This window comes from Polypterus senegalus, chromosome 6 (assembly GCF_016835505.1).
Source record: "Polypterus senegalus isolate Bchr_013 chromosome 6, ASM1683550v1, whole genome shotgun sequence".
Classification (NCBI taxonomy): Eukaryota; Metazoa; Chordata; class Cladistia; order Polypteriformes; family Polypteridae; genus Polypterus; species Polypterus senegalus.
Window position 1 is genome coordinate 191,873,763 of NC_053159.1, and position 72,089 is coordinate 191,945,851.

Genomic DNA, 72,089 nt, shown 5'->3' on the forward strand with positions numbered 1-72,089 from the left:
TTTAAGACTGCATCCTGATCATTTTACCTCTCATTTTAAAGGATCGTTTTTGTAATGGTTTTCATTTTATGGATTATTTATTGAAGAACTTTGGAATTGCACTTTCCTTTATTTGAACGCCTTGTTTTGATTGTTTCTTTTAATAAAAGCACTGTTTCACTTTCAACCATCCCCTTGCTTAGATGTTTATTGCCTTCACTGACTAGCTCAGTGGTAACATTCCCGACGGTGTTGGGTTGAAGGGCGCCCGAAAAGCTATGGGAGTGTGGAGCCAGAAGCCACATCGTCACACGGGCGAATCCGAGTCAGAGGCTGTGGGCCGAGGGGAGGGGGAAACGTGACGTCAGGAGTGGGGAGCCAGTCTGCCTCTGCATTTTGGAGCGCACCTCCACTTAGCTTAGCATTTATTGATTTTTATAGTCCCGTTTCACTACCACGTGGGCGGAGCCACAGGGGACGGCTAGTAAAAAATAAACCAGCTGGAGCAAACGTAACACGGATCTGGAATCGGTGGAAAAGCCGCGAGCGCCCTTGCTGTAACTTGAGGTTGGGATAAATGCCGGGGTGCACTTACTTTTTCCCAATGCAAAATCTGCGTTTTATGACTCTTAGAATTTTAAATCTTCAGACCCCCAGCACATTCTAAAAGGGAATCCGTGTGGAGGGCTGCAGCAAAGGGTCCGCATACTTGTGGGGAATCACAGATTTCATCCATCCCTCCATTATCCAGCTCGCTATATCCCAACTACAGGGGCACGGGGGTCTGCTGGAGCCAATCGGAACCAACACCGGGCGCAAGGGAGGAAACAAACCCCGGGCAGGGTGCCAACCCACCACAGGGCACACATACTAGGGACAATTTAGGATCGCCAAGTCACCTAACCTGCATGTCTCTGGACTGTAGGAAGAAACCCACGCAGACACGGGGAGAACATGCAAACTCCACGCAGGGAGGACCCGGGAAGCAAACCCAGACGGGTCTCCTAACTGCGAGGCAGCAGCGCTACCCACTGTGCCACCGTGCCGCCCACAGATTTCAGGTTTTGCTTTTTAAAAAAATTGCACAATTTTCTTCAAGCGTGTCTTCACTTGGTCATTATGGGGTCTTGAGAGGAGACTGAAGGACACAAACAGAGTTTCAAATGAAATCAACAGCACGATGAAGGGTGCAGAAAGTGAAGGTCCGATGCTCGCTCTGTGAATCCACTGAAGTCCACGCAACACCTCGCTGTGCTTCCTCCTACACCCTCCACTGCCATCATTATTGAGGAGGACCACCTGGCCGCAAAACGTCCGTCTTCCTACCCTGGAAAATCTCAGCACGCAATCCTCATAAGCTGGCAGCGACGAATACAAAATGTTCAGGAAGGCTGGAAGACGACCGGGGGTCTCATTTATAAAGAATACGTGACTGGCGGGACGTGCGTATATTTATGTCAGCTCTGACCCGACATTTCAGAGAAACTGGGAAATGGTGACCCCCTCTGATCCAGCAGGGAAATAATGCAAGCAAAGCAGCTGAACGATGACTCCCATGAGCAAGAATTCACATCACAGGGCCATCGTTGACATGATAAACATACGACACCTCAAAAGTGATGAATACGACATGCTGACTATATTTCATTTTCCATTTAAGAGGGCCAATGATGCGTATTTACACCGAAGAACATTTGTTTTGTTTGTTTTTCGACGCTTTATATCGGCTTCCTGTTGTCACTTCTCAGTGGACTGGCCGACAGGTCTGGAATATCTCAGCCGAACTTCACGCCATCATAGCCGCTGTGCTGGAAGCCATTAACCGATCGGTGAGGCGATGTATCCAGTTCTCATATGTGCTAACGTGAGCTGCCGCTGAGATGTCAAAGGGAACAAATAAATGACGACTGGCACATGCAAGAACAAGTCACAAGTGCAAAGTCAAAATGATCATTCACATTGTGCAGTAATTTGAATAAACCCTCTTAAAAAACAGGCATGGCTTTGTGTTAAAAAGCTTGTTCCGAAGTTAAAAAAAAATCACCTTTAAATCTGAATTTTAAAGGACGTTATTTCTCAGCCCTAGGAGGCCATCAAAGGGCCTGAATGTCTTTGGTGATGGGAGTACACGTGACAAGAATCCCCCTTAATAAAAGGATAAGGGTCTGTGTGTCGGTCTGGTTGTTATGGGTCTGTCATTCCAACAGATGGCGCATCACAAACATTAACACTGTTTCTACAAATCTCATGCCAAATTGCACATAACAGAGACATATGCATTACGTGGTGCAGTGCAATTGTTAATGTCGAGCTCTGCATTGATTAGTTAGATTTCAACCCATCTTACACAGGGTCACACGTGTGTGTCTGGGAGACGACTTCAGGGCTCATCTAATGGTAATAACAATCTGAGCCAGGAGATGGCACTGTCACTTACTACCTTTTCCTCCCTCTGCATAACAAATGATTGACAGACAGACACTCTATGATGTCACTTCTGGTGTCTGGCCTCCTGAACCCGCCTCTCCCGCCAAGTCATCCTTAAATCTGGCTCCAGTGCCATGATGGCATCAGTCATGACTGAAAACACATTGTTTGTGCAATTTTCTGTTATATGGGGATCACCAATGAACCCCAAAGCTTTGCAAGCTCTGTTTGTGTCCTTCTTGTAATGCTAACCACCTTAATAAAAGGATAGATGTCCATGTGCCTGTCTGTGTGTCCGTCCAGTTTCTAAGTGTCTGTCATTCCAACAGATGGCGCATCACAAACATCTTTTGTAGATAGATAGATAGATAGATAAATAGATAGATAGATAGATAGATAGATAGATAGATAGATAGATAGATAGATAGATAGATAGATAGATGAAAGGCACTATATGATAGATAGATAGATAGATAGACAGATAGATAGATAGATAGATAGATAGATAGATAGATAGATAGATAGATAGATAGATAGATAGATAGATACTTTATCAATCCTACATCCCCACACTCCAGCAGCAGCATACTGATAAAGAACAATATTAAATTAAAGAGTGATAACAATGCAGGTATAACAGACAATAACTTTGAATAATGTTAACGTTTACCCCAAGGGTGGAACTGAAGAGTCGCATAGTGTGGGGTCTCCTCAGTCTGTCAGTGGAGCAGGACGGTGACAGCAGTCTGTAATAAAATGCATGACATGTGTCAGTCCAATAGATTGTGCAACACAAACATTTGTACTACTAAAATAAATGACTTTTGTCATTCCAACAGACGGCTTACTACATTGCATTTGTCATTCCAACAGATGGCGCATCACAGACATTAACACTGCTTTTATGAATAGCAGACAGAGACATGACATAACAGAGATGTATGCATTGCATGGTGCACTGCAAACATTAATACGGAGGTCTACATCAATTACTTGGATTTCAACCCATCTGAGGCCGATTCCATTCCATCTGAACTAGTGTGGTGCTGAGGTGTCACCCGTTGCATGGCTGCACTCAGGTCCTAATCTGGGATCCTGAGTCGGTTTGTCATGTGGTGGGTGCGGCAATGTGCTTTATCGGCGCGTGCTCCAAACTTCTCTCTCTCTCTCTTAGACCAATGGCAAAGCTAAAGATCACATAAACCTGTAATTCCCCACAGCCTGGGTTATTATCTTCATTTAGGTTATAAAAAAGCAAATATATTCTGTGACGTGGTTGTGATCTGTGAGATGAAATTAATCGTACATTCAAACAGTTCCATTCACTTACTGGCTCCCTCATCATCCTGTTCGCTCATCCAAATTCACTTCTAATAATAATGTTAACGGAACTTAATTTCATTTCCTCCGTAGTTTCCTCCGGGATCATTTGTGAGAACACCTGCCCAAGAAGCATGGCATGGTAACAGTTGCCTAGGACGCCTCGTCTGCACGCTATCCCCCAAATGCCCGGGAGGCGTCGCTGATTGGCTCGCGTGCTCCGTGGCGTAGGTTGCTATGGTTGCGCTCTAAGGCGGGAGAGGAGGTGAGGGTGCCCGAAACCAGAAAATCCGGTGCAAGATGAAACTCACCCGAAAGCTGGTGCTGGCAAGGGCCAAGGCCTCGGAGCTGGACAGCGTGAAGAAGCTGAACTGCTGGTAAGCGACCCGTGAGACGGAGGATGTCGGGCGTACATGGGACCGAATGCTAGGAACTGGCGAGACTACAGCGCGGCAGTTTGTTAAGGAAAGGCCGGGGCGTCCTGTAGGCCGCTGCTGAAAGGCTGGCTTTCTGTGTTTAGGATGAAGGTATTCAGTTGCGAAGTCTGCGTCCGTTTAAGCAACCTGAACCTGTTTGACAGGCCGAGCGGCGAATGTCATGCGCGGTCAGTTTTAATTAAACGATACGCGAGCGTTTGCGTCGGGTCGCATCTTTCTCGTTGGACGCCGCGTGAGGAGCTTTTTAGGACCGTGGAAGGTCCGGTTAGAGCTGAGTCCTGCGCGATGGCCACCGCTGCTGCTTTTCATTCTGGCTGGTTATTTCTTTGGATATCACTTCTTCTTTTGATTCTCCCCCATTCGTTCTCAGCCTGCAAATATGGAAATGGACTGCAGCGTTTTGCTTCAGGATCAGACATTTCAGCTGTTAAAATTGTATTCTCTCTTTTGGTACAACTTCATATGGAAGGAGGGCATTTTCAGGTTCAGGTTCACGTTGATGTGTTCAGTGCATAATGAAATTCGTAGTTGCTTGCCATCCAGACTGATGACAGTAATGATGTACAGACAACAAGGCTCTGTCTCTGATATAAATATACGATGTCACTGTCAAGTAGAAGATAGTTGGATTAGGAGATCATTTGAAATCCGTTATATCATCACAGAGGGGCTTGGACAGCAGACAGGCTTGGGAAGATTTGTGGACGATTAAATTTAATGTCCGTAAACGTAAAGAATTACACACAGGTAGTAAAAATGTAAGGATTGAATACACAATGGGCGGTTGGAAAATCGAGAGTCCACCTTATGAGAGGGATTTAGGAGTCGTAGTGGATTAGACACTATCAACTTCCCAACAGTGTTCAGAGGCTATTAACAGACTGTCAGGTTATATAGCGCCTTGATGTGTGGAGTACAAGTCACAGGAGTTTCAGCTCAAGCTTCATAACTCACCGGTGAGGCCTCATCTGGAGTCCTGGGTGCAGTTTGGGTCTTCAGGCTACAAAAAGGACATAACAGCACAAGAAGAAGTCCAGAGAAGAGCGACAAGGCTGATTCAGGGCTACAGGGGATGAGTGAGAAGGAAAGATTAAAAGAGCTGAACCTTTACAGTGATGAAGAGGAGACCTGACTGACTGAAGTGTGTAAAATTATGAAGTGAAGTGGATCAAGACTGTTATTTTAAAATGACTTCATCAAGAACACGGGGACACAGTTGGAAACTTGTTAAGGGGAAATTTCACACAAGGAAGTTTTTCTTACACAAAGAACGATAGACACTTGGAATAAGCGACCAAGTAGTGTGGTAGACAGTAGGACTTTAGGGACTTTCAAAACTCGACTTGATGTTTTATTTTAGAAGAATGAAGTGGAGAGGACTGGCGAGCTTAGTTGGGCTGAATGGCCTGTCCTCGTCCAGAGTGTTCTGATGGAAAGAGAAAGTTCGCCAAAGCTCGGAAACATAAGCCACGGTCACTTTGGGAAGATTTTTGAGAGAACAGCTGAACTTCAGTCCTGATTGCTCTGTTGTGTTTGCCCATCACCGTTCAACGGGAAGTTGGTCATCCCAGCAAGAAACTGGCAGGAAGTCGTCATAGATACTCGTGAAAAGTGGTCAGAAATGTAACTTACAATGCAAAGCAAACAACGGTGTGCTGACCTCCTCATTATTATGACAAGTTGTGGGCCTGACTTTATAAATGTGATTCAGTTTAAAACGTGGGTGTGATTTTATCGTAATTCAATGTAAAATGGTTCTTTTTTTGTTGCATTATTTGATTATTTATTGCTGTATTATTAGTAGTGCCACCTGTCAGTCAGCAGCCATTGCCACCCTCAGATTTTCGAGAGGAGGCCCTGTGCCGTGTTTTTATCTGTTTTCTTTGGATTGTAACCCAAGCTCTCTTGCTCGGCCTTTGATGTTCTCCAAAATCACACAAGTGCCACATTGGGCTTTAACAGCCCTGCCTCTTGGCAGCCCAAATCCCCCCCAATAGCCTTGACTCTCAAAGAAGATAAGGAAAAACTCCCAAAAAAAACCCTGGAAGAAACCTCGGGAAGGCAGTTCAGAGAGAGACCCCTTACCAGGTAGGTTGGGCGTGCAGTGGGTGTCGGAAAGAAAAAGGGGGTCAATACAACACAAGTAATCCTCCGTACAGTATACAAATAAAAATATTAGAAGTACGGAGCAGAATCTAACAGTAGGTGATATCACATAATAGGATACAATCTCTGCCTAATTTCCAGCATTCTGTTTAATGTTTCTCTTTTGTTTCCTGTAGGGGCTGCAATCTCACTGATGTAAGTATCTCGTCTTCTTTGCCTCATTTGGTTTTTCTACCTTTGAAGTGTTTAAATGCTCTTCTTTAGTTGAGTGGCCGTCTGGGGGAGATTCGGGATCCAGAAAAGTCTCATGAAGATGAAGGACATCACCACGGAACTCAAAGTAAAAAATTAAAATCTAATGTAGTGTAAAAGCAGCCTGCATGGTACAGGTGCCCAGGTTTAAAAGCCCCACAAAGTAAACTGTTTTGACAACTGCAGGCTGAAGCACAAGACAATGTCGTTTATGTTCGGCGAATTGTTTGTTGGTGCGTACGCCGCACACGTGGGAAGGTCGAGCAGATTCACCAACAAGGGGCGTAGCTGCACCCCAATCCCCCCAGACACAGCTATCACCACACACTCCTGGCTTCACATACGAGATCTTATTTATTCATTTTTTATCTCCACCATAACACAATTATCAGAACAACTCCTTTTTCCTCCTTCCACACTTCCTCCTTACAGTGTCCTTGTGCTCATTGCACACTAGAAGCACTTCTGGGTCAGGCAGACGTCTGTTAAAGAGGTCATATCAGTCCCTTGTAGCTCCTCTGGCTGCGCCCAAGAACCCCAACATGGTTGTCCCACAAGACTACAATTCCCAGTCTGCTTTGTGGTGAAGTGCTGCCACCTCATGTATGGGGGGAGGATATCACTTTGGGTAGCAGACGACGCCTCTTGTCCTTCTGTTGCGACTTCCTTTTCTAACTGCAAGCCAGCCTTCATCCTGACTGGGATGCCCGTCACTCCCCCACGACACCCATAAAGGAATCAGTCAGTTATTTTGTGTTTTGGAAGGAAAAAATGAAGCGCAAAATAAAGAATAGGGGCCTCTGGGCACTCTGGTTTAATTATCGCAACAATTAAAGAAAAAAAGAAGATTGAGAAAAGATAAGAAAATAAATGGCTCCATCGTCCAATATATTGGTACCTAGGCTTGAGTTGGAGTGCATGTGGGACAGAGTCCATCTGCTCTAGAGACTGGTTCTGGAATGAATGATGACTTCCAGGTTTGGCTCCATTTATATAGCCAATGGGGTAGAGGAGGCGGGGTTTCTGGGTTTTTCCCGGAAGTGAGGTCATTGCTCCTCCCATGCCTGAAGAGAAGTGGAGAACACTTGAACAACCGAGTGTCCCTACTCTCTCAGATCGGGACCCTTACCTTCATGTAGCTCTGAAGGCACAGGCTGGACAATGTTTCATTATTTGTAATAAGTTTAGATCAGTTTGCAGGGTTTGTTGACAGTTTTGTTTTCTGATGAGCAGAATCAAAAAGGCCCAATTAAATCCCTTGGGATTCAGTATTGTAACGCAGTAAAATGTCCAGTAAAGTCCAAGATGTTGAATGATTTTTATTGTCACTTTTAAGCGCTTACCCATCATGCAATTCATTTTGGATGTACCCTTCATTTGTGTAATTCAGATATGTGGGTTTTTTTTGTTGATTTTTTGTGGCAAATGTAAGGACAGCACATGAGGTGGTCTTATAGGCCGAGCCGAGCCCACTCCTATCTCGCACCATCTTAAATATACATCTGTTGTATCTCAGCCAGGGTTTCTTCCACACATCTTGTTTTATGTCTTTTTTGTTTGTTTGTTTGTTTAATTTTGAGTGATTGTGGTATGTTAATGTTACTTTTCTTTATCGTCTGCTTTGCTTTCTATGCCTGTGTTGTATTCTGTGTGTTTTGTGGGTGGTCCCCCCAAGAGACAGGACCACTTGCCAAATCTGCCAGAAACTGCCATCCACTTTATAAATCCAGAGGGTCTGTCGCAGTTCCTGGCAGTTTATTTTGCATGCGTTTTGGGAGTTTTACTGAGTTATTGTGTTTCTCTGTGATTATTGTGAATTATCGGATTTTCAACCTGGTGGTTCTCTCTTTTGACTACTCTTTGGATTCTTGTTTTGGGAATCTGAGTTTGCATTGCATTGCTTTATTGTTTTAGGTAACTCAATTTTCTGTCTTTATGCTCTATGAAGCTGTTCTTGTTGAAGACCATTTTTTGTGAGAGTAAACCTTTTATTTTATAAAGGTTCTTCGTGTCCCTTTTTGTATCTAGCCAGGGTTTTTGACAGGATTTCCCTCTCTAGTGGTCATTTATTGGAAGTGTTTTTAGATCTTTTAGGAATCTTTAGTACTTTGAGACTCCACATAAAAGTAGATTCATGCAAACTGTAAAATGTCTTGTATATCATAAATGAAAATGAACAAAACAAACGTGAGTAGAAACAGTACGTTATTTAAGCGATATACATTATTCTTTCTTTCCCCAGATATCGATATTCAACGAAATACCAAACATCGAGGTTCTTACCTTAAGGTAATCGTCATAGTTCTGTTCACAGATCACACAGTGGGGACATTTTTAGTGTCCTGACACGATCTTGCATTATTATTATTATTTTTTTTTTGCAATCTTTTTTTTTTTGTGTTTTGTTTCAGTGCAAATAGGATCACTTCACTGCAGCCAATCCTCCACTGTCACCACTTGGCAGAGCTCTACCTGAGGAAGAACCAAATAGAAAACATTGCAGAGGTGCATCACCTGAAGGCGCTGTCCCATCTGCGCGTCCTGTGGCTGGCGGAAAACCCGTGTTGTGGAGAAGACCTCCATAAATACCGCATGACTGTGCTACGTAACCTGCCTGGTCTGCAGAAGCTCGACAATCAAGGTGGCTACTGAGTTTGCATAGTTTGACTTACATTTTTTTTTTGTTATATAGTGCCTTTCACAGATTATGTCATAACAGGGTACATTCGAAGGACTAGACATAAATGGGGTCTGGTTTGGAGCCTCAGAGGTCCTCATAGTGATACAGTGTTTAGAATCATGTGAGTCAGAAGTGGGAGGTCAGGCCAAACATCCACGTCTGTTCCTAATATTCAAAAGCCGGGTTCTGTTTGTCCGTAGTAACCGTATCCGTGTCATTCCCGTTAGCAAGAATAAAATGAAACATGTTGTTAACAAGAAAATAATCATTTCATGAACTAAAACTGAAAACTCAAATTAAATGAAAATGAGAACATGAAAAATAATGAAATCCAATTTCAAACCAGAATAGTGGCCAGGATTAGAGGCCTCTTGGTGTTGTGAATGTTGAGTTGAAGCCCCTTTAGCATGGGAAAGGCGCAATATAAATAAAATGCATTCTTCTTATTATTAACGAGGTTGTCCGAGTTCTCTCCCTGACTCCTGTACACGTCCCCCTTGTCAATACGCCCGTTCAGTGCAGAAATATCAGAGAATTTCTGCAAGTGACATTGAGTCCTGCTGTTACATTTCTAGTCCGAGGTGTGCAGAGTGAAGAGAAAAGCAACTACAGTAACCGCCACTTCTATTTTTTTTTTTTTAAAAGAAGACCCCCATGAGAGGTGGGCTTAATATTAAAGCAAAACACAAAAAAATGGCGAGCAGGACCGCCATTCCCTTCACGTTTCTATGGACCACCAGTTAAACAGGCAGTCGTGTAGTTCAATGTACTTCATTTACAAACCGCTCCAGGAATGAAATGGAGGTAAACAGGAGAGGTCCGTGTCATTGTGGTGGGTATCCAGAGGGGTTTTTCTGCATACCTGAAAACTGATGGTGTATTTTAAAAGTAGGATGTACAACATGAATATCCGTAAATACCGAAGTCCAGCTGAGCTTAGTTGCCAGGCCTGGTATCTGATCTACAAGATTTTGGTTGTTCTTACAACTTTCCGTTTTTCTTCTCACACCCTCAGCCTGCCCCACATATCTTGTATGTTGCTTTTAGAGTTCCGGCTCTTGTGCATTTTTTCTTTTTAAAGTATTATTTTTAAATGACGTGTTGCTGCCGAGGCAAGTGATTAGTTCTGTCTGCCTAGCTGCTGTCACACACAGAAACTGGAATGACAGTCATGATGCAGTTGAAGGAAATCTTGAAAGCACAAGATAAAAACACATTTACCTCCATTTTGGGGGGTCCACATCAGTGACAGGCTGGACTGGGCTCAGAATACAGAGGGCCAATATAAATAAGGGCCGGGCAGGTCCGCTGTTCCTTAGGAGGCTGCGTTCCTTTAACATGAGCAGTGATGTCCTTTCCATGGTTTACAACTCTGTGGTGGGCTGGGCTGGTAGCGTCACTTTAAGAGAAGCCCACCAACTCCACAAGCTAATTAAAATGGCAGGCTCAGGTATAAGATACACTCTGGACCCTCTGGAGCAAAGAAGATAGTTAAGACAAAACTGAGTGCCATTAGGAACAACACTGCACATCCTCTCTCTGACACACCAACACTGGAGACTTTCAGCTCACGCATCATCCAGCAAAAGTGTGTCAAGAAGCACAACTGGCGGACATTTACACCAACAGCAATACGCATGTAGAGCACCTGACTGGACTGCCAAGACTGACGTTTTCTTCCTTTGTAGTCATTCTGGTGTGTGTTCAGACCACAGTGTTATTTGTTTGTGTGTGTATACTGTACGTATGTGCGAGTGTATATATATATATATATTTTGGGTGGTATGCCTCCATAGTGGAAGGACCAGGGCTGGAGAGCGTGCCCAGGGCATTATCTCTCCTTGAGCAGTGCCCCAGATTCTAACAGGGCTCCATGGGTGTTGTAGTTGAGTCCTGGGGGTGTGGCATTGGCCCTACTACGCTACCACCTCACCTGTGCACCCAGGTTCGTTATAAAAGGAGCCCACTGCCGCTGCACCACGAGTCGGGAGGAAGGGAGATGGCATATGCTAGGAGCAAAGGAGGCAAAAGAAGAGAAGGGAAAGCGCTTGCTGCTTTTATTTGTGCTTGTGTAACTGTGCTGCATGTGGTGGGAAATGATTTGGGAAGCATTTCCCACAGGAAAATAAAAAAAAAAGTGTGTGTGTGTGTGGCTGAACTTGTCTTGCATATAATAGATAGGAAAGGCACTATATAATAGATAGATAGAACTTTATAATATAGTGTCTTTCCTATCTGTCTGTCTAAGGTGCTCAAACCCAACATGAACAGTTGAATTAATGGAAAAACAAAAAAAACTTCAGCCTTTGTCAATAGTTACAAATATTTCTACATTTCTTATGAATGCAAATCTCACACTATTGCTCTTTTTTAAAGCCCAGTTAATTAAACACTAAAACTAATTAGAAGTTTAAAAAAAAATGATTGACTGGTTGGGCAAACTGAGGGCCACAGAAACCTGCTGCCACATCAGGGTGTCGGGATTGGAATCGGAATCCGCCACATTTGACATTGGGGATTTCATTTTATTTTTCCTACTTATTTTATGACCAGAAGCAGTTTGACTCTGAGGTGACGCCATCTGTCTTTCTGTTTGGCCCAACAGCGGTTACAGAGGAAGAGTTGGCTCAGGCACTGGAGGAAGGCGAGGAGATTGCAGAGCCTCCCGTCTCCTGTGCCCCTGAGAAACCCGAAGAGTCGGTGAGTAACGGAGATCACGTCCAGAAGGAGCGGCCGGCTGAGGCGGAGACGGACCCGCTGCATTTCAGTATGGAGGAGACCAAGTGAGTGAGTGTGCCTTGATGGCCTCAGGTTTGGTTTTCTGTCATGTAGGTGCACCCCACGATCACAAAGCTGTTTTGCTTACAGGTGAAGGCATCTGCCTTTTGTGTTTGGGCCAACTTAGTGTGCCCACATGGCAGCTTCGCCCATACATGTAGCTGTAGGTGCCGTTGCTCCTTCATTTTTGCATGACTGTCGTGTATAATTGATACTCGGAAAGGCAAGTCAGACGTCAGTCTATGTGCAAAAATCGCTGAATTATGCGAAGTATGTAAAATAACATCTATTGTCCTCTCGCAGTTTACAGCCTAAAAAATGATAGACATTTTCAGCGCAGCCTCAACATTGCAACGTACAACCAATAATGCAGTGTCAGGGGTTCAGTGTGGGATTGTGGGTACTGTTCCTATTAATTCAAAATCCAAAGTGGTTCAACTTTCATTAGAAAAAAAAGCCTGTCAGGTTTATTCCATTACAGAATTACTTTGATGATGCGGCCAACCAGCTGTCAGGTCCGGTCATTATAACGTATTTGAGTGAGTGGGAATGATGATGGTGAAACGCTTGGCTCTTTTAAAAAGCAGCAAATGTAGCCCTGATGAAGGAAGGAAGGCAGGCTTCACATTCATCTTCCATTTTTTATGGACATGGGTAGAGTTGTCCATCCAGCCCCCTGTCCATTATCCAGTTTGGGGACACTGGGAGTCAAGTCAGTGTGCCTATCCCAGCAGCACTGGGTGTGTGAGACAAGATCCAGCCTGGGAAGGGGCACCAACCTCACCCACATCCGTCTACAACCTAAATGTATCAAACTGCATGTTCATTCGAAAATGAAATGTTTGTCTGGCCAGCGTGGACGCTTTCATTTGTGTGGATCGACTCCTAATGCTTTGAAGTACGAGGAGCGTTTCTCCAGTGATTTGATACGTCTGTTATGTGTTAACGGAAGCGCCGAATTGCAGGGACTTGCCATCAATAGCTCTACTAAAACAGCGCCCTGCATTAATGAAAACCCTAAAGTTCACTCCTTCATTGGAGTCTGAAAGCCTGTGCAGCGTTTGTTAGTATAACATGGTGGTGAAAGCACAAATGACGCGTATCTGAAAGGCATGGAACTGAGCGCGGTTCAAATTGGAGGCTCACTCTGGATTAATACACCAGCAGAAGCAACAGTGAAGGTGGATCAGCAGTTGCTGAAAAGCACTTGACACGGGCCGTATAATTCTGAAATAATGATAACCTTAGCCTGACAAGTTTGATTTCACAAAAAGTAGCCTTAAAAGTTTGGACCAATCTGAAAATATGAGGGAGTGATGTGGAAAAATTCGAGGAATCTGTAAAAGTCACTTGACATGTCCATTAAATATGACGGCAAAAAGTAATGGAGGGGATCAGAGTGAGGCCCAGTTAAATGTCCCTTAGGAGGGCCAAGATGTAAGCTATGCATTCGTTTAAAAGGAGTCAATTGGGGCTTGAGGATTCTTTCTAAAAATGGTACTGAAGGAAAGAAAATGTGAGACCCTTCGGCCATTGAGCGGAGAGAGATAGGGGATTATAAGACCATGTTCTTGTAGAACACTGCATTTTAAAATAAGCTTGGATCTGCTGGACTGATGCCTTTTATAATTTAAACACTTCAGTCAAGTCATTTCCTTCAGCCTTTCTTAATCTGTTGCTCTTCTCGGGACTCTCTCTAGTGCTGCTATGTCTTTTTTTTTATAATATGGAGACCAACACCACTCGCAGTGCTCCAGATTAAGCCTCACTACTGTGTTACATACTGTAGCTGACATATGAACTCCCCCATAACATGCAATATTAATAAGTAAGAGCGGAGATCCTCTGTGCTAATTACCTTCATAATTTTGAGCACCACACTCATGTCTCCTCTTCATCACTACTTGTTGAACCTCATTGGCTTTAATCCCAAGCATCTCTCTGGCTCAGAAATTCATGAAAAAATGGCGTCTCTCAGGGTAACCTGCAATGATGACATCACAACATTAAGCTTGAGTAACGGTCACTCAGGACTTTGTTCTGGTGCCATCTAGTGGAGAAAATAAGATCATGCTGCACAAAATCATGAATATTTCTATTCGTTTTGATATATTTTGTTAATCCATGAGGAGAAATTGTCTTTTCACATGACATTTGTGGGGAGGGGAGGTCAGAGTGAGGGGTCAGCTGTTGTCCAGTTCTCCTGGAGTAATTTTCAGGTTAAGTACCTCGCTCCAGGGCCCAACAGAGTAGGATCGCTTCGGCTAGTAATGGGATTTTAAACCGGCACCCTTCCAGATCCTTAGCCACAGAGCCACCGGTCTACTATGGTAGCTCATAAATATTCATGAGTGAGTGGGCTTCAAACAAAACACACAAAGGCATCCAAACAAGAAGCTGTAAAGCCAGTTTTAGAACAAACTGAGACTGAACCTTTAGTTATATCAAGCGATAGTGATGACATTGTACATTGTTCATCGGACGTTGACACAGATTGATGTATACAACGCTGGACAACTGAACCGCAGTGCAATGTCTGGTGACTTCAGTGGTGTAACGCTGCAGTGAGGTTCAGTATCCACGTGGAAGAAACACAAAGTGATTATAATCAAGCAGAACGACATTCATCCCCTAAACATTCTTCTAAATGTTCTGTTGTGTATATTGTATTGTATTGACCCCCTACTTTTGACACCCACTGCACACCCAACCTACCTGGAAAGGGGTCTCTCTTTGAACTGCCTTTCCCGAGGTTTCTTCCATTTTTCCCTACAAGGTTTTTATTGGGAGTTTTCCTTGTCTTCTCAGAGAGTCAAGGCTGGGGGGCTGTCAAAAGGCAGGGCCTGTTAAAGCCCATTGCGGCACTTCCTGTGTGATTTTGGGCTATACAAAAATAAACTGTATTGTATTCTAAATTCAACTGTCAATGTTCATCCAGGGGAAATATGGCGGTCACTAATCCTTGTGCTGTGGTAGCCCATAATAACACAAGGCTTATGTCGATCTTGGGGATCAGGAACTGACATTCTAGCTTCTCGTGATCAAGCAACAGGAAAAAATATATGGAAAGTACTCAACAAAATACGCTCCTACTGTCCTGATTGTGACGTCGGGCTGTGTGTTGGTGACAGCTCCAAAACATGTCACACAAATGTTTATTACAGCAGTGGACACTCGACAGACCTGTCCTACTGTATTTATGGTGACTTTTTGGGGTTTCCTTGCTTTTGTTACACATAACATTTGTTTCCGCGGGCAAACGTAACACTGAGGAGGTTAAACTGTAAAGATTCAGCTCCTTTGATTGCTTCCTCCTTGGTTGCTCTCCACGTTCCACAACTTTACACAGTCCTCCAGAGTTGTGTTCTGTATCTTAAATATTTATCATGACTATGTTATGCCGTGTTTGTAAAGCCCTGTGAGAGGATCAGATGTGAAAGTTGAAATGTGGATTGAATGAAGTGTCCAGTGCAAAGCGCGATTGTTCAGCGGTTTTATTGCGTCATGGAAAAAAAAACGTATCCAGTAGCCTGCTTGTTTGGACCTAATAATGTGCCAACGCCGGCTCGGTCATAGCAGTGAGAAAAGTCTTCAACACTGATGGCTGGGGTCTTTGGTGGTCATCCCAGCCCTCTTTAAGCAGTGTGTGGTATGGATATCCTGAAAGGAGGGGAGTTTGCCTTTGATGAGGTGCTGGGCTCGTCTGACTACCCTGAGGAAGGCTTGGCAGTTGAGGGCAGAGCTGTTTCCATATCAAGTGGTGGTGCAGCTTGGTCTCGAGGGTGTAGTTGTAGAACGAACAAAGGACTCGCCATGCCAAACTTCTTAGGTCTCTTGGTACCGCAATGTTTGTATGTTTTGCTTAATTTTTTTTTTTAAACTATAGCTCAAGTTTGTATTGTCCATGTGATACCCTCTGAAACAAGACCACCAAGGAATCTGAAATTCCTACCCTTACACAATGAGCCAGCAGTGCAATCCAGAAAGAAAGAAAGGTTCAGTGAAGTCCTCACATTAACAAATATGGAGGTTGGTCATGTACAGGATGAGCCAAAATGAAGTTCCACATTTCTCAAAGTCATTGCGTGAGGTACAGGCAAGCCGAGTGGTTTGGCATGGGGGTCCTTTGATGGCGACTGAAAACTACAAGGGAGCATCTAACATGCCTCAGTCCGGTGCGCACTGTGCTTTCACTCTCGAATCGTTCTTCAAAAACAACGAATCCTTCATCACTACGCAACGCGTCTTCCTCCTAATGGTGACATCCCAAATTTAGTCCGTCTAAAGTCTGAGAACGGCCCGGAGATTTTCTGTTTAATGTTGTGCCCGTCCTCGGACTGTATGATCACCTGAAAACATCCAAGCCGTAAGGGCATCAATTCTGCAATCTCCTAGACGTTCAGCGCACTTCTGCCTTTGGCATTTCCAACACTACTTTGAGGAGGATTTTGCACGAGGACCTTACTTTCCATCCATACAAAATGATGGTAGTGCAGGAACTCCCTGAGAGAGACTGGGAGAGCAAACGATCCATCGAGATGCCATCGTCGTGTGATGTCAGCAACGAGGCACATTTCCATTTGAATGATTGTGTAAATAAGCAAACATTCGCTGTTGGGCTGAAACCAACCCTCGTGAACTTCACCAGAGACCTCCGGGGCACAGTGAGCACACGTGTTACAGTTTGGTGTGCCACTGCAGAATTTGGCATTGTAAGCCCTTACGTTTTTGAGAAGGGGAGAGCAACGGTCACCATCACTTCAGAACATAACATTGAAATGCTAGAGAACTGGAAGAAATGGATGTGGTGGATGCCTGGTGTCAGCAGGATGGAGCGACAGCTCATACGTTTTGCAGAAGATGTTTCCGGGGAAGTTGATCTCCCTGTGTGGTGATGTCGGGTGGCCTTCACGTTCATCTGATCTCGAAACCTTGAAGCCCTCAAGGACGCTACTCACCATGAAATCGCTGCTATTCCCCTTGAAATGGCCGAACGAGTCATGTGAGCAGTCAGAAATCGTCTCGAAGAGTGTATTGATAATGATGGCCACCACCTTGAAGACATCATTTTTAAAACACAGTGAAAAACATCCATCCATCCATTATCCAACCCGCTATATCCTAACTACAGGGTCATGGGGGTCTGCTGGAGCCAATCCCAGCCAACACAGGGTGCAAGGCAGGAACCAAACCCTGGGCAGAGTGCCAGCCCACCGCAGAAAGTGAAAAACATCCATTTTGTATCCCCTTTCTTGTGTCGTAGTGAAATTGATTTTATCTTGCAGCGTTTTTGTAGCATTAACGTTTGAAATGTGGTGGTACTTCTTTTTGGCTTATCCTGTTGAAGGGCCATTTTTCTTGTTGCTCCTCCAATTATGCATTTCGGTGGCCGCTGTACTGGGGTTACACAGGATGACCAGATTCACTATGAATTCCTACTTGGAAGGCCCAAGAGGTGACACACGTTTTCCTCATGTCACCCACTACTAACACAGTCGCTCCTTTTAACGGTTTGGGCCTGCAGTAGATTTATAAGGTGGGCAGACCTAAAGACGCCTCCTCCCCGGTCATCATGTCCTGTTTTCTTGGTCCTGCTGAGGTCCCTAAAGATGAAATTTTAACATCTGCAAGTCTTTACCATCCTAAATGATCATTTTTTTTATTATTTGTTTCAGCAAAATCCGAGAGGAACTTGGAATGAAGCCTCTAAGCCGAGAAAAATTCCCTTCCATTACATCCCCCAGGGAGACAGGATCTGTGACCAAGAAGCAGGTGTGTGGTTGTTCATGGGCTTTAGCCTCCTCCTGTGTTCTGGGGCAGAAGATTGGTATGTTGGCCTTGGCACCCTCTAACAGTGCCTCTTCCAACACCACCTGGGGCACCAAGTCCATTCTGTCCATCAGCTTTGCCAATTTGGCTATTGATTTAAACTGATGGATATTTAGGTGAAGGTCCATTGTGGGGATGCCATCTTGCATAGCTAGGACAACATAGATATGGCAGATGCTCAGGTTTTAAATCCAAGAAGGTAGAAGAGGTGGTTGTTTCATTATTCATTTGTAGAAGTTAAGAATGCTACCACCCAAGCGCCATCCATCATCCAACCCGTCACAGGGGGATGTTCTGCTGGAGCCAATCCCAGCCAACACAGGGCGCAAGGCAGGAAACAAACCCTGGGCAGGGCGCCAGCCCACCGCAGGGCCACCCAAGCACCAGCGGCCCTAAATGTCACTAACACTGGCATTAAGGTTGTTGGTGTTATTGGTAATATTGATGTATCCAGGATGGACAAATGTCAGTGGGCAACATTTCCAGTGGAGGCAATCGCGTCACAATGTCGAGCCCTTTCTCCGCCACAGCCAGCTGTCCATGACCCTTAAGTTACTATATGATCCTCTTATTATTTACAACTTCTCACCTGAGAAATTCCTCAAATGCACTGCCGTCCTCTTCGTCATGTCTTCTTGTAGTAAGTGTGGAGACTTTTGCCATACTTGTTACAGACCAGGCTCACTCATGCTTGTCTTCTTCCAACAGAACCACATTTTGCAGGCAGTTCTGCTGCTGCTGAAAGAGTTGGACTACGAAGATCTACAAGTGGTGCAGAAAACCACAGAAGGCCTCCTGGAGCCAACGTGTACGAGAGAAGCTTCACAGCAGACGGCACAGATCCTCGAGCAGTAAGGAGGAGGTAGAGTAGTTCTTGGACCCCATTACTGCAGCACTTGCCTTACCAGGGCGGCTTATGTGCTAAGTTGGTGTGGACAGTGTGGGCCAACAGCATATTGTCACCTTCTACCCCTTCATTGCAACTGGTCAGCTTTTCTTGCCCTTCTGCTAGTCAAAGGCCTGCAATAAATTTCAAAAAGGAACCAATTTAGTGGGACGGCTCCTGTCTGACCAGCTCTGTTTTACTTGATGTGATCATTTTGTGGGCCAAGACCCCTAAAGACACAGAATTTGGACAAACACAAGCACAAAGATGCAGGCCCATGCTGAAGAGGCAAATGTGGGACTCTGGGAATGGCCAGCATCTCCTGCATCAGGAGTGGACCTGAAGATGTAAATGAGCATGAGGTCACTCGCTAGCATGGCTGACTGGTGGGCTTTGCACAGCTTGAGCCGCGTAGGTAATTCCATCCATGCTGACGATTTATTTTGAAGGGGCTAATTTCCCTTTATGGATGCACTTCATGTGATGTTTCTCTTCTAATTGGTGAGGAGATGGTTGAATATCTAAGATGGTGGTGATGTTGATATAACCAAAAATAAAACGTGTAAGAATGTAAATTCAGAAAGACATCTGGTGGCATTTGTCGGGGTGGGCGCCTTTATAGTGTCGAGCACTGGAATCCAAAATAACTGCCTGAAAATACTGCATAACACCAAATTTGTGAGCTCCTGCAGAAATGGTGGTTAGTGTTATGTTAGCTGACCAAGTAAACCGAAGCTTGAGGTTGGCAACTTGGACACATCGGCTCAAGCAGGCCCGGCTGGACCAGTCATTGTGCTGCTGCTGCCCCCTCACATGCAGCTCAGTGTGCACAACACATCCTTCACGCTGGAACTGCTCATTTAGTGGAAATTCAAGGATCTCCGATTTCGGGTTCCTCTGGTAGACTGTACTGACATTACAAGTGATGTGTGTTTTCCATCACCCTTACGTTGTAGAGACCCCACCCTGCTAAGATTGGCAACTGCTTACAGTGACCGATGTGTCCTGAAGTGGGAAACCATGACACCACCCACCTGCGGGGGTCTAACCAGGTCCAGGTCTCTTCTACAAAGAAGCAATAAACTGCAAGGAAAAAAAAATCTAAAAATATGCATTCACTACCACATCAACAGGGTTGTGAAAAAGTATTTGACCCCTTCCTGACCCCCTCAGCTTTTGCTCATTTTACACAATGCAGGTCTTCAGACCTTTAGACAAAATAAGTTTAGTAGAGAAAGGCAAGCAGAGTGAACACACAATTCAGGTTTTAAATCATTATTTACCGTATTGAAGCAATAAAGTAAGCCAACACGCCATGAGAAAAAGCAATTGCATCCCTCCTTTCAACACATGCTTGCAGCACCTTCAGCAGCAGTAATCACAACTAAATACGTCCTGACATTTGACGTCAGTGATCTCACATTCTTGTTTACAGAACTTCTTTATGTTGGACACAGTCATAGGTTTGTGACCAGTGACTGCTCGTTTCCAGTCCTCCCAATGCCTCTCGTGGATCAGGCCACTGTGACCCACCTGAACCATTCAGTTGTTAACTTGCACTTTGAGCGTTTGTCCTGCTGGATAACCCACTGATGCTTCAGTTTCAGGTCACACAGATTTTCTGCTCAGTTGCAGAATTCCTCTTCCCTGCAATAATGACAAGGCTTCCACAGCACCCCCATAGTTTATTGCAGGTCTGTCAAGTGGCAGACGTCGTTAGCCAACTGTCATCCAAAGATTTCTACTTGTGACACATCTGTCATTATTAGTAAAGGAGTGTGGCTTATCCCAGTGTTTCTTTGCACATTCTCTGATACTTGCTGTGACTCGTGTATGAGGTTTGTTTAGAAAACCCTACAACATAATCACCCTGACTTGCCCACCACTGTGGCGCCATTCAAATACGGTCCAGATGCCTTTCAAGCCCCATGACTTTTCCAGCGATATTCGGTCATAGGCTTCATTAACTAATCTTGGGGAGTTGTGGGTAAGTGGGGCCTACCCCAAGTCATGTAGTTTGACATTCCCCATCAGACCAACCAGTTACCGTCTTTCAAGGGTTTTGTCTTAACTTGAGGCAGGACAGCTGACAACCATTCATTGCAGCCATGAGGTAAAAAGGAAAGTCCAGGGTGTTTGGTCCATGCAAACGCAAGAGAGACTCATCTGTACGACGGTTCGGGTTTGTTTTACCACAACAGAACTGAAAAAGGAAAATATAAACACTAAACCGGCCATGGCTGGAATGCTTTTCTACAGCACCGGCAGGGTTGGGCAGTGCAACAACTGGCTGTCTGACTGCGGCGAGCACACAACTTAAAGTCGTCATGGAATCGCACTTTCTGTCATACCCTGCAGTCTCCACTCATCAAATCAGACATTTCAAAGTGATGATATCAGTAAGGCTAACATGTTCTCATGGAGTGGGCACTGACTTAAGCCAGTGAACCTTTCCATCATCGCAAGTATCTGCTGCTGAAAATGGCCAACTGTGGCACCTAAAGTGGAAAGAACCCTGCAGATTGAGGCAATGGAGAATGCAAGACATTTTACAAACGCACGTTTAGTTAGCCAATGACTAAGCCGCCCCAGTTTACATTCTGAATACTTTTTAAAGTTCTCCATGCTTCTGGTTCAACTCCATGAGCCTTTACAGTAAGAACTTACCTTGTACAGTCCCAGCCACACAATCCACCTGTTAGTATACGTTCACAAGTCCCACCAGTGTCACACATTTCTCCATTTGCTATTTCTCACTTCTTCAGTACCAGTGCTGCTCCTTCTGCAAGCGAAGCCCCCTAATTTTACATTTTTAGTGGCCCTTGGCCTGCCAGTCCAGACTGTCTTGCCCATCATACACTGCGAGGATTCCTGAAATCTGTAGGACTTGAGTTTGACATTGCATTCGGCACAGAGGGGAACTTCAAGGTACACTTTGGGGAAAAAAAATGAACCAGAACAACAAATTCTGTGGTGGACAAATAGTCTCTGAGGGTTGGGCTGAATGGTGTGCCAGGGTCGTACTGAAGTATCAATTCAGGTCCATGAATCCAGATATGATGCTCCTTGATTCCTTCAGTAGATTTCTTCCTGAACCGCATACCTACACCAAAAGCTTTACTGTCCACCTGTCTGTCCTTCAGCTTCCTGAACAAATGGACATCTCCATATGTAAAACAAATCACTTAGTCAGAGGGCACATCACCACACTTCAGTCAAATTTATAAACGGCAGCGTGTCCTTCATGAAGTGCGTATGGAAGCTCAGATTCATCACTTCCTGGATTATGATTTTCACGAAAACCTTTGACTCCGTCGTTCCACAATGAAGGTTCAGTTTGAAACTAGAGGCTGCAGGCATCAGATGTCAAATACAAAACTGGAGTTCAAGTTGATTTACCAGCAGGAGACAAAGAGGACAAATGAGAGGAGAATGAGGTCATCAGCGGGTTCCCTCAGGGGCCTGTCCTTGGTCCGTTACTTTTTCGATTTGTAACAATGACATTCATACTGGTATCATTTCTAAACTTGCGAAATTCGCAGGGGAGAGTAAACTTGCAGCAACAGCAGAGCAGACACTGAAGAATCCGCAAAAACAATTCAAGAACACATGGATGTATGAACACTTGGAAGATGGAGGTTAATGTTCAAAAGTACAGAGTGTCACACTTTAGCAACGAGCACATAAATTATGAATACACGATGGGAGACACTGACCTACACGATTCTCAAATCCTCTGAAAAGAATTTTGGTATTTATGTTGGCACAAAATGTTTCAGCATCTAAGCAATGCGCAGACGCAATTAAAAAGGCAAATGGCATATCAGGTTGTATCATAAAAACTCTTGAATATAAATCAGGGGACGTTTAGCCGAGACCACAGCTGGAGTATTTCGTGCAGTCCTGGTCTCCAGTTATAAGAAAGACATAACAGCACTTGAAGCTGTGCAGAGGAGAGCAGCCAGGGGCATCATGGGAGTAAAAGGCATGGCCTACTTGTCAGACTCAGAGAATTAAACCTGTTTCGTCTGAGCAGAAGAGACTGCATGAGGGCCTAAAGCAGGTCTTCAGAATCCTCAAAAGGTATTGCGCTAAAGTAGATCCTCCAGAATTCTTTCAACTTAATGACGAATCACATACTCGATAAGATCTGTGGAAATTAAGAGAAACTGCACTTCAAACCGAGTCATGGAGTTGAAACTTTGACAACCTTTAAGAAGGATCTGGATGAGGTACCGAGATAGCGGAGCTATTAGCTAAACAAACCAGCCTGATGGACTGAATGGTCTTCTCTCATTTGTCAAGATTTATGTTCATAATAATTTCTACCCCATGCAAATTTTTCTTCACCACCTCTGGCAAAGAGATCGGCAACTGCAGTCATAAAAATTGACATCCCTCCGACTAGAAGTTATTTAGTGTAACACCAGCTTAACCAGCTTGTTACAGGTGAATTTTGACCTATTATTCCCACACATTTTTCTCCAGAATGAGTTTCATTCCCATTGGATGAAGTTCACCCAGTTTAGCAGTTAGGTGTTCTAAGTAAAAATGCAAAAAACATTAAACTTTTGCAATTTTGTTTAACTATAAAAATAGAAAGTCTTACAAAGTGAGAATCTTCCAGTCACATGATTCATGATTTCACATCCTACATCTTTGTGAACACTGCAGTTACCATCAGTGCAGACAAGCAGTTTCAATGTTGTTGCCTGCTACCATATCTCAGGAACACTGAAACTGTAAAAAGTGCCAGTCCAGGCCACATGCCAGCTCAGTCCAGCCAATCCATCAGTCTTCAGTCTCCTTCTCTAGGAAATCTGTTAGTGTCGCAGCATCCACTGGTATAATCAGGTACTCCACGCCATCCACGCCCTGAAATAAAATGAATCATGCGAATGAATGCAATCCCTCCTCAGGCCTCCTCTGATCTCAACTCCTAGGCACCACTCACCTTCTTGGTCCTGATCAGTTTGTGGTCTCTAAATTCCGTCAGCTGTGTCCTCAGGGTGAGGTCGCTGTTCACCAGGAACGCCTCACGACAACGCTGATAAAAATCTTGAAAAGACAAACCTGCAACAAGTGGAACCCTGAGTGAGGTTTAAACCAATGGCTTCTATGAATTGAGCGATAGATATAAATCAACCTCCTACATTTACACGACTGAGAATGAAGACAGCAAAGCAGAATGGCATTGAGGGGCACCTCATTATCAGTAGTACTGAAAACAGAACTGAATGAAAGACTTTAGGATAAATGGAGATCAGTGAGGAGATGACTAGAACCACCAGGGAGACTTGTGGTATGTGCGAGTGAGCCCGTGTCCACAAGCTGCTTACCTGTGTAGGACGGGTTGTCCTTGTTCTGCAGCTGAAACTCTGCCAGCAGCTGGAATATTCCCCTGGAACACAGGGAGAGAGAGAGATAGAGAGACAGACAAGTTAGAAACTAATGTCTTGGCATTGATAGCATGTCCATCAATTGGATTTGGAGTTCAGTTGTCGCCCCTTTGCTTTTAATTGTGACTGTGGGCCTACCAAATTTCACTGGTACACATCAATTTACCAGCCAATATTATGCCAATCTGTACTTACTCTGAAAGACACTGTAAAGACCATTTAGAATGGAGTCACGGGCCTTTACACGGTAAGAGATGGGGCACAGCAGAGGTACAAGAACAGGACTACTTTCTGATGGGCACCGTAACATACGGAGGCCTTCCTAGTGGCTACCCACATATCTCAAGAGAGGTCACTTAAAATGCAGTCCCGTGTCACCAAACAAACTTACCGTGCATTGGGTGTCAGACTACGCATGACGTGAGTCAGTGAGCTGAGGGCCAGGGCACCCGACTGCTGTACAAGCAATGAGTTCTCATAGGATGTCTCCTCTACGTAAGGCTGGTAGGTGGTGGTCTCATACCACAGCCAGTTGAATAGGCTCATCTTGGACTGGTCCCAAGCTGTTAAACATACAAGAATCAAGGGTCACTTGGGGAAGGATAAGGAAGGTGGAAATCTTAAGTGCTTAGCTGGGAAGAATGGAAGGAGCTGGTGATGAGACACCACCACTACTCACCAAGGGGGGCATTGATGTGATCGATGGAGGCAATGACATGCAGGTTGGGTGCCGCAGCAAGCTGAGCCAGGATTTGCTGTGTCTTCTCCCCTCTTAGCATTGGTCCATCTATGTTATGAATTATTAGGAAAATATGGAGAGCAGGATCTACACAGAGACAAAAAAAAGAGAAACAGTTCTGCCATCCTCCACGTGCACTCATAAGCCTCCTCTCTGCATATGTACAGGATGAAGAACTACAACAGTCTGTTAATGGCACAGCATCATCAACATTTCTTACGCTGTTAATAACAAAACTAAGGCCTTAAGGTGTTCACCAGTATGGATTCAATATCAGGTCTATCAACAGCCAGGATCAGCACCTCTTCACTCCCCGCTCAATGCTCACCTTTCTTAAGAGCCTCCAAGATGAAGCTTGTCTGATCTAGAGGGTTACGAAAGCTGCCTTCATAATCCAGAACGTCCCCAGTAATGGCACTGAGAATCTGCCAGAGAGAGATGGAGGCACACCAGTAAGAATGAACAGCACAGAGTGGCCTTTTTGTAAAATCGTTGGAGATACATACCGATTTAATGGTGATGCTAGGGAAGAAGCCATTAATGACCAGATGAACCATGTTGGTCAGCATGGAGTTACGGAAACTCTCTAGCAGGGCCCTTTTGGACCCAAGGCCGTAGAGAACGATACTAAAGCCAAACCTGCAATAGAAGTGAGAGGTGAAACTGTTAATATGCTTTTAAGAAGTAGCACATGGTGGCCTGAAAGCCATCATGTAGTCTGCCAGATTTTGGGCAGATTCTAAAGCTTATGAACAGGCAAAATGCAGGTGACAAAAGGTAGTGTCAAAGGCCACACAGCTTTGCCTTTGATGTTCTTTATTGTACTGTAAAGCACTTTGACAGCAGTCACTGTAAAGGCACCATAGGCACAGACTGACTGACAGGTGAAACAAAGAGCAAACAGCAGAGTGTGTAAACATCAACAGTGCCCACCTCTTGACTTCTACACATGTAGCCCAGACCTGATCTCCACCCCAGTGGCCACTCAAGTCAAGCTGGGGAGCATGCACTGGTATAGTGTGTTGCCACACACACTACACAATGAAACAACTCGGGATCCCAGTTGGCAACCCCCCCAGGCAAACACGCTGTCCAGTCCCACCCTCCGGAAATGACCCTCTATCTGCCACAGCCAGGTGTTACGTGGGCGACCCCTTGGCCTAGTCCAGTCACTCAGGTCCCCAACAATGAGGATCTTATGAGCCGGATCACCCTCAGGTAATGCCACCAGTAACTGACACTTCCTCACAATGCAGGTCATGTGCCTCATTCGGGACTTCATTAGCAACACAAAGTCAAACCAACGGTACCCAAGGAGTCCAGTCCGTCTCAGGTCACTAGATAGCGCCCATGTCTCACAACCATATAGTAAGACAGGAAGCACCAGGACTCTAAAGACTTGGACATTCGTCCTTTTGCATAGATATCAGGAGCACCACACACCCTTTTCCAGCGACCTCATGCTCTCCTAAACCGTCTACTAACTTCATAGGAAGAATCACCAGAGACATGAATGTCACTACCAAGGAAAGTAAACCTCTCAATGACGAGGTCAACACTCTCCACAGACAGACACACTGCTGATGGCCGTGCCCAAGGTCATTAAAGGCCTGGCTCTTTGGTTTTTATCCAGGACACTCACAAGCCCAGACACTCGGACTCCTCACTCAGTCTCTCGAGCACCCAGATCAGAGCCTCCATTGACTCAGCGAAGATCACAGCATCGTCAGCAAAGTCAAGATCCGTGAATCTTTCTTCAACAACAGATTCCCCACAGTCGCTGGACCCGACGACATAGGCCAACACTCAGACCATGCAAGCACAGTAGGAGCAGAACACACTGCTGACGAACCCCACAATCAACTGAGAAAAACACGGAGGTTCTGCTCCACTCTGCACAGCACTCACAGTACCAGAGTACAGGCTGGCCATGATATCCAGCAGCCTCGAGGGGATCCCGCGAACCCTCAGGATGTCCCACAGGGCAGCTCAATCAACTGAGTCGAACGCTTTATAAAAATTGACAAAGGCTGCAAAGAAACTCTGCCGATATTAGTGTTTGTGCTCCATGAGAACCCTCAGTGCCAGGATGCAGTCGATGGTAGACTTCTTAGGTGTAAAACCAGACTGTTCTGGTCGCTGGTAGGTGAGCAGTGGTATCCCCCTGTAGTCGCTGCAATCCAAGCGATCACCCTTCCCTTTCCAGATAGGGACGACAAGACCATTTTACAGTCAGTTGGGATGATGCCAGTCTCCCAAATGGAAGCGAAGATTGCTTGCAATGCCAGGAGGACAGCCTTACCACCAGCCTGGAGAAGTTCACCCAGGATACAACAGATCCCTGCAGCCCCCCCTCCCACCCCCTACCCCTGAGCTGGTTCACCATTTGTGCAATCTCAGTGAGACCGGGTGGTTCACAGCCAATTGGAGGATCAGCCTCAACAACCATGAACTCAGAGATATCCAACGTCCTAGCTGGAGGATCAGCTTTGAACCAGTAGCCACTGCAGCCCCATAAATGTAAAATGAAGGAGTAGGACAACTTAACTGTAACTGAAGCATCCACTTGCCAAAGAGCTGCTTGTGCCCCTGATTTAGTGTGGCCAGCTCTGCAGAGAACACAGGTTTGGCACCGTCCAGGAGCTTCCATAGGGTTTCCTATGAAGTAAACAAAGTGCACCTCAGGCCTCTAAGGAAACATCAAAGTCTATGCATGCCCAAATCTTAATTTCCCTCTGGGGTCAGGTACATATTAACTAGTTATATGCCTCTTCCCTGCCCATTGTTTTGCAGAGATTCATTCTCGCACATTCACAGCAGCATGAGGACAAATAATGGTGGGGTAACAGCCTCAAAAACCAATAAGCTGATCACCATTAGCACCCTAGTCACAATACTGTGGCGTCTCTACAGCCTTGTATGGACAGTTCCAAATTACCAAATACCTTCTAAAAAGACCTCACCACATTACATTCTACAAAGACAAGCCTACCTGGTCCAGTTTGGGAGTCTGCAGCCTCTGGAGAGTTCTGTCTGATGTCAACACTTTAGAGCTGCTGTGCGCCTCAAAGTATTCTTCAACCAGACTGGGCTTTAAAGTTTTTAAAAAAAAAAAGGGAAATTTGGGATGAGTCCATTGACATCAAGCTCTTGTGTATTTATGCAGACTTTACAGGTCACACCAATCACATCTAAATGACCAAGTAGGACACCCATTTAAGAGACTCAAAAAGAAATAAACATAACACCTGCACACCCGTAGGGGCCTGTACTATTCTGGAAAGACTCTGTGAGTGCGTTTGAAGACTCCAATAGCAAGTGTCACACTGTGCTGAGCAAAACGTTCACAACGGTGATGGTCTTTACAAATACACAGTGCTGTGTGGAGAGAGCCAGTCATTGTGTTCATACCAGACTATCTGTACGGCCAGGAGTTTGAGGACAGAGGCAATCAGAATTTCTGTTGTCTCAATGTAAACTTTGTGTACAGACAAACAGAAGCATAACAATTATTTTATGTGTTTACACTCAAATGCACCAGGCAGAAAAAAAAAAACAAAATGAAAGAGCTGCCTTTTTGATTTGACTTTGCATAATAATTCTTTGCATTTATATAGCGCTTTTCTCACTACTCAAAACGCTCAGCAATTGCAGGTTAAGGGCCTTGCTGAAGGACCCAACAGAGCAGAGTCCCTATTGGCATTTACAAGATTCAAAACGGCAACCTTCCGATTGTCAGTGCTGATCCCAAGCATGATTAGAAGGGGTGGAGGTTGGAGGAATTTGTGGCAAATTATACTGTGGGCGAGCCTCATGTGCCTGCAACCCAATGACGGCCACCCGTGACCAAAAAGAAACTGACACACAAAAGGTTTAGGTGTACGTGTGGTGTGTGTGCCCAACTCTGTCTACAGCCCTGACAGCAAAGGCTTTGTTCCCACCCCTGTAACAAACTAGTATGACAATCTATGTGCTTAGTTTATTCCAGATGTCAAATGCAAGAAAAAAGCATCAGAAATAAATGAATAAAAACAGAGCAACTGCAACAAATGGCAGGAAAAGATGTGTGCTTTGCAGCAGTAAAACCCCAACAGGGTATATAAAATGTCAGGTCTCCATGCTGAGGAGTAAACAAAACTGTTTTAAGGACTGGCATTGAAAAATTAAAGGTTTGGACAAGTACACAATTATACATCCGTAATTTACAAATTGTCTACTTGTGGCTTCAGAGTGTGAGATAGATAGGTCTGTCTACAACAACAACATTTATTTATATAGCACATTTTCATACAAACAGTAGCTCAAAGTGCTTTACATATTAAAGAATAGAAAAATGAAAGACATAATTATAAAACAAAATAAATCAACATTAACATCGAATAAGAGTAAGGTTCAATGGCCAGGGGGGACAGAAAAAACAAAAAAACTCCAGACGGCTGGAGAAAAAATAAAATAGGGATTCCAGACCATGATACCGCCCAGTCCCCTCTGGGCATTCTACCTAACATAAATGAAACAGTCCTCTTTGGATTTAGGATTTAGGATTCTCACGGAATCTCAGTCTATATATCTATATCTCTATATATATCTGTATAAAAATTAGTACTAGATGGCTTTGCCCCCTGTTCGTTTCGCTCGCCAATCCCTCGGGGCATGCACTACACGCCAGCCACTTTCCATCTCTGCCGCTCACATATGTGGATTTCACTTTCACTAAACAACAAATCTTTCAATTCTCGCGGATACGACTCTTCATTGGGAAGAAACACTAGTGTTCGCTGATGGCAACATGAATTAGACAATCTACAAGTCTCCGACTTGAAGTTTAAATCCAAACAATATATTCGATCTCTTTTCATTGTTCCGTTAATTCACAGAGTAATAATTTCCATTTATTTGTGTTAATGCGATCTTTACTATCAGTTTTTTGAGACTTTTGAATTTTAGTACTTTCATTGTCTCTGACCTGCTCTGCATGTGTATCACGCCAACGTTTATAAACCTCTTTATGACGTTCTACTTTGTCATCTACTCAGTGTCTTTTATTTCCGGGCCCCGGGTGTGGTTAAATCTCTTGGCACAAAGTCTCATCTGGCGGGACATGAAAGTATCCATATAGTGTGTGTGTGTGTGTCTATACTGGTATATACAGTAGAACATAAAGTCAACTGCAGTACTTGTTTTGAGAAATTGTTCAGGTGAAAGAGACTCCGTGTTTCCAGACAGAGGAACATCTTGTGCCAAACTGCAGAACTTGTCAATGCTATGAGACATGACATCTAAACTTGGCCCAGTGACAGCTGCCAGACTGGGGTACAAAAGAAAACAAATTCCAGGGATGTGCATCATAAAATGTCTTGGTCGTGTACTGTAAACACCAGCTATTTTTGAAAGAAATATCTAAAGCACCACATTATTTAATGTTTTATTTAGTTGAAATTGATGTAAATAAAGGCTTAATTTATTTTAAAAATCTGAAGTGTTGTACTTACTACTTTTCAGCCATTTGCAGCTCTTTTATTAAATAAGCAGAGTAACAGCTGTTTATTTTTGGGTATGTAATTTAGGTGCAATAACAACAAAAACTGCTTAGGACATACGGGGGCTGGACGTGGGGACATTGTACTTTTTTCTGTAGCTGAGCTGAGGGACCCACACTGATGATAATCTCACCAGCAAACAGAGCTGGCAGATCAACTCTGCAAATTCCCAGCATGCTGACATCTTAAGGTAATCAATGCCATCCCAAAGCTGTTTTCCAGATTAAAACTTGCTGATTCTTTATTACTTGAGCAGCCAAATATCACATTAGCACTTGCAGAGCCATCCAATAAACTTGTCACCTTATTGTGCCTCAGTAAAATGTCTTGCAGAGATGCAAGGTGTTCACGCTGAACTGTTAATGTACAAAATAACATTTGTACATGTTTGGTTCAAACTGAAAGAAAGAATATGTTGAAATCCATGAGATCTGACCCATAGAGTGTGAGTGTGTGTATTAATACCTATAGCCACTTAACCCAGTGGGTACCAAACTCGATCCAGGAGACCACCTGAAGCTGCAGGTTTTGGTTCCAAGCAGATTCACAATCAGTGATGATATCTGATGTCATTTCATTAGCTGGTCTTGAGTATCTTCTCTTATTCTGCATTCAGAAAAGCACAGCAGTCTGATTTTACATTAATAAGACATTTAGATATATTTCAGTTTTTGCCATAGCTTTAAACACTCAACTCTTTTGTTGTGCTCCTATTAATTTTCCCTTTTCTGCATTGTTTGCTCCCTTTATTGTATCCAAATAATAACAATTAAAAAACAGCAGACAACACTGAATGATGAAAGGAAACAACTGCATCAGCATCAGACTCGTTAATTATTCAATAATGGATTAAAAAGATCAAAACACCAGGAGTAGTGGAATGAAAAATCAGGATGAAAATATTGTTTACAAGTAAAAACACATTATTTCCACAACTAATCTAATAAGTACTTAGTATATTTTAATAAGAACTTCCCTAACTTAGTTTTGTAATTTCTACACTGACCCCAAAACATAGAAATGGAAAATAACAGCTCTTTCGATTAAAACAGAAGCTGGTTAGAAATTTCCAAGAAGTTTGTTTTTCTTATTTTTTGGGAGTTTTAGTAAAATTTTAATTTCTCCTTGGGGACAAATAAAGTATAATCTAATCTAAAACCAGCAGCCACAGTGGATCCCCAGGACTAAGTTTGGGAACCAGTGGTCTAACCAAACCGAGGACATGCACCCATCAAACAGCTAGAAGAACTCTGCATGGAGAAGGAGGAGTAAAACCTCTCTGTGCATTTTGATTTTTGCAGCCAGCTATCTTAATCAAAGCATTGTTTTGGGCATTCTCGTAGCTCAAACAATGGTGAAGAAAGAGATAAGGGTTGGACCAGCACCTGATGAGTGGAAATGCCAGGCATTCTAAAAATAGGCAACCATTTTGAATCCCCATTCCCACCACCCAACACAATGGACAACACCAGCTCACTTCAGCAGCCTTCCTCGTTCTCTTTCCTGGCGTTCTGCTGATGTCTGCAGAGGACGGCTTGTTTGTAGGCTTGGATTCGGTAGCTTCCGACTCCTCTTCAGAATTGGAGGCAGAGAGTTCACTGTCACTGTCTGATCTTAAATTGGGAGCTGCAAAGTAAAAGCTGATTAGTAGTGTTGTGATGTAAGATCTTGCATATATCTTGATAAATGTTTTGTATGTGTTTATTTGTAATTTAGGAAGCAATGTAATTTAGCGTTACTTTGGCGAGAGGCATTTATGTTTGCACCAGCCTTTACGACTTTTCTTTGTAATTTTCGACAGGATTTGGGGATGTATCTTAAACCAGTTTGATGAGTATTTCTTTGCTAAAGTCTTTCTCTCATCTCCCACACAAAGCCAGGTTAGCTTAACATATGGCCTTGGGGGGTTACAGGTGTTAAGATGTACTATTTCCCCCATTGGTCTGAGATATGGCTGTCTGGATTGGCTGTAGGGCTTGGACAGAAAGCCTATAAATTTGCTTGCTCAACCACATTCTCTCTCTAACCAACATTTGATGAAGCAGCATCTCTTGCTAACCTGTGATGATGTAGAAGTATCTTTCTCTTGCTAAAACTGATAAAGACCATGAACTGACAAGAACAGCACAATTAAGAGCACAGCTTCAGCCATATTGAGACAGGCTTGAGGCCTGTTCTGAAGAAGCTGAGCACCAATGATGCCTTAACTAGAGACATTTTAAGTAACTACAAGTCTGTGTGCCACCTGAGTTACACATCACCATTTTATCAGGTTGTATGGTTGCCAATATTCAAATGTACTTTGCATTTTGTTATTATTAATGAATATTATCAGTAATACATTATTTTATGTATAACTTAACTCCTGCTTGTCTTTTTAATACATATAATTGCCTGAGGTTATATGAAACTTATGGGATATTAATCTGGTCAGTTAAGTAGCAGAGGGGTTGTTAATCAGTTTCAGCTGCTGTGGTGTTAATGAAATTAACAACAGATGCACTAGAGGGGCAACAATGAGATGACCCCAAAACAGGAATGGTTTAACAGGTGGAGGCCACTGACATTTTCCCTCCTCATCTTTTCTGACTGTTTCTTCACTAGTTTTGCATTTGGCTACAGTCAGTGTCACTACTGGTAGCATGAGGCGATACCTGGACCCTACAGAGGTTGCACAGGTAGTCCAACTTCCAGGATGGCACATCAATGCGTCATTGCCAGAAGGTTTGCTGTGTCTCCCTGCACAGTCTCAAGGGCATGGAGGAGATTCTAGGAGACAAGCAGTTACTCTAGGAGAGCTGGAGAGGGCCATAGAAGGTCCATAACCCATCAGCAGGACCAGTATCTGCTCCTTTGGGCAAGGAGGAACAGGATGAGCACTGCCAGAGCCCTACAAAATGACCTCCAGCAGGCCACTGGTGTGAATGTCTCTGACCAAACAACCAGAAAGACTTCGTGTGCTTACGCACAGAAAAATCAGATGCAGGAATCTGTATGCTCCAACTTCCATGTTCTTCCGCTACATAAATCCCGATCAGCGTGAAAACTAACGCTCGTGCATTATGTAACGCCCCAAATCCTCCCAGAATTACGCCTATTTGAATATGCAAATCAATATAAATCGCCCTTAAGCGCAGCCTTCTGTGAAAAGACAATGGGAAAAGCACGGGGAAATATAAGAATTTCAGCGAATACCAAGTGGAGGCAAAGGAAAAACATACTATTTGTTCAAATAAACCGTGGTATAATCAACAAAATGAAGTTGATCGAGTGACATAGCGTGTTGGAGAAACTTGAAAGCTCACATTCACAAAATCGCACAGTGCCGGAAATAAAAAAGAAGTCACATATCAAAGTTGCCGTGAAAAGAAGAGTTGTAGCCCACCGTCTGAGTGTCATATGAAAGTTTATTAGGGTACAGAGAAAAAGGCACACGGTGGGGAAAAAGCACGAAATGTCAACTTCAATCTCGACATTTCCACTTTAATCACGTAGTTTATTTTGTCATTTAGTAGAACATTATAAACTTCATCTTAAAATCGTTTAATTAACCAGTTTCTCAAATCACATCGTAATTAAAGTAGCACGTTAAATGTTTTGTTATGTATTTGATCTTCTACTCGCATGTGCTCTGTGTGTGTGAATCAGTACTTGCTTCTTAAACTGGCTCTCTTCCTCCAACTGGACACAGAGTCCATTACATTTGTGATATTACAGCTCTCTGAATAACTAAAATACTGAGATGTATACGTGATGTCATTTTCATGATGATAGGAGCTAAAGCACATTATTAAACATGTGTTTCATGAGCCTCGTGCTCATGACAAGCATTTATCTTTTGTCGAAATTTGTCGCTGCGCTTTTAGCTGTGTTGTTATTTTCTCTTTCTGTTTTATATTCAATATATATTGGCGTGGCCGCCCCAAGAGTCCTTGCTTTTCTTTCCCCAAGTAACCGATACAATCAGCTCTGTAATAGACGTTAAGCCATCTCTAAGCTTAAAGAACATTGAAATATCTTCGTAGTACATGTTTAATTATTCTATCCTTCACGACACTCCCAGTGAAGAATATAGATTATTTAAATGAAGTTAAAGTTTTATGTGTATAATTTAACAAACATATTTTGCTGCATTTCACCTTAAAAATGATATCGTCATCATATGTAAATACGCGCTTTATAAAGTGGCCCAGGTTGTGAGATATTATAACTGTAGTGCAAGTTTACAGTGTGGTGATTGTACTTATAAGTACAAACCGTTCTACAAGGAGCAATTGATTGAGTGCATTTAAAGTTCTTGGGAACAGGAAAGGCTTTAAAACGTTTTGCAGTGGCTGAGACAGCGTGTCCTTAAAGCTGTATACCGATAATTCTCTTTCTGATCAGCTGCTGCTGTGATTCACACTCAGATACAGTGATATAAATACTCCAAGTCGTGCAGTGAGAGTAATATGGAAAAAGATGATCCGCTGTGGCAACTCCAAACGGGAGGAGCTGGAAGAAGAAGAAGAAGAAGAAGGAGAAGTGAGAGCAGTTATGGTATTTGGAATACTATGGCTGTTCCCTGGACCATTATATTGTTACGAGTTAATTACAATCAGATGCATTACACCAATAAACAATATGCGGTTAGTTTCTGTGTATTTATAAAGCCGCGTCATGAAAATAATGAGTAATCACACAAGACCAGTACCATTGCTTTGACGCTGGGTGCCGCCAGTTTGCAAAACCGAGCGGAGAACTTGCGTACGACAAGGCATGAGGTAGCGTGGAAAAGTGCGTGGCTTTACGCCAAGTGTAGGTTTTATACATCGCAATTTGAACGTGGAAAAGTTCTTACGCAACATTTCTGTGCGTACGCACTGTTTATACATGAGGCCCCAGGAGTAGTGGAATGAAAAATCAGGATGAAAATATTGTTTACAAGTAAAAACACATTATTTCCACAACTAATCTAACAACTACTTAGTATATTTTAATAAGAACTTCCCTAACTTAGTTTTGTAATTTCTACACTGACCCCAAAACATAGAAATGGAAAATAACAGCTCCTTTGATTAAAAACAGAAGCTGGTTAGAAATTTCCAAGAAGTTTGTTTTTCTTATTTTTTTTGGGAGCTTTAGTAAAATTTAAATTTCTCCTTGGGGACAAATAAAGTATAATCTAATCTAAAAACCAGCAGCCACAGTGGATCCCCCAGGACTAAGTTTGGGAACCAGTGGTCTAACCAAACCGAGGACATGCACCCATCAAACAGCTAGAAGAACTCTGCATGGAGGAGGAGGAGTAAAACCTCTCTGTGCATTTTGATTTTTTTGCAGCCAGCTATCTTAATCAAAGCATTGTTTTGGGCATTCTGCATAGCTCAAACAATGGTGAAGAAAGAGATAAGGGGTTGGACCAGCACCTGATGAGTGGAAATGCCAGGCATTCTAAAAATAGGCAACCATTTTGAATCCCCCATTCCCACCACCCAACACAGTGTCCACTGCCAACACAATGGACAACACCAGCTCACTTCAGCAGCCTTCCTCGTTCTCTTTCCTGGCGTTCTGCTGATGTCTGCGGAGGACGGCTTGTTTGTAGGTTTGGATTCGGTAGCTTCCGACTCCTCTTCAGAACTGGAGGCAGAGAGTTCACTGTCACTGTCTGATCTTAAATTGGGAGCTGCAAAGTAAAAGCGGATTAGTAGTGTTGTGATGTAAGATCTTGCATATATCTTGCTAAATGTTTTGTATGTCTTTATTTGTAATTTAGGTGAAGCAATGTAATTTAGTGTTACTTTGGCGAGACGCATTCATGTTTGCACCAGCCTTTACGACTTTTCTTTGTAATTTTACGACAGGATTTGGGGGATGTGTCTTAAACCAGTTTGATGAGTATTTCTTTGCTAAAGTCTTTCTCTCATCCCCCACACAAAGCCAGATTAGCTTAATATATGGCCTTGGGGGGTTGCAGGTGTTAAGATGTACTATTTCCCCCATTGGTCTGAGATATGGCTGTCTGGATTGGCTGGAGGGGTTGGACAGAAAGCCTATAAATTTGCTTGCTCAACCACATTCTCTCTCTAACCAACATTTGATGAAGCAGCATCTCTTGCTAACCTGTGATGATGTAGAAGTATCTTTCTCTTGCTAAAAACTGATGAAGACCATGAACTGACAAGAACAGCACAATGAAGAGCACAGCTTCAGCCATATTGAGACAGGCTTGAGGCCTGTTCTGAAGAAAGCTGAACACCAATGATGCCTTAACTAGAGACATTTTAAGTAACTACAAGTCTGTGTGCCACCTGAGTTACACATCACCATTTTATCAGGTTGTATGGTTGCCAATATTAAAATGTACTTCGCATTTTGTTATTATTTATGAATATTATCAGTAATACATTATTTTATGTGCAACTTAACTCCTGCTTGTCTTTTTACTACATATAATTGCCTGAGGTTATAGATATAAAAGGGAAGGTGTATATATATATATATATATATATATATATATATATATATATATATATATATATATATATATATATATATATATATATATATATATATATATATATATATATATATATATATATATATATTACTCTACCAAGATAAAACAATAGAGAAGTCACTTATGAGGCTAGCGCACCTGAGAGATTGCCACCACATTCAACCCACAACCAGTTTACCACAAAGCACTATAGTTCACTAAATGCTTGTGGAGCCCAACAGCCAGCAAACATACACAAACACCTTCCTATATCTGCTTAATCCAGGTCAGTGCCTATCCGGGATGTGCCAGATGTCCCTGAATGTCAAGAAAGCTTCTGTAGAACACACACACACACACACACACACACACACACACACACACACACACACACACACACACAAGAGAACATGCACACTCCACATAGACAATGACCAGGCATGAGATTTTGAACCCATGAGGTTAGATGTGTTTGATGGTAGCACCAACCACAAACCTCCCCTTCAACATTTTGCAGTGTAAAAGAGCATCATGGGATTCAAGTACCAAAGACGCAACACTTTTCAAAGGCACAGTGTGCAGGTGATTTGATCCTTTCAGATTTAGAATTCAAAGCCACTGACAAATGAATGATTCAAGACCAATGCCAGTTTCAACCACAAAGAACATCGAACAGCAAACTCCCTGCACTAGCAGCCACTCCTTTGCTCATTTCAAAACATCAATGAAGACCAAGATCCTTACCAGAGAGTCTCTTTCGTAGTCGGTGAGGTGTGGTGGAAACAAATGTGGGCTTTTTGCTCTAAAAGGAAAAATAAAAACAGCAGTCAGGGGTTAGCCTTAGTCTGGGCTTACGGTACAGTATACGGAAAGATAATCAAGGAAGTGGACATCATCAGAACACTTCTGCAAATACATTCAGGAGAGGCAACCTCAGGACTTGAGCTAAATGCAGCTCACCTTCGAGGGAGTCTTGTTCTGCTTTGTTTGCCCTGAAAGAAAGAACAAATGAACATTTTATATTATATATATGAATACTAATCTGTAAAAAGTCTGTGGGCTGTACATTGTTGTAAAGGTAAGCACTGCTGCATCACAGACTGAGGGTCCTGGGATAGAATCCCACAGCCTGAAGCCAAATATATGGAGGCTCTCCATATTTGCGTGGGGTTTTTTTTCCTAAACCCTCAAAAACGTGTATCAGGGTAACTGAAATCTAAACTGGCCCCATGTGAGCATGCTGTGTGTTTGAGGACTGAGCCCTACGATGAACTGGCTTTATGTCTTCCACATAGTGCTTCCATGAGACCGTTTCCCTAAACACCTGAAGCAACTTACATTACATAAAACATGTTGGTAAGTTATCCCGTTCCCACTTATCTCTTAGTGCCTTGTTGTTCATTCTTCTCATTACTAGTATATAAATAGAATTGGCAAAGCATGGCCGCCTACTGCTAAAGCTGAAGCCAAGTCAAACTAACATTGTGCTAGAACTAGCTAAACGACAAGCGTGAACACCATAGCCTCCATGATCTGAAGCTGGATAACTCCAGTAGGCGAGCAGGCAAACATTTAGAGGTCAGATCCTAGATTTTTTTTTTTTTTTTTTTACTACCGTATATACTCAAATGTAAGTCAAATCGATCATAAAATCAGACCCAACTTACATGCCTGTTCAAAAATGCGACCCTTAAATTTTTTTTTTTTTGTACATTTTCTTGCTTCCTCCGATCTTGCATCCACAAGACTATTATTGATTACTCTGATGTTATTTTAAGTTGCTTCAGATAAAATCATCTGCCAACCAAGTACATTTCAAACGTAAATGAAATTGTACAAAGTATTTGAGATGAGGCTTTACCAGTGTATTAAATACCTTAAGCATGACCTCCTATGATTTGCTTTACCAGCAATGCCTCCCACTAAGAGATATTTTACAGTGGAAACACCGATAGGACTCAAGTGAGTAAAGACAACAAGAAATAATGGGCTTCATCTTGCAGGGTCTCACGATCTTGTCCCATTTGAAGATAATCTTTTGATACTCACGTGGGCGGACTTTAGGGGGACTGCCTAATTCTTCAGAGGAATGTGGGTCACTAAAGCGGACATTTCTGCTGGGGGTCCTTGCCAATTCAGCCATCTCAGAAGCTGGAAAACAGTTAGGTATAGTTTGGTAAAACACACAAATGGAGAGGAGACCATGAAATTGAGCAAGGGCAAGTTTGTTGGGAAACCACAAAGTCAAATCCATGGACATGGACATCCATCAATTTATAGCTTCAAGGTTCAAGGTATCCATGTGAACTGGAATTTATGAAAAAAAACCTAGCAAAAGGGCAGGGGTTCACACTACTCCAAGTAATTTAATAAATCTCCTATATAGTGCCTTTTATCAGAAGTGATAGTGTAAAGCAAACAAGATATTGGTATAATCATAGCATCAAGGAATAACATGAGATAATCCAAATAATCTACAGGGGCTCCTTTATACCAAAGGCAATGTGCCTGTACAGTACCTCACTGTGATTGAGGCTGTCAAGTCAGAAATCTTTCTTTTCTTTTTTTTTTAATTTTCTTCCATTTTATTCATTCTGGTGTGTTCTCAGATCATAGAGTGTATCTATTTATATGTATTATGAAAGCTTCTGTAAAAAGCCAAATTTTCCCTAAGGGACAAAAAAAAGTTCTATCTTCAGAAGAGTAAAAGAAAAAAACTGAATGCTACCAGACAGCATCACACCCAAAGTGAGGTCACACACACCATGTGTCCATTAAATTAGTGAAAAGGAATAAAGATGCAATACCCAGCTGGGACATCTTGTTAGTCCGCCTTGCTGGCTGAAAGGTAAAGACCTCAGCCCCAGCAGTCCCTGGGGAGCCACAGACATCATCCTCTGCAAAATAGAGCAAAAGAGTTAATTGAAAACACATATTTTTGTTGAGATAAACAAATTATTTAAATATACCAAAATGCATTTATATGGAGGTTAAGACCACCCCATTCCAGATGGCCATAGAGCCAAAGCCAAGCCTCAGACTCACTACTAAGCCTACAAAACAGTGAGGATATTTGTGATGCACTGTATGACACAACTATTATTTTGAAATGTCATCTTTGCTGTCTAGAGGTAGGCCTGCTGGGACACTCAGGATATCAGTCTCTCTAAATCAGGAGTAGAAGTGACAGCACGTCGAATTACAGGTGACCTTAGGGCCCTTAAGGTTCACCTCAAAGTTCCAGACTCCTGGACCAATCACCTAGCGATGAGACTTTTACAAGTTTGGTTATCTGCCGTAAATCCAAAGCCCCTGTTGCCCTGCAGCTCTCATCCCTAACACCGTGTAACCCTTCAATAGCAGCCCTGGGTTAATCCCCTCCACCTGAATCTTTAGGCCCAGTTAATGTTAAAATGTTTAATTTAGCAAAGCACAAAGCAACATAAAATAAGTTTAAATGAAGGTAAATTAAAATGCAACAAGTTAACGTATTTCCTATTGAATGTACAGTATAACGTTTGTTATAACAGGAATAACAACAGAAAAAATTAAGGTCTTAAAATGCAGTAGCATCGACACAGATATACTGCTCATCCTTTCTGTTTTTAAAAACTTAATCTCAGAGTCAAGCAATTCTCAGGTTTTTTTGGTTCCTAATAACGCCCTCAACCCTCTGCAGTTTGCATACCAGGAGAAGGTGGCAGCGGAGGATGCTATCATCTACATGCTACACCGATCCCTCTCCCACTTGGACAGAGGCAGTGGTGCAGTAAGAATTATATTTCTGGACTTCTCTCGCGCCTTCAACACCATCCAACCTCTGCTCCTTAGGGACAAGCTGACAGAGATGGGAGAAGATTCATAGCTGGTGACATGGATCGTGGACTATCTTACAGACAGACCTCAGTATGTGCGTCTCGGGCACTGCAGGTCTGACATTGTGGTCAGCAGCACAGGAGCGCCGCAGGGGACTGGACTTTCTCCGGTCCTGTTCAGCCAACATACATCGGACTTCCAGTACAACTTGGAGTCCTGCCACGTGCAAAAGTTCACTGACGACACTGCTATGGTGGGCTGCATCAGGAGTGGGCAGGAGAGGAGTATAGGAACCTAATCAAGGACTCCTGTTAAATGGTGCGACTCAAACCACCTACACAGCTGAACACCAGCAAAACCAAGGAGCTGGTGGTGGATTTTAGGAGGCCCAGGCCCCTCATGGACCCCGTGATCATCAGAGGTGACTGTGCAGAGGGTACAGACCTATAAATACCTGGGAGTGCAGCTGGTTGATCAATTGAACTGGACTGCCAATACTGATGCTCTGTGCAAGAGAGGACAGAGCCGACTATACTTCATTAGAAGGCTGGCGTCCTTCAACGTCTGCAATAAGATGCTGCAGATATTCTACCAGACGGTTGTGGCGAGCGCCCTCTTCTACGCGGTGGTGTGCTGGGGAGGCACCATAAAGAAGAGGGACGCCTCACGCCTGGACAAACTGGTGAGGAAGGCAGGCTCTATTGTAGGCACAGAGCTGGACAGTTTGACATCCGTGGAAGAGCATTGGCGCTGAGCAGACTGCTGTCAATCATGGAGAATCCACTGAACAGGATCATCTCCAGACAGAGGAGCAGCTTCAGCGACAGACTGGTGTCACCGTCCTGCTCCACTGACAGACTGAGGAGACCCCACACTATGTGACTCGGGGGTAAACGTTAACATTATACAAAGTTATTATCTGTTATACCTGCATTGTTATCACTCTTTAATTTAATATTGTTCTTTATCAGTATGCTGCTGCTGGAGTATGGGAATTTCCCCTTGGGATTGATAAAGTATCTATCTAACCTTTATTTTAAAACATTATGTTTTGGGATAACTCTGTACACACATCAGGTTTAATGTCATATACACAATACAATGAAATTCTTACCTCTACTGTATGTCTTATCAAAACAGCGGACAATAATATAAAACCAACAAATACACACAAAATGGTACATATAGACTGCAGCAATGTGTGTAATGTAATTATATGGTCAGCAACAATACTCAGGTAGGCTGTGGCATTTAAATGATGTTCAACTGCTACTAACGGGCCCAAAATGAGTCAAGAAAATATGCCCCACACCATCACACCACCAGCCTGAACGGATCCATTTTTACATGATGTTGACATTGTGAATTGTAGCCTCAGATGCCTGTTCTAAGCTGACAGAAGTGGCACCTGGTGTGGTCTCCTGCTGCTGTAGCCCTCCTGTTTCAAGGTGTGACGTGTTCAGAATTGCTCTTCTGCATACCTCACTTGTAACAAGTGCTTATTTGAGTTACTGTTGCCTTTCCGTCAACGTAATCTAGTCTGGCCATTCTCCTCTGACCTCTGGCATCAACAAGGTATTTCTGCCCAGAGAACAACAGCTCACTGGATATTTTACCTTTCTCTGATCATTCTCTGTAACCCTAGAGTTGTGCATGAAAATCCCAGTAGGTTTCTGAAAAGCTCAGACCAGCCCGTCTTGCACCGACAACTATGCCACATTCAAAGTCACTTAAATCACCTTTCTAAACCATTCTGATGCTTGGTTTGAACTTCAGCAGGTCATCTTGACAACTGCTACGTGCCAAAAAGCTCTGAGGTGCTACAAAGTGCCCTCTATCTCTCAGCTAATCTGCTCAAAGGTGTCGGGGCACTCCTCCATTAAAGAGAGCGATTGTATTTAAAGAGATGGTATATAGAAGAGTATGTGGGTCATGGGAGAAAGACTGCTTGGTCCTTATTTATTATAGATAGAAAACCAGTTAATTGAATATTTCACTACAGCTGTCTATTTTAAATACAAATGAATAAGAAATTCAGTAAAAAGTTAAAATTTGGACTTGACAGTCAGCAGACTTTGCGCCCTAGGAACCAAGTTACCCGAAATGTTTTATAACATTTCAGTAATTATTTACCACTGTGATGTTAATCTTTGGGGCGGCACGGTGGCGCAGTGGTAGCGCTGCTGACTCGCAGTTAGGAGACCCGGGTTCGCTTCCCGGGTCCTCCCTGCGTGGAGTTTGCATGTTTCCTCCCACAATCCAAAGACATGCAGGTTAGGTGGATTGGCGATTCTAAATTGGCCCTAGTGTGTGCTTGGTGTGTGGGTGTGTTTGTGTGTGTCCTGCAGTGGGTTGGCACCCTGCCCAGGATTGGTTCCTGCCTTGTGCCCTATGTTGGCTGGGATTGGCTCCAGCAGACCCCCGTGACCCTGTATTCGGATTCAGCGGGTTCAGAAATGGATGGATGTTAATCTTTCTGATCATAAAATAGTTCATTACAATAGCAAATAACGACAAGAATTCATAATTAATTGCAGAATTGCAGTATCTGAGGGTTCCTCTAGAGGGCCTCTTTCTCTTGCATGATTTGGCTCAAAAACTAATCAGCACGTTATAATAAAAAGTTTGTTTGATGTTTTTCCGTCCAGCTGTTTTAGCTGTAGACCCTCCTCAAGAAACTGTGACACACAGACATACACACCCATCATCAAAATATTGATGTTTTTGGTATTAAGGGACCACTGAAGAGATCCACTGAAAACCGGAGACTGAAATTTTTGATAAATCTAAAGCTTTTGTTCCTCCCCTATAGATGAAAGGTTATGATGGGAGAGGGCGCAAAGCAAAAAATTTAAAGTAGAGGTTTAAAAATAAAAGGTAATAAAAAGTAAATAAAAAATTAAATGACATTAACACCATTTCAAAAACAACATTAAGAATTACCTTATCATCGAGCCTACATTCTATAAACGCAGCTTTTTTACATTTCTATTCACATATTGTTCAGCATATTTTTCTCTTTTTTGTTTATTAGACGATTCTCTTTGTTCTTGATTTTTACTATATGCAGCTCTTTATTGTTCATTTTCTTTTTTTCGATGTTGATTATCAGCTCTTGACGCCCTTTTTCTATTGTGATCTAAAATTCAGTGTTCTTGAACATATAATTTGCTTTTCTTTCATTATATTTATTTCATATATTTCATTATAATCGACTGCATTGAAGGGCGAGTTAGCAGCACACAGAGTGTCAAGGGGTGGTGCAGAGAGAGGATGTGCAGTAGGAGTAATGATTGGCCGAGTGGTGTGGAGGGCAGTGTGCAAGGCTGAATAATGCAGGCACAATGGAAAACGTTTTTAATATAATAGAGGGATATACACACACACACACACACACACACACACACATACTGATGTCTACAGATCACCCTCAGGGCTCCTCCAAGGTATATGATACCACCCCTGGTCGAGATGGGGCACTGTCGCTAACCATGTCCTCTCTTATTTCTCCCACAGCAGCGAGAATATGCCGAGTGAGGGCACCCGACTCTGCCCCTTCTGGTTCCCAGGCTATAAATCATGGGGTCGGCCAAAGAAGGCACCATTCTGTGAGCAGAGCATGGCAACAGAACTCCCATTAATTTGAAATTACAATCAACAGTATGAAGGAGGACTAGTGCTGTTTTGTTTTATTTTGTTCCCTCTGTGCCACTGGGTGCTTGTATTTTTCGCTCCAAGTTAAAGGAAGTACATGGGTACGATCAGGTTGGTGCCCCAACATTTCTTTATTTGGGACTTGCATTTACTGACACATACAAATTAACATTTTCATACACAGACAGGCAGCTTAGAACGCCCTTCTGACTACCAACTGATTGCTTTAACAGCTAAGATCCTGTAAATCGAATTGACTGGCATCCCAAAGCACATTTAAGGGCAACTGCTAGCAACTAGCATACCATGCGGTTGACAGTGTTTAAATAAACACTTGTGGTAAGATCCTCTCTAGCTAGTGTGGCTATTTCAGTTTTAATGAAGTGCATGACAGCCACCAAACACCCTCAAACAAGTTCTATAAAAGCTCCGAAGAAACAAAGGAAAGATATAGACCTTGAAACTTTTTTTTTTAAGTGATAAAACAACACAAAGAAGGAAACACATTAATACTACAGGACACAGGTTAGGCAATAATAATTCTTTGCATTTATATAGCACTTTTCTCACTACTCAAAGCGTTTAGCAATTGCAGGTTAAGTGCCTTACTCAAGGGCCCAACAGAGCAGAGTCCCTTTTGGCATTTTACAGGATTCGAACCAGCAACCATAGCCTCAGAGCCACCACTCCGCCTACAAGAAAGAGGCTGTTTCCTATTTTAGTTGCTGCTATGATTTGGGGGCAGGTTCGAACCCGCACTCTTCTGCTTTGTATGAGTGATCCAAACGGTTGAGCTACTGAATCTGACAACGACCCATTCCAGCACCTCAACCATTCTCAAGAACAAATGCAAGTTTCTCAAAGGTGTGAAGAGTTTGCTATCTTCAAGGCAACCAGCTTAATGAAGCAGTGACTGGGACTCAAACTAGATATGAAAAAGTCGCTTATGAACTGGACAGAGCACCAGACGTAGAGTTAGTGTTGGAGCAGTAATACAATTAGGACTTCAGTATCAATACCTGCTTTTGAACCTCAGTCCCAGTATTGAAACTAGGGATGCTCCAACAGATTGGCCACCATATCTAAATCAGCTAATTTTCATCCCAGTTTCCTTGATGTCTTTACCCGGTTATTGGGATCATGTTGTGATAATTCAAGAATTATTTAATGGACAGATGGTACGGGGATATGCTTTACGTTAATCAGTTTCAAACTACTGCGTGTCTTTATGTACTCATTATTTAATTAGCAAACTTTGCTTTTGCATTTTATCTGATAACTTGTCACAGCACCCTGTGCCTATACTATAGTACAGTAGAGTACTATATAAAAATAAACTGAATTCTCAAAGTATAATTGATGGTGATAGTTCCGCATCAGTTGAATACTATATATTTATGTTGATGTTTAAAGGAGCTTGTTAATCATAGTTAATATTCATGATAACCGTGAGCAAAAACAACAAAAATAACAATTATACACACACACACAAATTGACGTTTACAATGAGAAAAACGCAACACATCTGCACTCTCCAATGCCATGGGTTATCTTTCTTTCTCCTTAACTTTAATATTCAGTATAAACATACAAATATTGAGATCTAGGACATACCAGTCTAGGTTTAGAGGATTGCTACTGCCACATGTGCTGAGTATTAATCACTTGAAATAAAGGAATATACGGGGTGAGACACAAAAATTACCGGACTGGAAAACCATCTGGAGGTCAGCTGGACATGAATCACAGAACTATATCCCCATCTACACGCCCTCTCAAACTGCTGACCGGCTAGGTAAAGCCTGTGAACAGCCCAGTCAGGTTTTTGCACAATCGCTACACGAGTTGCCGTGATAATGTCGGGTGAAAGGAAAGGAGGAGGAAAAAAAACGAACTGAGAATCAACATCAGATTTCTCACAAATTTTCTCTTTTTCCGTAAAGAAGTTTTTGGCTGATAAAAACATTCCTGTAAGAGCCATTTTCCGAGTTCTATAAAATGTATGAATATTTATTAGATGATAATGCATAAAATATGGGAGGTTCCTATAACCCCCGTGAACAGAATTGAGTTGGTATTTTCCTGTCATTTCTTAACAGTTATGAGTTAACAATGTTTTCCAGTTAGTGATTAGCCTCGCCTTGTGTAAGGTACAGAGGCATACGGTTTTTTAACCCGTGTTTTTGTTTGTGCTCGCGTTCGTGCTTATGCACATGTCTATGTGCCAATGGCCTACGGGCCTTTTGAGTGTGAAGTAACACGTAAAATAAAAGATTTAAAAGTTGAACCGTATGTTTAAAGCATACAGAAGAAGAAACAAATAACCTTTAAGTATAGAAATAACCAAAGCTTCTTAAGAAAAGCTAAGTTTATAGAAGATACATTTTTTCTTTTTTTTGCCTTTATTCTATGTGTGTAACTATTTTTCTTTTTATTCTTGTATGGATTATTTGCTTTTAACTTTCACTAAATATTTTTAAAACAAACTTTTGGACTGAGAGATTTCTTTGACATGCGTCTTACCCGTGCCTGACTTCGCCTTATACAACGGCGGCTACAATTCCTGTCCTCGATCATCCTCCCTATTTGCCCATTTATCACCCTGTGATTTTTACTTGTTCCCGAAAATCAACTTGAAGGGAACACATTTTTCTTTAATGGATGAAGTGAAGACAAAAACAGCAAGCCTGTTGTAGCGCCTCAAGCAAGCACGATTTCAATTAATGGAAGATACGTATGGAGTGGAGAAGAGATCGGGAGGGGGACTATATAGAAGGTGACAATGATTTAAATGTTGCAATTCATCAATAAAACATTTTTTTTTACCAATCTGGTTATTTTTGTGTCTCACCTCGTACCACATACATGATTTGTTGTGCACTCACCTGCTGCACCAGTCCCAAGGGCCGACAGGTATTCACGTTCATCATATGCACATGAACCCAATTCTTCATTCAGCTGTTCTTCTGGATGGAATTCGTTCACCGCAGTTTTATTCAGTGGAAGACCTGATAAACATGGAAGAGTTGTGACAGCCAGCCACAGAGCCACGAAAGTGTAGGACTGGACAATGAGAGGACATTAAAGCTTTCCTAACAGTCTGGTCAACCAGGGTGCCTAAGACAACTGTCTGTTTTCCTATCATGAGGGAAGCACCGCTCAGACTTTTTAAAAGCACATTCCTGGACCCCAACCTTATGGACGTGAAAATTGCATACTGCAGTGAAAAGCAACCAATCATTCAATTGATATGTCGTTAATTATGACAGGATAAAACCAATGAAAAAAATCATATGTCCTACTTGCCTATGTATTGCATTTCAACGTAGTTAACATGTTGGATTACATTTAATCTTGAAACGAATAAATCTTTCATACAACCTTCCTTTCATTTCAATAAACGATGCAAAACTTGACTGTCACGCTTCACCTTGCCATCAGTAGTACTATAGTGACATTACCTTCCCCTTTATCGAAAATGTGGTCGATGACATTCTCGTCTCCTACAAAACGGACCTCCAGAACACGTCTAGCTGTCACAGGACACCGGGATGGCAATGTTTCCTTCTATTGAGAAAAGAAAAAAAAAAAGAATACTTCATTCATGTACAGATTCTGACTTTTTTCCCCCCTTGCAGAAACAGAGTGATGTTCCACCAGTCAACAGAAAGATGCCAACCTGAACAAATGGAGGGGCGACACTGTGGTGTTGGGGGTTACTGAAGCTGCCTCACAGCGCCAACAACCAGGGTTCAAATCTCAGAATGTTCTTCCTGTGACTATATGGTCTCTCCCAACGGGCCAAAGGCGTACATGTGCAGTAAGAAGTTGTTCAACACCACATTGTAAGATTCTTTGACTCTCTCCATAATCATTCAATCAATAATTAGAACACCACTTCCACCATGACCAAAGGGGTCCCCTGTACCCGGTTATATTTGTGATGAATAGAAAAATGACAGGCACCTCTGAAAACACTCTGCTTCTGCTGGAGTGTCGGTGTCATTAGGCACATTTAAAGTTTCAGATGTACTGAAATCTGCATCTCCGTTATCAGCTCGGCGGTTCTTTTCATATCCTCCTTCAATGGGCATGACAGCACACCATTTCATTCAAATGCATATTTTACAGCTCATCTTTTCATACACAGTTCATAGCTGCCAATTATTTTAGCAGCATTGACTCTGACTGTTTAGTCACAAGACACGGAGCACATAAAGCCAGCAGCAGTGCATCATTCACTTTTGCCACTAGCCCAATGAGGTCTTCAATTGCTTACATATAAGCTGGTTTTACAAAATGTTTTTTCCTTCCACAAGGTTATGTTCATTTTTAACACATGTAACATGTTCTCCACCTGCATGACGCACATTTCTATATTTAACTGGAATCTTAAGGGGGCTTTCCAGCCACAGATGAATTATCCATCAAAGCCACAGGCTTGCTGTCAGTTGGATGACACCGACATTGCTCTTTGTGGTTTAAATCAGGGGTCGCCAACTCTAGTCCTGGAGGACCACCCCCGTGGCTGCAGGTTTTCATTCTAACCGTTTTCTTAAGGGGAGACCAGTTTTTACTGCTAATTTTACTTGATTTGCTCTTGAAGACTCAGGGCCATTATTTGTTTCTTTTTCCTTAATTAGCAGCCAAACAATAAAGAGATAAAAAATGAGCCAAAACAGCTGGTGTCCATCATACAATATCTGAAAATAAAGAACCACGAAGGTCTCAGGAATGATAATCTGCTCAGGCCCCCAAAACAATTGACCAGTGCTCTTAGAAAGAGAAAAGCAACAATTCCAGAAATATCTGCTAATGCACCACGAGAACAGCAATAAGCCATGGAATTAAAGAACAGGTTTAATTAATGACAAGAATAGGCACCTAATTAAGCAGCTGGTTGGAGTGAAATTGGTAGGAATTTGACGCCCTCGTTTAGTTGGTCTAAGTTAGAAATAAACTTGATGCATTAGAATTAAAAGTCAAGACGGAGGTAAAGAACTTAGGGGTAACCGTTGACTGTAACCTGAATTTTAAATCGCATATTCATCAGACCACTAGGACAGCATTTTTTCACTTAAGAAACATAGCTAAAGTTAGACCTCTTATATCATTGAAAGATGCTGAGAAATGAGTTCACGCGTTTGTTTTCAGTCGACTAGATTACTGTAACGCACTCCTCTCAGGACTACCCAAAAAAGGCAGCAATCACTTGCAACGAGTGCAGAATGCAGCTGCTAGAATCCTAACTAGGAAAAGAAAATCCGAACACATTTCTCCAGTTTTGATGTCACTGCACTGGTTACCTGTGTCATTCAGGATTGACTTTAAAATACTGCTTATGATTTATAAAGCCTTAAATAATCTGCTCCATCTAATATATCGGAGTGTCTGACACCTTATATTCCAAATCGTAACCTTAGATCCTCAAATGAGTGTCTCCTTAGAATTTCAAGAGCAAAACTTATAAGAAGTGGTGAGGCGGGCAGACGGCCTTCTGCTGTTATGCACCTAAAATCTGGAATAGCCCACCAATAGGAATTCGCCAGGCTGATACAGTGGAGCAGTTTAAAACACTGCTTAAAACACATTACTTTAACATGGCCTTCTCATAACTTCATTTTAATTTATTCCTGATACTCTATTTTCAATTAATTATCATAACTATTCATGGTGGCTAAAAAATCCGTACTAACCCCTATTCTCTCTTCTGTTTCTTTTTCCAGTTTTCTGTGATGGCGACCTGCACCACCACCACCTTATCAAAGCACTGTGATGTTCCTACATTGATGGATTAAAAGCCACAAGTCTACAAGACCATCATCATGAAGTCCTTCCATTAAAAACCCTAAATACAAAGAGGACTGTTTCACTTGGGTAGAATGCCCAGAGGGGGCTGGACGGTCTTGTGGCCTGGAACCCCTGCAGATTTTATTTTTTCTCTCCAGCCAACTGGAGTTTTTTTTGTTTTTACTGTCCTCCCTGACCATGGGACCATACTCTTATTCTATATTAGTTAGTGCTGTCTTATTTTAATTCTTACTTTGTCTTTTTTTCTCTTTCTTCATCATGTAAAGCACTTTGAGCTACATTATTTGTATGAAATGTGCTATATAAATAAATGTTGTCTTCTGTTGGCTCACTCACTGCACATTTCATTTCTGTTTGGGTGCCATTTAAGGAAAGAAATAAAGCAATTCAGAGGAACGACGAAGAAATTCAGGGGACCAAATCTTAAAAAAACAATTAAAATGAATTCACATGAACTTAATTTGCAGCACAAACAGAGCACTCATTAAAAAATGGGTTAGAATAAAAATCTGCAGCCACAGTGGTCCTCCAGGACCGGACTTGGCAACCCCTGGTTTAAATCATAGCCCCTACACTGAGCTCCATCTTCAACAGGGATTAGATTGGTTTTGAAATGTCAGAGTCTGTTAGCCACCTAATTGTTCCCACCCACTTTTAAGCTAAATTTACTCATGGTGGTCTTCCGATGAATGTCTTATACAGTGCATCCGGAAAGTATTCCCAGCGCATCACTTTCTCCACATTTTGTTATGTTACAGCCTTATTCCAAAATGGATTAAAATTCATTTTTTCCTCAGAATTCTACACACAACACCCCATAATGACAACATGAAAAAGTTTACTTGAGGTTTTGCAAATTTATTAAAAATAAAAAACTGAGAAATCCCATGTACATAAGTATTACAGCCTTTGCTCAATACTTTGTCGATGCACCTTTGGCAGCAATTCCAGCCTCAAGTCTTTTGAATCTGATGCCACAAGCTTGGCACACCTATCCTTGGCCAGTCTCGCCCATTCCTCTTTGCAGCACCTCTCAAGCTCCATCAGGTTGGATGTGAAGTGTCAGTGCACAGCCATTTTAAGATCTCTCCAGAGATGTTCAATCAGATTCAAGTCTGGGCCACTCGAGGACATTCACAGAGTTGTCCTGAAGCCACTCCTTTGATATCTTGGCTGTGTGCTTAGGGTCGTTGTCCTGCTGAAAGATGAACCGTCGCCCCAGTCTGAGGTCAAGAGCGCTCTGGAGCAGGTTTTGATCCAGGATGTCTCTGTACATTGCTGCAGTCATCTTTCCCTTTATCCTGACTAGTCTCCCAGTTCCTGCCCCCCACAGCATGATGCTGCCACCACCATGCTTCACTGTAGGGATGGTATTGGCCTGGTGATGAGCGGTGCCTGGTTTCCTCCAAACGTGACGCCTGGCATTCACACCAAAGAGTTCAATCTTTGTCTCATCAGACCAGAGAATTTTGTTTCTCATGGTCTGAGAGTCCTTCAGGTGCCTTTTACCATAACTCCAGGCAGGCTGCCATGTGCCTTTTACTAAGGAGTGGCTTCCGCCTCTGGCCACTCTACCATACGTAAAGGCCTGATTGGTGGATTGCTGCAGAGATGGTTGTCCTTCTGGAAGGTTCTCCTCTCTCCACAGGATAGAATAATTAAACATGTACTACGAAGATATTTCAATGTTCTTTAAGCGTTTTGAAGAACCTCTGGAGCTCTGACAGAGTGACCATCGGGTTCTTGGTCACCTCCTGACTAAGGTTCCTTCTAGATCCCGATCGCTCAGTTTAGATGGCCGATTTTAAGATGAAGTTTATAAGCCAGCTCTAGGAAGAGTCCTGGTGGTTTCAACTTCTTCCACTTACAGATGATGGAGGCCACTGTGCTCATTGGGACCTTCAAAGCAGCAGACGATTTATATTGATTTTTCTGTAACCTTCCCCAGATTTGTGCCTCGAGACAATCCTGTCTCGGAGGTCTACAGATGATGGAGGACAATTCCTTTGACTTCATGCTTGGTTTCATGCTTGGTTTGCTCTGACATGAACTGTCAACTCTGGGACCTTCTATAGACAGGTGTGTGCCTTTCCAAATCATGTCCAGTCAACTGAATTGACCACAGGTGGACTCCAATGAAGCTGCAGAAACATCTCAAGGATGATCAGGGGAAACAGGAGGCACCCGAGCTCAATTTTGAGCTTCATGGCAAAGGCTGTGAATACTTATGTACATGTGCTTTCTCAGTTTTATTTTTAATAAATCTGCAAAAACCTCAAGTAAACTTTTTTCACATTGTCATTATGGGGTGTTGTGTGTAGAATTCTGAGGAAAAAAATTAATTTAATCCATTTTGGAATAAGGCTGTAAAATAACAAAATGTGGAAAAAGTGATGAAGCGCTGTGAATACTTTCCGGATGCACAGCATGTCTGGCTTTGTGTGAGACTAGAGAGAGTTATGACCTGTCCTTGAATGGTAAGCCATACAATGGAGTGCCAAACTGGCTAGGTCACAGGCTACTTCACATGACCAAAGGAGAATATTCTGGAAGAAAAAAAAAAAAAATCACCACATGCGAATCAAACTAGGAAAAGGGAAGCACCCAGGAAAGACTAGGCAAGATTACAAAGTCATCAGTTTATCCACTTCAGTTTAGATCTGCTCGTTTCCCATTTAAGCCTTCCACAGTGGACTCCACAGAGCTCATGTCACTCTGCCGTGGTGCCTATGAAGACCCTCCAACGAACAGACGCCAATGTGGTTCTCCCATTAACATCAGGCACAAGGCCAAGGCTGACAGCCTGGTTCCAAATGTATGCCCATTTCAAACAGGAACACAAAAAGCAGCATTACTTATCGCTTATTTTATGTAATTCAGGAGTAGCTAAATAGGAAGTCTAAATGCCTGGGACTACCAGTTTTTAATTCTAAACAACCAAACAACCATCACATCGAGTAAAAAGGAGGTGAAAAGAAGTCCCATAAGTGAGATCTTTATGCTGTTGATAAGGCAGAGCCACAAGAGCAACAGATTTCGATACACAGTACATGTGCCGAATGACACTCTAGCATTACCTCAGACAGAGAACGAGGCTGCGCAGTCTACACAAATAACTAAAGTAAGTTAACCTTACTGTCTAATTGTAAAAGCCAAACATGCCATTCCAGCATATACTGTAGTTTCAGTTCTTTAACACCTTTATATACACTGTACGTAGAGACCACAGTACCTCTCTAAACACGGCCTGCTGTTTCTATAGCGTGGAGTGATGCAATAGTCAAAAAGACAGAAAGATATATAAATGAATCTGTAAGCTTTAGTTAGCTTGTGTTGCTGAGCTTTTTAACTGACAGCAGTAACAAAAGCTTTTTATTTTCTTTCCATCGCAAGTCTTTTGTTCACTTTCTTTTTCAATTTGCTTTGCTTCCATTTTTGGTTGCAGCCCAGCCATATAAAGTGCACGGACTGGAGGAAATTGGCAGCATACCTTTACAAAGAAAAACTTTGGATACAGCCATTTCAGCTGCACATTTCACCACTAGTCACAACATATTTTTTTTAGTAAGTTGTACCCAGATGTCTACACCAGAGAAATGAAGTCATTAAAAGACTGACTGCAGAGTATGCTGCCATAATAAGGAAAGAGCAAATACATTCACCACAACAATCTACCTCACCTCACAAGAGGCTGAATCTACAACCTTAAGTAAATGTTCATTTTGAATTTTGGCCTTGTGTTGTCTATAAATAAAGACTGCATTTGCTGATAAGGTGTGGGAATAAACCTCAGATTAGAGTTGGCAGAGTCATGTTAACAACACCATTAAAAACTCACAACAAATCCACAACGTTATAGCAGACACCACTAAGGAGATGCAAACATACCTGGGTGAACAACATACTGGACAGCTGGAGGAGCCACTTAAACATCGGGAGAAACAAACTTACAAGGTGGGAATACGTTTTTTTGTACTCCAGTCTCATCTGTGCACTATGAACGGGTATTCACAACAGCAAGGGAAAGGATTAAAAACAAAAAAGGTCTCTGCCCTTATAAAGTTGAGAAATTGCTGTTTCTAAACAAAGAAGTAAACTTGGGTTACACACACACATCCCCTGTCAGCGCAGCACAGAGCAGAGCGTTTCTCAACCTTTTTGGTGCTGTGACCCACTTTTTCCCCCCATGTAAGCCTCTTCATGACCCACCAATTTCATCTTAGTGAATCAAACGCTATTGCTGGAGCAGGGTCCCCCTTGGCGTATCCAGCATGATTATCTGAGTGGCAACACACCTCAACCCACTACTTTTATATACAATAAAAAGGCCATCACATGGTGACTGAGAAACACTACTTTAGCGTAACATTCATAAATATTGACAAATGAAAAGCAATTATCAACAATCTAACATCACCCAATTTCCATCAAATTAGTCAAAGAACTTTTGAAATTTTGGAGTGGATAACTCGGCTTCTTGGTGCAAAGAGAATTTTCTGCATCATAACATCAGCAAAATGAAGGAACTGCTTGCTGACTTTCACGGTACAAAACAGCTTCTATGTTAGGTCACTATTCAGGGAGTGGATGAAGAGGTGGTCCACTCCTACAAGTACCTGGGGGTCCACATTAATGACAGGTTGGACTGGTTTCAGAACACAGATGAAGTATGGAAAAAAAATAGGGCAGAGCAGACTCTTTTTTCCTTAGGACAGTGTGTCTCTAATGTAGGAAATGATATCCTTCACATCTTCTACAACTCTGTGTTGGCCAGTGTGGTGTGCTGGGTTGGTAACATCACTACATGCGGGGCCCACTGAGTCAACAAGCTAATTAAAAGGGCAGGCTCAGTTATACGACTCACAGGGGACCTCCTGAAGGGAGCAGCAAAGGAGAAAACTGAAATAAAACCAAGTGCCATTATGAACAATGCTGCACATCCTCTCTCTGACACACCAACACTGGGGACTTTCAGATAAACTACTCAGCAGAAGTGTGTCAAGAAACACGGCTGGGGGTCTTTCATACCAATGGTAATACACCTGTATAATGACACACTGTGACTGTGCCAGCCAAGTTAGAAGTTTTCTTTTTAATTTCCTTCCTTTAAAGTCATTCTGGTGTGTATGCTCAGACTATTACGTGTGTGTATATATTAATTTATCTACCTATGTATTTGTTTATTTAAAGAGCTTCTGTAAAAAGCCAATTTTTCCCCAGGGGACAAAAAGTTCTATCCATCTTTAGATTTTCTGTTTGTTACCCCAGAATATAGATAAAGTGAAATTTCCATTTTTAGCTGACACCTACTGCCCTAGAAATCAACAATATTTACTTCTTCAGCACATTTTTAAAAAGGCTGCAGTTCCAAGTTCTTTACAAGATGTTGCAGAAATAAATATGTAGTTACAAGCAAATACAAATTAAAAAGTAGGTAAAAAAATGAATAAACAGTTTACAAAAATTAATAATGCACACTTACATAAGATATATATATATATATTATGTATTTATATATACATACATACATAAATAAATAGGATCCATCCTGTCAAATTTTCAGCTTTCGAATAAACGGGAAATATTGTTTTTGATGAGTAGGTCCGTTAGTCAACTTTGTATTATTTATAGACAAATAGATACTCAGAAAATAACACGGACTTACAAAGATTTTCATTTATTTGTTACTTTGACAGTGTGTAGAAGGCCTGGTGAGCAATGCCAAATCCCCGAGTTGGCTTATAGTATTTCTGGTCACAGATGTTGGCCGGGCAGGCAGTATGATGCACTGCTGAAGACTTCGGAGTTTGAATGTTAAACCCAGAGGTTGTGGACTCAAATCCTGGCACTGACTCGGTGTCACCATAACGTGCTCAATTTGAATTAAAAAAAATGCAACCAATTGTATCTCAAAAATGTTAAGTCGCCTTTGATAAGCAAAAAATGATAACACTGCCAGTTGGCGTAGCGTTTACATAAGACATCGAGATTTTCTCGAAGCACTTTGCCGGAATAGTTCGGCGCGTCACCATCAGTATATACGACTCTGGACTTTTAAATCACTTTGCCGGTTCAATTCCCGCTTCTAACTCACTGCAATCCTAGCCCTGGCCCTGGCCCTGACAACGCACCAAAAGTGCAAAACAGTTCTAAACAAGCGAAATGCCGTGCTTCTAAAGAACTTCGGAAAATGTTTTACTTTTCAAAGCCGCCATATAAACTGAAATCCGCGCGTCCTTCGCTGTTCGTGACATTCTGAAAACACGCCGGTGCTCACCTCGTTCGCTTCCTCGCCCTCAGATGCATGAGACTTTTTGCTTCCATTCTCGAGATGACGCTTCCGTGGAGATGCCCTTTCGCTCCGAACCTCCATGCTCACTTTGACACAAGCGCATCCCTCGTTCTCTTCGCACTCGTGCAGAATAGCATGAAAAGTTCCCGCCCGCAGTGAACGTTCCAAAGGGGCAAAGGGTAACTCTACAGCCAATCAGATCAAGAAGCAAGAACTCCATTGCCCACAATTCCATGCGAGATCGTTATCTTTCCCCGTGTCTCTCGAGTTACTACGTTTAGAACTACCATTCCCACAATCCAACTCGCTCGTGCCTTCGTTTCGTCAGTTCCGTGTAATGTGCGGCTCGAAACTTTGATAGTTTCGATAATCATCTGGCAGAATATGAAGTATGAAAAGTACTTCATAAATGATATAACAGAATACTTAAGGAACTCCGTAAAATGAGCACTCGACTGGCGCTTTTCTTCTTCATGTAAAACTGACACCGTTCCTTATCAAAGGCAGTATAGGATGGCTTAACGTTCATAAATCTGGCCTTATGTAAAATAATTTCCCGAAAATAATAATTCTTTAGTCAATTTGAATGTACTGTCCACACCGAATTCTTCCAATCCAAATATCTTTGATGATTACCAATGGTGTATGTTATTGCAAAAAGATTTTAGCAAATCTGCATGCATAAAACAGATGATCTTCTTCATTATAATAGGTCCAGGTGTTCAATCCAGGTTAAATGTCTGTCTCAAAAATTCTGTAGAATGATGGATATTACTGGATGGCAACCTGTTCCCACCAGGATGATGACAAAGTGGCACCTTGAGACTGGAATGGCTCTGAATGACTGCTTCCAAAGAACAGACTGAGAAATTATATGTGAGTCACGTGGGACACAGTCACTGCATCACAGAGGATATGAACTTTAGTGTCACCACTGTGGTGCCCTCAAAGACCATGCGCTGCTTTGCACACAACAACCCTGGATTGCTAAGGAGCAAAAAAAGTCTCCTGAAGGAGAAGAAGACGACATTCAGATCTGGTGAGAGAGTCTCTGAAGGCTATCCTGCAAGTGCTATAGAAAAAGATGAGAAACGGAAAGGTAGCTTACAAATCTAAAATAGCAAACATACTCAGAATAACATGGCGGATGTTTGGAATGGACTGAGCAGAATTACTGGATTCCAGCTATCCAGGGCACAGGTGCTAGCAGAGGATGTGGAGAAAGCTAACACCCTGAAACAATGTTTTAATAGATTTCCTTCAATCTACCACCTTCTTCACTGCAAACACACACACACCCTATCCCTACTGCATCAAAAGCTCCTACAACTTCAGCTGGAATGGCCAGTGATGTCCACCATCAGTATGGGCTGTCCATAACTGAGGAGGCTACACACAGAATAAGCCACGGGTCCAGACTGAGTCAGTCCTTGAGTTCTTAAGGTCCATGCTGGCCAGCTTTGTGGTGTCCTTTATGGTGCCATTTCTGTGGAAAACATCCTGCACTGAAAGGCAAGCGCCTCTTCACTTAAGGACTACAGACCAGTGGCGCTTACGCCTCACATCATGAAAACCTGTGAGAGCCTTGTCCGGGACGATATGAGTCCTCTTGTGGTACACCACCTGAACTAAGATTGGAGTGGAGGATGCAATTATTTGTCTGCTCCACAAGGTTGGACAAAGCTGGGTTCTGTTTTTTGATTTCTCCAGTGGCATCAGTATCATCCAACAACAACAACATTTATTTATATAGCACATTTTCATACAAAACAATGTAGCTCAAAGTGCTTTACAAAATGAAGAACAGAAAAATAGAAGACACAATAAAAAAATAAAAATAAGTCAACATTAATTAACATAGAATAAGTAAGGTCCGATGGCCAGGGTGGACAGAAAAAAAAAACTCCAAACGGCTGGAGAAAAAAATAAAATCTGCAGGGATTCCAGACCACGAGACCGCCTGACCAGTCCCCTCTGCTAAGTGGTAAACTCAGAGATTGTTGTGGCAGAAACACGCTGCTCAAAGAAGGCACACGGAGTTTCAGGAAGGCAGAATGAAGTTTTATTGTGTGATGCATGCACAGTCTCAATTCAAATGAAATGAGCAATCAGAACATTCATCAAGCTTACATTTATTACAATTCTCATCACGTATGCAAAATGCTCTCCTCCTTCTGGCTCTTCCCATCGTTACCCAACGTCCATCACCTGTCCAAAACTGCCATCATTGCTTCATACCCTGTGCAGGTATCCAAAACGTATTTATCAATCGATTCCCACCAGTAAGTCGGATTTAGGCAGACCCACACATTAGATACTGGGCCAGAGGCTGGGGCCCCTAAAACAATAATGCTGTTTCTTATAAGCTGCATTTTCTTTGATTTGTTATCACCTGTCCAGGCAGACAGAGGCCCAGCCCTTACAAATGGATGCGAATGGCCTATCTGGTTTTCTCTTATGGCCAAAGCTTCAATGGTTGCATTTCCTAAAACTTTGGCCCGTTTAGCCCTCTAAAAGTGCACAATGTCCTTGAATGAAGTTTTTAAGCTTAGCAGCTGCAAAGAGAAAATTGATAAAATAAGCAGACGAGGGATTTTTATGGTTTAACTCTTACTGTACTAGTGTACATTAGGATATATTTATTTTCATACATGTGTATGATTCTCTTTGAGTATATGCAAATCATCAACTTTAAGAATATTCTTTGTAAATGGATGAGTCTGTGGTGTCTTGGATGATGGACTATCTGTGGGACAAACCACCGTTTGTGAGGATCCAGTTTGTGACCAACACTGGAGCACCACAAGAATTGTCCTGTTTCCTTCTGTATTTACTCTGTACACCTCAGTCTATAAATATAACATCATCAGCTCGTGTCACTTATGGGATGTATTGACAGAGGAGTGGAGTCAGGTGGAGAACTTTGAGCATCAACACAAACAAAGGAATGGCTATTGACTTTCTCCTCACCTCTCCTTTCACCTCTATGTCTTCTCACAATTCAGGGAGTGGATGAACAGGGGGTGCGCCTGGGGGTTCACATCAGTGACAGGCAGGACTGGCCTTGCAAAATAGATGAACTGTAGAAGAAAAGGGCAGAGCAGACTCTTTATTTTTGAGACCTTTAATGTGGGTAGTGACACCCTTGAGATGTTCTACAACTCTGGGATGGGCTGGTAACATCAGTTCAGGTGAGGCCCACAAATTCGACACGCTAATCAAAAGGGTACGCTCACTTATGGCACACCTTTTGCACCCGCTGGAGGCAGTCAAGGACGAGACAATTAAGACAAGAACTGAGTGCCATTATGTGACACACCAACATTGAGGACTTTCAGCCAAAACATTATATAGCAGAATTGGGTCAAGAAACACAACTGCGGGTCCTTTATACCAGCAGCAATATGCCTGTATAGCGCCTTACTGGGACTGCCAAGTCGAAGAGTTTTCTTTCTTGGTAGTCATTCTGGTTTCTGGTTGAAATGGATCTGTTGTTTATTATCTTTATATATAATATGCTACCGTGGCTGTTTGTTTGTCTGTCTGTCCAGGATTTTAACCATTTGAACTATCCATCCATCCAGTATCCAGCCCGCTACATCCTAACTACAGGGTCATGGGGGTCTGCTGGAGCCAATCCCAGCCCACCGCAGCCATGTGAACTATTCACCTGAAATTTGGTGCACATATATTACGTGACGTTTACTATCCGCTTTCGGGGTGATGATTTTTATTACTCTTTTTATTTTTATTTTATTTTATTGTAGAATCAACTCTCGGCAGTGTGCAGCAGGGCGGCCGTGCGGCATGCGTATGGGCGCCGTTCTCATCCCTACCACCTTCGCTAATCATTCTTGAGGCAGATTGAAGACTTAAGGGAATGACGCTGATCACAGCAATATTTTGTCGTCATTTAACTCAGTTGGAATCCCAATTAATTTCACTGAATCAGCCCGCAATCTAGGAGTTATCTTTGACTCTAGCAGGTCATTTAAAGCGCATATTACAAAGTCGTCCAAAACATTTTTTTTCTATCTTAAAAATGTTAGGAAATTAAGGCGCTTTCTAAATAAACAGAATTGTGAGAAATTAATTCATGCATTTATCTCTAGTAGGATTGACTACTGCAATGCGGTGTTCACTGGCTGTTCAAACTGTTCTCTATTCAGCCTCCAGTTAATCCAAAATGCCGCTGCAAGAATTATTACAAGAACAAGAAAATACAAACACATAACTCCAGTTCTTAAATCTTTACACTGGCTCCCAGTTAAGTTCAGGGCAGATTTCAAAATCCTCCTTTTTACATATAAAGCATTAAATGGCCGAGGTCCGGCTTACTTGTCTGAACTTATCATGACTTACAAACCTGAGCGCACATTAAGATCTCAAGATGCTGGTCGGCTTAGGATTCCAAGGATTAATAAAATAACAGTGGGAGGTCGAGCTTTTAGTTACAGGGCCCCTAAACTGTGGAATGGTCTTCCTGCTTCCATAAGAGATGCCCCTTCAGTCTCAGCCTTTAAATCTCGGCTGAAGACTCACTACTTCAGTTTAGCACACCCTGACTAGAGCTGCTGATCAACTGTACAGACTGCATCTCTGTTGTTAGTCATTAGCACTATAACATCAGTAACATGATAATTATATTTGAATACTAACCCTCACCTATTCTGTTTCTTTTCTCGGTACCCAAATGTGGCCATTGGTGCCACGGCCCACCTGCCAAGTTGTTTGCCTGATGGAGGACCACAGGAATCATGGGAAAGAGGGGTCCTTTCATCGGAGCAACGTTTCAGCTAGATGGATGAGGTCTCCAGGACTCTAAAAATATCCAAACCTAATTATGTCATATCATCTACTGTTAAACCGTACTTCTAAAATTTTTATTATTATGCTGTCTTAAGGAATTGTTCTGTTCTGTGTATTGTGTTGTATTGACCCCCTACTTTTGACACCCACTGCACGCCCAACCTACCTGGAAAGGGGTCTCTCTTTGAACTGCCTTTCCCGAGGTTTCTTCCATTTTTCCCTACAAGGTTTTTATTGGGAGTTTTTCCTTGTCTTCTCAGAGAGTCAAGGCTGGGGGGCTGTCAAAAGGCAGGGCCTGTTAAAGCCCATTGCGGCACTTCCTGTGTGATTTTGGGCCATACAAAAATAAACTGTATTGTATTGTATTGTATTAAGTGCCAGCTTAAGTGAAAAATTAAGGAAGACGTATTAAGTAATTGCAACACAAACACTGACTTCAGTTTTAAGGCAAAAAGATGTCGACGAAAGAAGAGAAGAAGCGGCCGCTAGAGTGGAGAAAAGAAGAGCTGCTCAGGAAGCAGCAAGCGCATCAACCTCTGAGAAAACGAATGCTAAACGTACAGAGAAAGAAAGAGTCGAAAACTAGGAATGCTGAAGTCAAGTTTATTCACTGCATGTTATCGTGCAGTACGCCGTTAGTGGTAGTATAATCCATCCACCCATCCATCGTCAAACCTGCTATATCCTAACTACAGGGTCACGGGGTTCTGCCGGAGCCAATCCCAGCCAACACAGGGCACAAGGCAGGAAAAAAACCCTGGGCAGGGCGCCAGCACACCACAGGGTAGTATAATAATATTATTTATTTACTTATTTATTGAGCTTCCCTAAAAAGACAAATTTCCCCCTGACGACAAATAAAGTTCTGTCTGTCTATTTTGTATGCTGTGAAAAAAATAAATAAAAAAAAAAGCGACATCAATAAGAAATTTGAAACCCCAGTCAGGTAGAAAACATTACAGATGGGGCTTCCACAATCCGAAAACAGAAGTAAATTCAGTGTCCATCAGCTGAGTCTTCCTCCATTCATTTAGTACATGACTGTGTCACACCTTTTCGTTCCTCTGAGTTCTTACCTCATAAGAGTCCAAAAAGCTCCCTCCAGTCTTGCATATTGGACAACAGCAAATCAGACTGCATATTTATGTCACATGATTTACATAGGAAAAGCTCAGGGAAGGGTCTCCCACAGCTGTACCCTTAATTAATGAGAAGGACACACAAAGGTGCACCTTGAAATGGGCCGCAGGTGACTGGGTGCGTCGTATAACATGACTGACATGTAATGAAAAGGCAGCTATGAGTCTCCAGATGTGTGCAGTTTGATTGGCTCGTCAATAGTCTACTCTACTGGTAGAAGCAGTTCCTTTAGGTGTGTGGGTGATCAGTAAGTGGGCTGCCCGGCAGCATGATGCAGTAAAATTGAATTTCAGTAAATCTGAATTTCCCTGTGGCATTAATAAAGTTTATCTAATCTAATCTAAAGGAAGGCTGCATTATGTGCATAACGTAAATAATAAAAGTTAGTATTCAGTTTTTAAATTTTAAAGTGGTAATTAGAGAGTGAGGATAATAATAAGTGCCATTATATCATTAGAGCCTGAGCCACAAATGCTAACAGTATTCTATTACAACTAAATGGATAAGAGGAAGAGATGTCGAGTTCACATTTGGAATTGAATGTTTGAAAGCTGCACACGTTTCCAGTAAAGTATACAGAAGATGAAGTGCCTAGTCGTTAGTGTTTTGTGGCCTTCCAGAGGAAAGACTTTGGGACCCCGTAACTAAAAGCTTGACTTCCCACTGTTATTTTATGAATCTTTGGAAACTTAAGTAGGCCGACATCATGGGACGTATGCACCGATTAGCATGATTTTTTGATTTTTCCACATTAATCGTTAGGCCCACAAGCGATACTTGTTGTGTCAGGTCTTGAAGTACAACACCATTTGACTCTACTGTAGTAAAGGCGATGATCAGCATGAGCTCAAGCGCATGCAGAAGGAACTCCGAGTCCAGTCAGGGTGGCGAAGGAGCAGTACAGGAGAAACCTGGAGCAGAAGTTGCAGAATAACAGTGTGAAGGAAGTGTGGGATGGGATGAAGATCATCACTGGCTGCAGCTCAAAGTGGGGTGCCACCATCGAGAGAGACGTGGAGAGAGCAAACCAAATGAACAACTTCTTTAACAGGTTTGACCACCCTAACCCACTCTCGCCTCAGAGTACTGCACCCTCCACCCATCCTTCTGCTGATGCCAGCATAGGTGAGACATCCCCACCCACAATTACAGCAGCCCAAGTGAGCAGAGAGCTGAGGAGACTTCGTGCCAGCAAAGCAGCAGGTCCAGATGGAGTATCGCCACGACTGCTGAAGGCCTGTGCGTTGGAACTGGGGAGTCCTCTTCAGCGCATCTTCAACCTGAGCCTGGAACAGGGGAGAGTCCTGAGGCTTTGGAGAACATCTTGTATCACCCCAGTCCTAAAGCTATCACGACCTAGTGAGCTGAATGACTTACGGCCTGTTGCTCTGACATCACATGCGATGAAGACCATGGAGTGGCTGCTGCTTCACCACCTGAGGCCACAGGTCTGCCACGCCCTCGACCCTCTGCAGTTCGCATACCAGGAGAAGGTGGGAGCGGAGGATGCCATCATCTACACGCTACACTCTCTCCCACTTGGACAGAGGCAGTGGTGCAGTAAGAATTATGTTTCTGGACTTCGCTAGCGCCTTCAACACCATCCAACCTCTGCTCCTAAGGGACAAGCTGACTGAGATTGGAGTAGATTCATACCTGGTGCAATGGATCGTGGACTATCTTACAGACAGACCTCAGTATGTGCGTTTCGGGAACTGCAGGTCTGACATTGTGGTCAGCAACACAGGGGACTGGACGTTCTCCGGTCCTGTTCAGCCAACATACATCAGACTTCCAGTACAACTTGTAGTCCTGCAACGTGCAAAAGTTCACTGACGACACTGCTATGGTGGGCTGCATCAGGAGTGGGCAGGAGGAGGAGTATAGGAACCTAATCAAGGACTTTGTTAAATGGTGCGACTCAAACCACCTACAACTGAACACCAGCAAAACCAAGGAGCTGGTGGTGGATTTTAGGAGGACCAGGCCCCTCATGGACCCTGTGATCATCAGAGGTGTGCAGAGGGTTCAGACCTATAAATACCTGGGAGTGCAGCTGGATGATAAATTGGACTGGACTGCCAATACTGATGATCTGTGCAAGAGAGGACAGAGCCGACTATACTTCATTAGAAGGCTGGCGTCCTTCAACGTCTGCAATAAGATGCTGCAGATGTTCTACCAGACGGTTGTGGCGAGCGCCCTCTTCTACGCGGTGATGTGCTGGTGAGGCAGCATAAAGAAGAGGGACAAACTGGTGAGGAAGGCAGGCTCTATTGTAGGCGCGGAGCTGGACAGTTTGACATCCATGGCAGAGCGACGGGCGCTGAGCAGACTCCTGTCAATCATAGAGAATCCACTGCATCCACTGAACAGGATCATCTCCAGACAGAGGAGCAGCTTCAGAGACAGACAGACTGCTGTCACCGTCCTGCTCCACTGACAGACTGAGGAGACCCCACATTATGCGACTCGGGGGGGTAAACGTTAACATTATATTATTAGTTATTGTCTGTTATACCTGCATTGTTATCACTCTTTAATTTAATATTGTTCAGTATGCTGCTGCTGGAGTATGGGAATTTCCCCTTGGGATTAATAAAGTATCTATCTATCTATCTATTTAAAAAAAAAATCTCCACAGTGGGTTAATAAAGAGTTAAAAAGAGGTTACAAAGGTAAAAACAGATGAATAAGATGTATAAGACTAGTGACTCCAACATGAATCGTGGGGCACTTGAAAACATGAGGGCAACCATTAAGAAGGATATTAGAGAGGCTAAAAGGCAATTAGAAAAGAATACGGCAGTGTAAGGGACGGCCGACAGCTCAACCCGGCTGGGACGCCCCGAGAAGGGAAGGATTGGGGAAGGCAACTACATTTAGACACTGCCTCCCCCAAGATGCTAGATGGAGACTTCCCTGCAACATAACGGTGCCCGGATTCCCGCAGGGTACTATGGGATTTGGAGTTCGGCTTCACAGCCCTGCTGGGTACCATGGGTGCCACCAGGAGACACTGCAGGAGGACCTGTGGAGCCGTGCTTCCCTCATAGCACGGAAGTACGAAGTCACGAGGACAGAAGCCCTGAATTACTTTCGGGCTGATTAAAGAACTTCTCCTTCTGACCTGGAAGTGCTAGCAAGTCACATGAGAAGAAAAACAGAAGCACTTCCGGGTTTCTAAATGAAATTAGCAAGTACAGATATAAACCCTTGACACATCGTTTTAGGAAGTCACTGCACACTGGGAAAATTCCAAAGTCAAATATTATCCCATTATATAAAAAGTGTAACTGGGCAAGTCCAAGAAACTATAGGCCAGTATGCTTAACATGCATCACACAGGAAAATTAATAGAAGGAATTATTAAGGAAATTGGCAAGGACAGGAGTTTTACTGGACAGAGAGGAAGGTGTCAGAAGAGGAGGTTGTGTTTTACTAACATACTGGGATTCTATGAGGAAGCCACAAAAGGATATGATCCGAGTGGAGCAGATGATATTAATTATCTTGACTTTCAGAAAGCGTTTGATAAGGTGCCACATGAGAAGTTGGGCATCAAACAACAAGAGATGGGAGGTCAGAGTGTGGATGGGTGCAGAATTGGCTCAGACACAGGAAAGAGAAGATGATGGTGTGAGAAACCTCATCAGAATTGGCTGGTGTCCGGCGGGGGTCAGTGCTAGGGCCTTTGTAATTTGTAGTATGCGTAAATGATTTGAATAGGAACAGACACTGTAAGTAACAAGCTGATTAAGTCTGCAGAAGACACCAAGCTAGGTGAATTGGCAGATTATCTGGAATCCATTGAATTGTCAAAGTGAGTGAATGTGTGTATCTGCTTGGGACCACTGGACAGGGGTGGGGGTTTAGGATGGTAGCCCCTCTCTTTAAGTAAGGAAAGGGCTCATCTAAAGGACCGTGCGTCTCTGCTGGGGTGTTTGAGAGACTGTGTTGTCGATGTTGTGCTGTTGGAGAGTTTTAACAGAATGACCTACATGAATTGGGGACATGTGAGTGGCAATACATCAGTACTGAGTGGTGTACTGCAATGCAGTGTTTATCAACATTTTGGTTTTGTGACCTACTTTTTCCCCATATTAGTGGGTTTGCAACCCACCTGACAAACTGAGCATGGTCATCAGAGCGTCGTCCCCTGGGTCTCCCTTGGTGGCAATCTTTTGAGCGGAATGGGGATCAAATTGCTGCAGTTTGCCACAACCCACTTTTCAACCCATTGCATCCCACTACCAATATAAACAGCTAGCTGTGTAAAAAGCCCAGGGTCCTAGGAACTATTGAAATCGTCAGAAAAAAAAATTGAAATGTAGAGATGTCAGGTGATTGAAAAGAACTACTCTGGGCATCACTCTCCTACACGTGCATGCCTCACTTGTGTATCAGTGGCAGCAGGAAAAGTAAAATGAATATCGTTTTGCTGATGTGCTCGCCATACTTCTGCAATATCGGATAAACGAGTGACTCTCTCTTCACAGGTTTCGTTTCGCCGACGCGCTGGCCTCACTTGCATTTCCTCGGAGGTGATGCCCTTACCACCTCTCACTTCCAGGCCAGACAGACAGACACACTTCCACGCGTAGACGTTTATATATAAGATAGCAACTCACAACTCACCGGCAGCAGACCCGGTGGTTGAGAAACACTGCTGTAGGGCATTTAGGACACCACTGATCTACGGCGAGCAGTTCAGAAGTGAAGAGCAGCGTGGCTTTGCCAGGAGGGTTTGCCATGTTTTTTCTCCCAGAGTGCTGCTCTGTTGTACTGCTGTCATCAAGACACAATGACCGTTGTTACAGAGCGCGATTACAGAGGTTGCCCCAATTAACATCATTGGTGCGCCATTATAAGTATCGGCATATTAGATGCATCGACATGCAAGCTTTGCAGATAACTAAACAAAAACCTTTTGTGTGAGTGTGTGCGTGTGTGAGTGTGTACTGTTGCCATTTAGATTTCCCAGTTCCTGACTTTTGGCTTCTGTTTCTTAGTTTGATTCTCGGCTTGCAATTTGTGATCTGCCAACAACACAATTCAATATAATTTATTTGTTGTATACGCCAAAATCACACAAGAAGTGCCGCAGTGGGCTTTAACAGGCCCTGACTCTTGACAGCCCCCCAGCCTCGACTCTCTAAGAAGACAAGAAAAAACTCCCAAAAAAAACCCTTCTGGGGGAAAAAAATGGGAGAAACCTCAGGAAAGGGCAATTCAAAAAGAGACCCCTGGCCAGGTAGGTTGGGTGTGCAGTGGGTGTCAAAAAGAAAAGGGGGTCAATACAATACAATACAATACAATACACAGAACAGAACAAATCCTCAATAAAGTATAAAAATAAAAAATGTACAAGTATGGAGCAGAATTTAACAGTAGATGATATCCCATAATATGATTTGGATTTGTTTAGAGTCCTGAAGAACTCAGCCATCAAGCTGCCTCCCCCTATTGGCCATTCCACAGCTGAGTCAGCGCTAGGACAGCCAATCCGATGAAAGGACCCCTCTACCACACGATTCCTGCAATCCTACATCAGGGATGACTTTACCTTAGGCATGCTAAACAACTTGGCAGGTGGGCAGTGGCAACGAGTGCCACATTTGAGTGCCGAGAAGAGAAACAGAATAGGTGAGGGTTAGTAACAAATTCGAACTATCACGTTACTTCTGTTTTAGTGCTAATGACTAACAACAGAGATGCAGTCTGTACAGTTAATCAGCAGCTCTAGTCAGGGTGTGCTAAACTGAAGTTGTGAGTCTTCAGCCTGAGAGTGAAGGGGCATCTCTAATAGTAGCAGGCAGACCACTCCACAGTTTAGGGGTCCTGTAACTAAAAGCTCGACCTCTCACTGTTATTTTATTAATTCTTGGAGTCCTAAGCAGACCGGCATCTTGAGATCTCAACAGACAGGCAGGTTTGATTCCTAGTTTCCACTTCTGGTTGTACCTTCTCCCAGTCACTTCCATTCATTATGTGTGTCTTTCCTTTCTACCAGTCTTTGACTGGCTCAATTCTTTCTTGAAACAATCCACAAACTCCCTGCAGGTCAGTAACACCAACCAATCTCAAAGGGGCTTCATTAATATTACACGGAAAATCAAACCACTTATTATACTTGCCATTTGTGGGTGGTCAGGGTGGGAGCCATGAAATGTAATCAAAGACACCAGCAGGTCTAATTTGCTTGCTAATGGCATTCTGGCTTTGGCAGACAGATAAGCAGGATAGATGGAGGCCACTTAAGGCAGACACAGCTCCGGAGTGATGCACTCCACCCTGACGGCCTGTCCCTACTGCTGTCGTCATCCTGCTGGTGTTGTTTTGGCCCGACTTGCAGCATTAGAAGAGCAGAGCACAGGGTGGGAGATGAGTAGACAGCTAGCCATGGAGAAGGAGGTAGTGGAAAGCCAGCTGGTGCACACTGCCCTCTCAAAGAGCACCCGTCTGAGTTCCTTCTTTCAGGAATACAACAATGCCTTCATTGTGGAGAACATCTGCAAGAAGCAATGCATCTACTATGTGGAGAATCCGCAGGCGACGACCGCTCAAGGGTATGTAACGGCTTTTGTGGAGAAAGTCCAGGGAGGGTCAGCATTGGCTGTCATGGCTGGGGAGCCTGATGGCAAGCTAAATGGGGAGGACACCAGACAGTCCAGTCAGGAAGTTTTAGTTTGGGATGGTGGGTGTTATTGGGAACTTTTGGGACAATTGGTTATTCTTACCAGATCTATAAGCCTGAACTCAGCCAGATGTCCAGTTAACAAGCGTCTGACTCCACAGGTATCCGGCAGTAGCACATCGACGGCATCGTCACCTCAATGAACACAGAAGAGCAGGCTGAGGCAGTGCACCTTCATATAGTGCCTTTCATGGTTAAAGGCACAAAGCGTAGGGCGTTTGGCTGAGTTGTCAAACACAAAGCATTTTGGGAAGTTCTGTTTTGACTGAGGGAAATGTGAAGTATTTGTGTGTTCAGGGTCTTAAAGGGGAAATTCAGAGAGTTGCGTGGATAAAATGAAGACATACAAGCTGCTTTGGGCTGCACAACGCACAGATGTAATAAAACGTTTTAAGGACATGTCTGTTATCTTGCCGTGTCATCCATGGGAGGCGCTATATAAAATATTGACAGTTATAACAGCAGCCTAAAAGTACAATAACCTCCTAGGACTGTCTGTATAGTGCACCCCCTGCAGGCGGTCTGGGAAATATTTTTAATGGGTGACTGCCAGTCAGTTTCTGAAGTGCAAAATGAAGGGAGACGTGGCGCCCCCTGCTGCCCACAATCTTCTGTTTCCTCCCTCTGATTTGCTGCTCGGCATCCCCACATGAGAGACATACAAGGGGTCCGACGGTCTGCCTTGTGCTATTAATTCATAACATTCTTAAACCTGGTAAGTCCAAATCGAAACCACAGGTGTCATGAATGTTAACTTTTTATGTTTTCTCTGACCTTATTACATGTATTTCTATATTTTCTTCTTCTTTATAGAAGTGTCAGAGTAGGTGGAATCCATTTCTGTGATTGGTTTTTTAATGTTAGAAATTAAAATTCTTGAATTCTTAGCGTGTGTAACATGATTCTTCATAAAATTGTCTTCATACTTTAATTTTATGCTTAAACCAGTTCATTTATCAAATAAAACAAAGTAGGAGTTGACTGGCCAGCTAGCTAGCCGGAGAGAACATAGGTGGGCTGAGATGAAAGGCAGAGTTGTGTTGAAACGAGACTGGAATGAAGCGGGGAGTCGCCACTGATCTGGGAGTCATGGCAAGGAAACTGAACTAAGAAAGAGACAGAGTAGCAAAGAAAGTCTCTCCCTGCCATTTGCCATCCATGGAGGAGGAGAAGACCACCTCTCCCTGTGGCTACATTCAGACCAGTCATGCTGGATCAAAGGCCATGTTGGACCAGCCCGGACCACACCGATAAGACAGCGAGCCACCTGGTGGTCTCTTATTATAACCAACACTTCATACTTTGCTATGTTGGGAAGATCTGCTATATAAGGAAATGCCTTATAAGGTCTGTGTGTGGGCGCGTAGGTGTATGTCCCGTCCCCCCAAGCAAACTGATTGGTCATTTTGGCATTGGTGTTGCAATTTAAAAGAGGAAGTGTGAGCGTGAGACACACGAGGAAGAGTAGAGATGTCGTGGCCAAAAGTTTTGAGAATGACCCAAGTGTTGGTTTTCACACAGTGATCAGTGTTTTTAGATCTTTGTGTCAGATGTTCCTCTGGTGTACTGAAGTAGAATTACAAGCAGTTCAGAAGTTTCAAAGGCTTTTATTGACAATGACGTGAAGTTTATGCAAGGAGTCAATATTTGCAGTGTTGGCTCTTCTTAATCAAGACCTCTGCAATTCACTCTGACATGCTGTCTGGCAATCAACTTCTGGGCCAAATCCTGACAGATGGCAGCCCATTCTTGCATAATCAGAATTGGTGGGTTTTTGTTTGTCCACCCGCCTCTTTACCACAAGTTCTCAATGGGATTAATGGTCTGAGGTGTTTCCTGGTCATGGACTCCAAATGTCAATGTTTTGTTCCCTGAGCCACTTATGGCCTGGTGCTCCATCATGTTGGTCACTAGACTGTTCATGGATGGTTGGGAGAAGTTGCTCTCAGAGGATGTTTGGGTTCCATTCTTTATTCATGGCTGTGTTCTTAGGCCAAATTGTGAGTGAGCCCTGCACTGCCTTGGCTGAGAAGGAACCCCACGTGACATGAATGGTCTCAGGATGCGTTACTGTTGGCATGACACAGGACTTATGGTAGCGCCGCTCACCTTTTCTTTTTTCTGGATATCCCAAACAATCGGAAAGGATATTAATCAGAGAAAATGACTTGACCCCAGCAGTCTTCAGTAGTCCAATCCCAGAATATCAGTCTGGCCCTGACGTTTTTCTTGGCCTCTTTTGCTTTATGGCCCGGTGCTCCATCATGTTGGTCACCAAACTGTTCTTGGATCGTTGGGAGAAGTTGCTCTCGGAGAAGTAGGCCTGTCTGGAAGTAAAACAGGAGATGGTGCTACCAACAGCGCCCTCACACGTGAGGTGGAATTACCAGCTCTGTCGTGGCCTTGCGGTTGCCCCCTATATGCATGTGTCAGACAGACGATATTAAAGGACATTGTTGCACATCTTGCATTGTCCAAGTTTCCGGACAGCAATAAAGAGTTTATTTTCCATTTTTGTGGAGTTGTCTTTAGCGTTCTTTTATGCTTTGGATTTTGTTGACTGAGTTTCCGTCTTTTGGTTTGGTGTGTTCTCTGACAAAGGATTTTTGGAAAGTCTCTCTCAATCCAAGCTCTGCAAAAAGAGGTTGGAATTTATGGTGGCAGAATTGGGTGCAAGGGTGAAACCAACCCTGGATGGCATACCAGTTAATCCATCCACACAAGGCCAGTTCCGAATTCAGACTGCCAAAGAACCTCATACATGTCTTTAGAGTGTGGGAAGAAAGCCAACGTACCAGCACATGGGCACAGGGAATGAGCCGGTGCAGGGTCTAAACCCAGGATGGTGAAGCAGCAGCCTGCCACTCAGTGGAGAGCACGTCTATGAGACCATAAGACCACTTACTAAACAGTCACATGTTCAGTGAGGTCCAGTAGACCCTAAAACCTCAAGGCTTGAGGTTCAAATCCTGCCCCTGACCAGCTGTGTGACCCCTTAGCCAGCTGTTCAACCCACC

General features: G+C 43.0%; 2 protein-coding genes across 2 annotated transcripts; one reads left to right on the plus strand and one right to left on the minus strand.

The window, feature by feature from the left end:
- Positions 1 to 3,944: 3,944 nt before the first annotated feature.
- On the plus strand, positions 3,945 to 19,269 carry cfap410 (cilia and flagella associated protein 410). The gene is made up of 7 exons (XM_039757783.1): positions 3,945 to 4,103; positions 6,446 to 6,464; positions 8,764 to 8,810; positions 8,933 to 9,162; positions 11,807 to 11,984; positions 17,655 to 17,751; positions 18,517 to 19,269. The coding sequence occupies exons 1-7, from the start codon at positions 4,027 to 4,029 to the stop codon at positions 18,661 to 18,663; spliced, it is 795 nt and encodes a 264-aa protein (XP_039613717.1). The 5' UTR covers positions 3,945 to 4,026; the 3' UTR covers positions 18,664 to 19,269.
- A 3,988-nt stretch (positions 19,270 to 23,257) lies between these two features.
- orc2 (origin recognition complex, subunit 2) lies at positions 23,258 to 56,598 on the minus strand. The gene is made up of 17 exons (XM_039757782.1): positions 56,412 to 56,598; positions 47,785 to 47,890; positions 47,209 to 47,331; positions 39,661 to 39,750; positions 38,903 to 39,004; positions 37,814 to 37,845; positions 37,598 to 37,655; positions 35,892 to 36,040; positions 27,825 to 27,923; positions 27,381 to 27,490; positions 25,339 to 25,471; positions 25,161 to 25,257; positions 24,773 to 24,919; positions 24,485 to 24,656; positions 24,034 to 24,095; positions 23,649 to 23,767; positions 23,258 to 23,569 (listed from the first exon to the last, which is right to left on the minus strand). The coding sequence occupies exons 1-17, from the start codon at positions 56,505 to 56,507 to the stop codon at positions 23,486 to 23,488; spliced, it is 1,779 nt and encodes a 592-aa protein (XP_039613716.1). The 5' UTR covers positions 56,508 to 56,598; the 3' UTR covers positions 23,258 to 23,485.
- Between the last annotated feature and the right edge of the window lie 15,491 nt (positions 56,599 to 72,089).

Bases quoted from the DNA above. Each gene is read 5' to 3' on its own strand.
- orc2 (XM_039757782.1), bottom strand. From the start codon at position 56,507: ATGGAGGTTCGGAGCGAAAGGGCATCTCCACGGAAGCGTCATCTCGAG. The intron at 47,332-47,784 runs GTAATGTCACTA...CATGTTTATCAG, and splicing joins CATTTTCGATAAAGGGGAAG to GTCTTCCACTGAATAAAACT. The intron at 37,846-38,902 runs GTGAGTATCAAA...TCTTTCTTTCAG, and splicing joins TCCCCCTAAAGTCCGCCCAC to GGCAAACAAAGCAGAACAAG.
- cfap410 (XM_039757783.1), top strand. From the start codon at position 4,027: ATGAAACTCACCCGAAAGCTGGTGCTGGCAAGGGCCAAGGCCTCGGAG. The intron at 8,811-8,932 runs GTAATCGTCATA...GTTTTGTTTCAG, and splicing joins ATCGAGGTTCTTACCTTAAG to TGCAAATAGGATCACTTCAC. The intron at 17,752-18,516 runs GTGTGTGGTTGT...TTCTTCCAACAG, and splicing joins GATCTGTGACCAAGAAGCAG to AACCACATTTTGCAGGCAGT.